This window comes from Henckelia pumila, unplaced genomic scaffold (assembly GCF_033568475.1).
Source record: "Henckelia pumila isolate YLH828 unplaced genomic scaffold, ASM3356847v2 CTG_80:::fragment_1, whole genome shotgun sequence".
NCBI lineage: Eukaryota > Viridiplantae > Streptophyta > Magnoliopsida > Lamiales > Gesneriaceae > Henckelia > Henckelia pumila.
The window spans coordinates 405269-477357 of record NW_027331883.1 but is presented as its reverse complement, the minus strand read 5'-3'; the positions used below and the strand labels follow the sequence as shown (position 1 = coordinate 477357).

The 72089-nt window shown below is 34.6% G+C and overlaps 7 protein-coding genes across 8 annotated transcripts; 2 read left to right on the top strand and 5 right to left on the bottom strand.

The window, feature by feature from the left end:
- Positions 1-11520: 11520 nt before the first annotated feature.
- On the bottom strand, positions 11521-12493 carry LOC140873775 (ethylene-responsive transcription factor 5-like). Its single transcript, XM_073277022.1, has one exon. The coding sequence runs from the start codon at positions 12411-12413 to the stop codon at positions 11694-11696; it is 720 nt and encodes a 239-aa protein (XP_073133123.1). The 5' UTR covers positions 12414-12493; the 3' UTR covers positions 11521-11693.
- Positions 12494-18762: 6269 nt separating this feature from the next.
- LOC140873633 (plasma membrane ATPase 1-like) lies at positions 18763-26357 on the bottom strand. Its single transcript, XM_073276823.1, has 22 exons — positions 26170-26357; positions 25505-25599; positions 24968-25087; positions 24750-24848; positions 24517-24648; positions 24262-24396; positions 23572-23751; positions 23246-23452; positions 22975-23094; positions 22718-22837; positions 22407-22529; positions 21936-22040; positions 21708-21852; positions 21353-21517; positions 21036-21274; positions 20921-20953; positions 20735-20816; positions 20460-20620; positions 20168-20377; positions 19895-20077; positions 19501-19679; positions 18763-19083 (listed from the first exon to the last, which is right to left on the bottom strand). The coding sequence occupies exons 2-22, from the start codon at positions 25562-25564 to the stop codon at positions 18990-18992; spliced, it is 2892 nt and encodes a 963-aa protein (XP_073132924.1). The 5' UTR covers positions 25565-25599; positions 26170-26357; the 3' UTR covers positions 18763-18989.
- Positions 26358-31016: 4659 nt separating this feature from the next.
- Positions 31017-34515, top strand: LOC140873647 (nudix hydrolase 8). Its single transcript, XM_073276847.1, has 9 exons — positions 31017-31684; positions 32294-32556; positions 32915-32980; positions 33097-33234; positions 33440-33517; positions 33605-33655; positions 33761-33795; positions 33931-34039; positions 34141-34515. The coding sequence occupies exons 1-9, from the start codon at positions 31564-31566 to the stop codon at positions 34345-34347; spliced, it is 1068 nt and encodes a 355-aa protein (XP_073132948.1). The 5' UTR covers positions 31017-31563; the 3' UTR covers positions 34348-34515.
- A 335-nt stretch (positions 34516-34850) lies between these two features.
- On the bottom strand, positions 34851-36756 carry LOC140873763 (uncharacterized). The gene has a single exon (XM_073277005.1). The coding sequence runs from the start codon at positions 36587-36589 to the stop codon at positions 35069-35071; it is 1521 nt and encodes a 506-aa protein (XP_073133106.1). The 5' UTR covers positions 36590-36756; the 3' UTR covers positions 34851-35068.
- Positions 36757-39456: 2700 nt separating this feature from the next.
- LOC140873738 (pentatricopeptide repeat-containing protein At5g47360) lies at positions 39457-43345 on the top strand. Of its 2 annotated transcripts, none has more exons than XM_073276973.1 (3): positions 39457-39603; positions 39903-39946; positions 41213-43345. In XM_073276973.1, exon 3 carries the CDS (start codon positions 41532-41534, stop codon positions 42972-42974), a length of 1443 nt encoding a protein of 480 aa, XP_073133074.1. In that variant the 5' UTR covers positions 39457-39603; positions 39903-39946; positions 41213-41531; the 3' UTR covers positions 42975-43345. The 2 variants fall into 2 exon arrangements, with proteins under 2 accessions (XP_073133074.1, XP_073133073.1); XM_073276972.1 differs by having other exon boundaries at positions 41209-43345.
- Positions 43346-43538: 193 nt separating this feature from the next.
- On the bottom strand, positions 43539-50696 carry LOC140873613 (uncharacterized). The gene is made up of 12 exons (XM_073276799.1): positions 50488-50696; positions 50288-50372; positions 49693-49744; positions 49574-49594; positions 49442-49495; positions 48581-48631; positions 47957-48019; positions 46149-46214; positions 46016-46054; positions 45319-45441; positions 45109-45201; positions 43539-44081 (listed from the first exon to the last, which is right to left on the bottom strand). The coding sequence occupies exons 1-12, from the start codon at positions 50579-50581 to the stop codon at positions 43755-43757; spliced, it is 1068 nt and encodes a 355-aa protein (XP_073132900.1). The 5' UTR covers positions 50582-50696; the 3' UTR covers positions 43539-43754.
- A 12110-nt stretch (positions 50697-62806) lies between these two features.
- Positions 62807-65224, bottom strand: LOC140873784 (putative RING-H2 finger protein ATL21A). The gene is made up of 2 exons (XM_073277034.1): positions 64422-65224; positions 62807-63228 (listed from the first exon to the last, which is right to left on the bottom strand). The coding sequence occupies exons 1-2, from the start codon at positions 65056-65058 to the stop codon at positions 63023-63025; spliced, it is 843 nt and encodes a 280-aa protein (XP_073133135.1). The 5' UTR covers positions 65059-65224; the 3' UTR covers positions 62807-63022.
- Positions 65225-72089: the final 6865 nt, after the last annotated feature.

Genomic DNA, 72089 nt, shown 5'->3' with positions numbered 1-72089 from the left:
TTGACTCAGATATTTATTTTATTTTAAAAAATGCATTTTTATTTAAGTATTTAGTTGTTTATTTATTTATTTATTTATTTCAAAACTTTTTATTCTGTGCATATATGTATGGGCATATATGTACATATTTTATTTAGTAAGTATAAAAAAAAAAAATTTCGCATATTTATTTATTAATTATAGAGTTAGGGTCGTTTCATTTTGACTCCCATGTGATTTGACACACAAAATAATAAACACGATTAATATAAGACTAGAGGTGTTAAAACGGGCAAGCGGGGCGGGCCGGCTCACAACCCGTCGTAACCCACCATTAGGCGGGGCAGGTCAGCCCACCTTTTAGGCGGGTTGGAAAAACATCAACCCAACCCACCTATTTTAGGTGGCGGGGCAGGGCGGGGCGGTCCACCTTTTAGGCGGTTTGAGATATTGCCAACCCAACTCACCAATTTTGTATGGTGGCGGGCCAACCCGATGGGCCTAGCCCATTTTAACACCTCTATATAAGACTCTTATCTATTATAATATCATATAGATTCGTAGAACCAGCCACGACTAGGGTGTAAATGAGTGAAGCTACTCTTGAGCAGCTCGTGATCAGCTCGGTCAAAACTCGAATCAAACTCGGTTTGATCGAGCTCGAGCTTGATTATTAAATGTGTATTCGAGTATCTCGCGAGCTACTCGATAATATATATAATATAATATAAATTATTATTTATTTATTCATATTTTTATATGTATTTATTTATTTTTTGAGTTTGAGTAATTCGAAATATATACGAGTTAAATTCGAATATGAAATTAATTACTTGATTGAGCTCGAGCTCAAACTCGAATAGACAAAAACAAATCGAGTTCGAGCTTAAACTCGAGTAATATAATACTCAACTCGACTCATTTAGTTCAAAAATAATATATAACGTATATATAAATTATGGAAGAGTCTATACTACTCCTAGAGCTACTCTCCATCTCCATGTGTGGACAAGTGTCCACTTTATTCCTTATCTTTTCTCTTTCCTTTTTCCATCAATTCTATTTCTTTGTTTTCTTTCTCTTCTTCTGCTAATTTTGTTATTTTAGTTATTCACATTTACTTATTATAACCATACCATTCTTCTGCTAATGATAAATGTATATGATAGAACATATAAATTTACAAATTATATAAGGAATTTCAAGGAATTTCCATTTACTGAAAAAATAACTTTTGTAAACTCTTATTTTTACACACACGGTTTACTGAAAAATAATGGGTAAAACTTTTATTGTATATTTTAATTATTATTATCAACTAAATTATAAAAAAAAAATAGTATTAAGAAATATGTATTATAAATAAATAAAATAAGAATAATTTTCTTGTTAGACGGTCTCGTGGATCTTTACTCGTGAAATCGGTCAATCCTACTCATTACAAAAAAAAAAAAATACTTTTGGTTTAAGAAATAATAGTTTTTCCTGGTTAACCCAAATAGAAAACTCGTCCCATAAAATTGATTTGTGAAACCATCTCATAGAGGTTTTGTCATAAAATAAAACTGTAAACGACACATTAATTTAAATAATTTTAAAATGTATATACGATCAACTTAGACTCCTTTAAACTAGGAGGAGAAATTTTAACATAGAATTATTTTTTCCCCAAGTTACAAAAAATTAAGATTTGCGTTAAAAAAACACAAAAAACTACATGAATTTGAAGTTAAAAATAAATATACATTCTCCTGTACAGCGTTAATAAAGATTTTTAGTTTTGTTAAATGACGAATACAGATTTATTATCACTTTTAATGTTAAACTATATATCTGACTTTAAAATTCTACAATTTAACAAAAACATTTCTAATAATTGAAAGACACACTAGTGATATTTTTTGTGGATGATCATAACATTGATAAACAGTTAGAGTTTTTTTTTTCTAGTCAATATAAGTTCCTAGATCTTAGTTTTTTAATGGTAATATAGTCAAAATGGTCCTGTAAGTTTGTCCATTTTGTGTTTTGATCCTGCAAGTATTTAATTTTGGGTTTTGGTCCTATAAGTTAAGTTATAATTGGTTTTAGTTCTTTCTTCATAAAGTGTTGACGTAGCATAAGAAAATGCTGACGTGACAGCTAAAAATGCTTAAGTGACATCGAGAAATGATGATGTGTTTGTTGTGACATCAACAATTAAATGTTATGTTTTTAAAACAGGAATGTACCGACCGGTTCAACCGGTTCGACCCGGAACCGATCACTGATTTGATCCGAAACAGTCTCAAAAACCGTTTTAACGATTGAACCGACAGAACTAGTCAAGAACCGAAAAATTGTTTTTCGGTTTTTTTAAAAAAAATTAGTTTTTTTTTATTTTAAAATCTTAATTTAATATTTTATTATGTATACATGATTATTTGAAATTTTTTTCGTCGTTAAAAATATTATTTATTAATATTAGAGTTTTAATTTTTTAAATATATTTATATAGTTATTTAGTTTTCAAACTACGATAAATATATATATATTTCTATTTATATAAATTTTTTAGGCTTTTATATTTTAAAGTATATTATTAATTATATTATATTATATAAACGGTTTTCTGATCTGACCGTGGTAAAACAGTCCAACCAGTTGGATCGTTTTTTTAAGTTAGATCGGTTTAATCACTGGTTCGGTTATAAAAACATTGTTTTAAATAATTTTAAAATGTATATACGATCAACTTAGACTCCTTTAAACTAGGAGGAGAAATTTTAACATAGAATTATTTTTTCCCCAAGTTACAAAAAATTAAGATTTGCGTTAAAAAAACACAAAAAACTACATGAATTTGAAGTTAAAAATAAATATACATTCTCCTGTACAGCGTTAATAAAGATTTTTAGTTTTGTTAAATGACGAATACAGATTTATTATCACTTTTAATGTTAAACTATATATCTGACTTTAAAATTCTACAATTTAACAAAAACATTTCTAATAATTGAAAGACACACTAGTGATATTTTTTGTGGATGATTATAACATTGATAAACAGTTAGAGTATTTTTTTTTCTAGTCAATATAAGTTCCTAGATCTTAGTTTTTTAATGGTAATATAGTCAAAATGGTCCTGTAAGTTTGTCCATTTTGTGTTTTGGTCCTGCAAGTATTTAATTTTGGGTTTTGGTCCTATAAGTTAAGTTATAATTGGTTTTAGTCCTTTCTTCATAAAGTGTTGACGTAGCATAAGAAAATGTTGACGTGACAGCTAAAAATGCTTAAGTGACATCGAGAAATGATGATGTGTTTGTTGTGACATCAACAATTAAATGTTATGTTTTTAAAACAGGAATGTACCGACCGGTTCAACCGGTTCGACCCGGAACCGATCACTGATTTGTTCCAAAACAGTTCCAAAAACCGTTTTAACGATTGAACCGACAGAACTGGTCAAGAACCGAAAAATTGTTTTTCGGTTTTTTTAAAAAAAATTAGTTTTTTTTTTATTTTAAAATCTTAATTTAATATTTTATTATGTATACATGATTATTTGAAATTTTTTTCGTCGTTAAAAATATTATTTATTAATATTAGAGTTTTAATTTTTTGAATATATTTATATAGTTATTTAGTTTTCAAACTACGATAAATATATATATATATATATTTCTATTTATATAAATTTTTTAGGTTTTTATATTTTAAAGTATATTATTAATTATATTATATTATATAAACGGTTTTCTGATCTGACCGTGGTAAAACAGTCCAACCAGTTAGATCGTTTTTTTAAGTTAGATCGGTTTAATCACTGGTTCGGTTATAAAAACATTGTTTAAATGAAAAAAGAACTAAAAACCAAAATATAACTAAACTTATAGGACCAAAACCCATGAATACTTATAGGACCAAATTACAAAACAAGCAAACTTACAGGACTATTTTGGCTATTATTCCTTTTTTAATGATGTATTTTTGTGAGGAAAAATTGCTTTTTTGGTCATGTATATTTGTCACTTTGCAATTTCAGTCCTTTATATTTTCAGATTTCAGTTTTTGTCCGCTATCTTAATTTTTTTTGGCAATTTTAGTCTTTTTTCGACGTGATGCTGACGTGACATCAATTCAATGCTGGTGTGGATTTGACGTGTGCAGTGTCACGTAAGCATTTTCGAATAAAAAAGATCGGAATTGCCAAAAATCGAAACATGCAGGACTAAAACTGAAATATGAAAACATAGAGGACCAAAATCGCAAAATAACAAACATACAAGATCAAATTTGCAGCTTTACCATTTTTTGTGACGATGGTAGGAATAACCATGGGACTATGTCAACAAAAACAAAATTATAAAATGGGACGATGTCAACAAAACAGATCACTGTATTGCTCCATTTGTTTGTTCCAACCTTCACCAATATTTTGGATTCACCCGTGGATGTAGCCAAGATTGATGTTATTAATAAAAACCAAAACAAAAAAAACAAATGGAGAAGGGGAGGAGTAGAACTCTAGGAGTAGCTAGCACTAGCAGAGACTCTCCCATAAGCTCCAAGTCAGAAAAAAAATTAAAAATTTTGCATATCCATGTTCTCCTCGAATTTAATATTATATAAGCTAGGAATCAGTCTCGAAAGAATTAAAAGAAATCAGAAATATAATCTATGCTAAAAATAATATATACAACATTGTATTTAAAATTAAACATGTTGAGTTACATAATATTGCACTTAAAATTTTATATTTATCTATGGAAAATCTTTCACATGTATTATAATCTATAATTTCAAAATTAACAATATGTAACCTAGCTCCGCGCGTGTATATATATATGCGAAACATTTTCTGTAATTAATTTCATGCATGCACAAAAACAATGGATTCCCGAAGATCATGTCCAGCTTTTGTTATCATCATCTTCGTCATCACAAACATTCATAGATTTGCCAGTTCTCAGACTCAGAGCCCTGAAAATAATTACACCAAGAACAGCACATATGAATCTAATCTCAACACCCTTTTGTCCTCTCTCTCCCCGAATATCGATAGTTTTGGGATTCTACAACGCTTCCAGTGGACAAAACCCGGATCAAGTTAACGCCATGATTCTATGCAGAGCAGATGTTCAAATCGATGTTTGCCGGAGTTGTGTCATTCGCAGGATTTTCAGGTTATATATGGGCTGGTGCAGTGTGATTGCGATGGTTGCTTGGCGGAGGCAGGTAACCACACAGTCGGATTCTCGGCAGAAGTGAGTGGGCCGGGCGAGAATTGCAATATTCGGTACGAACTTTAATTTCAAGCTTCTACAATGGAACTACGCTTCAGGAACGGGTAAGGGCGGCGGCGGCCCCACCACCGTCATCCCTTACGTCGCCGCCAGCAGCAGCCCCACCACCGTCACTCCCTACGTCGCCGCCAGCAGGTAAATATATGCTTCAAGACATATATGGTTTCGTATATGATTTTATATATATCAGCAAAACAACGTTTTAAAATATTTGCTTTGATCGTATGAATGCAGGCTAATATTATCTTGCAGGAAAGAATATGAATACAACGGCCCGAACAGTCATCGCCATTGTTGTTGCCATTGTTGCGAGTTTAATCGTAGTTGCAGGCATTTGTGTCTTCCTAATGTGGCTCTTGTTGGTTCCAGGTGCGGCATCACGAGATATAAACTATGGAAATTGAAGAATAAATAGACACCAAGATTTACGTGAAAAACCCCCAGAAAATATTAGGGTAAAAACCACGGGCAAGATCAAAAGATTCCATTATAATATTTGAAGAATTACAACCTCTCTTTGTGTTTCCAAAGAGACACTCACTCTCTTATACATGAGAAAACCTATCTCACAAATATATATAGAAATATACTGAAGAGAAGAAAAGCACTCGAGAACTGAAGAATTGCTCGAGCTGTGGGATATTGAAAATGAGGACCGAAGAGCTCTATTTATAGAGCCCTTCAATTGGTGTAAAAACGCATATCATTTCTTCTTCCCGCAACGTGTCAAGTGTGGCAACCGTGTTAGTCAGCAAAACTTTACAAAATTTTCTTCTATCACATTTATTGTACTTTTGCCACCTACCCTTGTCTTTGCTTTCTACATTTGCCGACATTTCTTTCACTTCGAGATTTGATTGAGAATCAGACACATCTCCACACATCCTTTCAATCTTGTCATTCCTGCTGCTTACGTTCCTGCTAGGCCACTTGAGGATCTACACCATTCAAACTTTTCCGTGTTCACTGGCTTGGTCAGAATATCAGCAATGTTATCCTTCGTATGGATTTTTTGCATATCCACACTTCCTTCCTCTACTACCTCTCGTACAAAGTGAAATTGAACTCCAATGTGTTTAGTCCTGGAATGAAAGGCTGGATTCCTTGCAATGCGCAAGACACTCTGACTGTCACAAAACAAAGGAATCTTTTCTTGTTTGTGCCCAAGCTCCTCCAATAACCTTTTAATCCATATTGCTTCCTTACAAGCTTGAGTAGCTGCCATGTATTCTGCCACCGTTGTAGATAACGCCACAACTATTTGCAGTTTTAAAACCCAGCTGACTGCACCTCCTGCAATTGTAAACACATAACCAGTAGTAGATTTTCTTTTATCTGGATCACCCGCATAGTCTGAATCCACATAGCCCCTGAGTCTAAAATCTGATCCTCCAAAACATAATGCAGCATCAGAGGTACCCTTAATGTATCTAAGGATCCTCTTAACCGTGCTCCAATGCTCTTGTCCAGGATTCGCCACTGCTTGTGCAATGTCTAGTCTAGTACAGATCATAGCGAACATTAAACTTTCCACTGCTAATGCATACGGTACTCGAGACATCTCCATCTTCTCTGCTTCACTGTCATGACACATCTCAGAAGATAACTTGAAGTTAATAGAAAGAGGGGTTGAAATTGGCTTACTATCTTGCATGTTGAAGCGCTGCAAGACTTTCTTCAAATAATTTTTCTGGGAAAGCAAAATCTTCCTGTTGCTTCTGTCTCGGTGAACTTGCATCCCTAGAATCTTGTTTGCTGGTCCCAAGTCCTTCATATCAAATTCCTTAGCCAACTGTGCCTTCAATTCTTGGACTCGATCTTTGTTGGGGCCTGCTACCAACATGTCGTCCACGTACAACAGCAAAATGATATAATCATCATCACCAAACCTCTTGAAATACGTATAAGGGTCTGCACTGAGTCTGTTGTACCCAAGGCTCATGATATAGGAATCAAATCTCTTGTACCAACACCTCGGCGCCTGTTTGAGACCGTACAGAGATTTGTTCAACCTGCAAACCAAGTTCTCTTTGCCTTTTTCTGGAAAACCTTCTGGCTGGAGCATATAGATTTCTTCTTCAAGATCGCCATGAAGAAATGCTGTTTTCACATCTAGCTATTCTAGATATATGTCAAACACCGCACACAATGCCAATACTACCCTGACTGTTGAAAGTCGAACCACAGGAGAAAATATCTCATTGAAGTCAATACCTTCTTTCTGAGCGTACCCTTTGACAACCAGTCTTGCACGATACCGCTCCACTTGGTTATTGCCATCACGCTTGATCTTAAAGACCCATTTGTTACCGATAGCTTTCCTTCCTCGTGGTAGTGTAAGAAGATCCCATGTTTTGTTTCTGTCCATTGCTTCCAATTCTTCCTGCATCGCTGTCATCCACAGGGATTCATCCGAGCTTAGAGTAGCCTCATGGAAACTCGATGGCTCACCATCCTCTGTTAATAGACAATATGCAATGTTGCTTTCAATGACATAATCTGAAAGCCATCCTGGTGGTCTTCTCTCTCGAGTTGACTGCCTCACTTTGGAAACCTCTGACTCAACTGGTTCTTGTTCCTCGTGCTCTGGTACTGCTTCACAAGAAACTTGATCTTTGTCTGTATTATTTTCCACCTGAATGATAGTAGTTTCTGAATTCAGTGTGCCTTTGTCTTCCTTCACTTTATCTTCCTCAAAGATAACATCTCTGCTGATGATAAGCTTGTGGACTGTAGGATCCCACAAGCGAAACCCCTTTAATCCATCAGCATAGCCCAAGAAGATACACTTTCTGGATTTGGAATCCAACTTTGATCTTTCTTGTTCATTGTACAACACGTACACCGGACTTCCAAATGTATGTAACCGAGAATAATCAGCTGGCTTGTCAGTCCACACCTCCATCGGAGTCTTCAAATCAATCGCCACTGAAGGAGAACTATTGATGATGTAAGAAGCGGTTTTGACTGCTTCTGCCCAAAATGACTTTGGTAGACCCGCAGTACTCAACATGGCCCTTGTTCTGTCCAACAAAGTTCGGTTCATCCGCTCTGCCACTCCATTCTGCTGAGGCGTGTACGTCGTCGTGAACTGTCTTTTGATGCCCTCATGCTGACAAAATGCATCAAACTCATCACTGGTATATTCTCCTCCATTGTCAGTCCTCAAACACTTGATTTTATTGTCAGAATCAAGTTCAACCCGCGCTTTGAAAACTTTGAAGACTTCGAAAACATCTGACTTCTTCTTGATTGGATACACCCAACATCTCCTAGAGAAATCATCAATAAATGAGACAAATTATCTCGCTCCTCTTAGGGACACCACCGGTGCTTGCCAAACATCAGAATGAATCAGCTCCAATATGTCTTTGCTTTTGGCAGTAGATGTGTCAAACTTCAATCTGTGTTGTTTACTGGTAACACAATGCTCACAAAAGGGTAGAGTCACTTTTGTAAGCTCTGGCAACAGCTTCCGTTCAGAGAGAATCTTCATTTCTCGTTCTAACATATGTCCAAGCTTTCTATGCCACAACATTGTTGATTCTTCTCCCAAACCAATTGATGCAACAACTAGTTCCGCCTCTTTGTGTGTTTCCCCCAACAATATATACAGATTTGCAGCAACCTTTTCCGCCTTCATAACCACAAGCGCGCCTTTCACAATCTTCATGATCCCTTTCTCAATACGGGTTTTGCACCCAATATCATCCAATTGCCCCAAAGACAAAAGATTCTTTGTCAGGCCCTTCACATGTCGTACCTCCTGTATGGTGCGAATAGTGCCATCAAATATTTTGATTTTGATGGTACCGACCCCAGCGATTTCCAAGGCATGATCATTTTCCATGAATACAGATCTTCCCAAGACTGGTTCATACTGGTCGAACCATTCTCTCCTTGACGTCATGTGCCACGTCGCTCCTGAATCCATAATCCATGCATCACAAAATTTGTGTCTGCCTTCCGCAACTGTTGCTGCTTCGCTGAACAATATTTCACCACCGCCTGAAGTACTGACCACATTTCCTTGAGATCCCTTATCGATGCTCTTCGTACACTCTCTCTTGAAGTGCCCTTTACCGCCACATTTAAAGCAGTAAATATTCTTCTTTTTACTTCTTGACTTGGATCTACCATATCTGTGGCTCCCACTGGAGTCACGATCCGTCAATCTTCCTTTCGTCATCGGTAAAGCCTCTGCTTGCTTCGATGTTGCCAACCTATCTTCCTTGTTCCTTCGACGACTCTCTTCTCCAAGAACCGCAGTTAAGACGTCGTCAAAATTTAAATTATCCGAAAGAACATTGTTGGTAACATTGATGATGAGCTGATCGTATGAATCTGGTAGACTTTGAAGTAGAAGCTCCGCACGTTTTTTTTCCTCTATTTTATGCCCCATAGACGTGAGCCGGGAAAATAGAGTATTCAGTGTGTTGATATGTTCGGTCATCGATGAGGATTTCGTCATCCGAAGAGTATAAAGCTTTCTTTTTAGGAAAATTTTGTTGTGTAGTGACTTGACCTCGTACAATTTTGTCAGAGTATCCCAAATAACTTTTGCGCTTTTTATTTCAGAGATACTTGACAAAACTTCATCCGCTATAGCCAAGTGCAAATTGGCAACAACATTGTGATTCATCTCGTTCCACTTTTGATCGTCCGTGACATCCGCCGGTCTATCTCCAATAGCTTCCAAGCAACGCTCCTTTGTTAGAATTGCTTGCACCTTCAATTTTCACAGCAAAAAATTGCTCCCATTGAACTTTTCTATCTCGTATTTTGCCGTCATCTTGACTACAAGAATCATGCCTTATAAAATCTTCAAATAATCTTTTCTGATGTGGAAGATCAGTCACAGCTGCAACCACAGAGCATACTCAGAATTTTAAGAAATTTTATGCCAAGGCTCTGATACCACTTGTTGGTCCCAGGTGCGGCATCACGAGATAGAAACTATGAAAATTGAAGAATAAATAGACACCAAGATTTACGTGGAAAACCCCTAGAAAATATTAGGGTAAAAACCACGGACAAGATCAAAAGATTCCACTATAATATTTAAAGAATTACAACCTCTCTCTGTGTTTCCAAAGAGACACTCACTCGAGAAAACTTATCTCACAAATATATATAGAAATATACTGAAGAGAAGAAAAGCACTCGAGAACTGAAGAATTGCTCGAGCTGTGGGATACTGAAAATGAGGACCGAAGAGATTTATTTATAGAGCCCTTCAATTGATGTGAAAACACATATGGTTTCTTCTTCTCGCAACGTGTCAAGTGTGGCAACCGTGTTAGTCAGCAAAACTTTACAAAATTTGCTTCTATCACATTTATTGTACTTTTGCCACCTACCCTTGTCTTTGCTTTCTACATTTGCCGACAGCTCTCATGCTCAGTAGTTTCTCACTGACTCTGCCCCTGCCTTCTGAGCCCGCATTTTTTGTTTCGTCTAGTTTTGGTACAGATGTTAATGATATGGAATTTTCGAATTCCAATACTTGCAAGTTACCAAAGCAAGACTCAACTTTAAAAAATGATTCCTCAATCAGTGAAGTTTATCCGAGGTGAGATTGAGGACAAGTACAGCACATTAGAGATCAATGCATGCCATTGCTTCATTCAGGAACATCTCACATGAGATAAAAAAAAAATGATCATTTACACTTCGGGCGGACCTTTCCAAGATTCTCAACGGAAATTTTATATGTATGTATGGTTGTGTGTATGACTTGTTCCAATGAACATTAATTATTAAGACCAAGGAATTACTACCCTTGAATATGTTTTGCATTCACTATATATCCTTTTTCACTATTTCTTCCAACGAAGAATTTTTCACTTGGTTGATTTTAGTTTTCAACATGACTTTGTTTTAACAACGTTTTTTCACTTGTCTATTAACATTTTTGTTGTAGTGCTTCCTCGAAAAAAACACAAAGTGTGATTTTTTGTTATTTTTTCTCACTGGATGGTTTTTCCACTAGTATGAGATGTTTTTCTTTTTTTTCTTTTAATCAACACTTACATGCACCAATATTGTTAGGTACGTAACGTCGTGTTTTTTATGAAAAATATAAGTATATGGCCACATTTGTTTTACCCCTTTTTTTAGTTTTCATAAATATAATATGTTACTTGTACACGAAATTTTAAAAAAAAGAAGAGGTTATTATTTTATGCATATTTTAATAACTAATAACGGGAAAATATTTTATAAACGAAAAAAAAAAAACATTAAAGCTAGCTAATAAATTTGTAAAACATGTTTTATTTATTAAACTCTACACGTCTGTTACAACCAGTCAAATTAATTAAACATAGTTTATTCATGAATATGGATTGAATTCTACGTGAAGGTAACTCATGATATCAGTCCAAACTGATATACAGCATTCTTAATTTTACGTACGTACGTTAATAATCATATAACCATATCTGTGGAGATGGCGGCATCGATCATGCTCCATATCGATGGCGTCAATGGCCACTCCATTATCTCTTCCTTCACCGCCGAATCACACTTGGTCCTCTTCGGCTCTCTCCCAAAATCCTCCTCCTCCTCCACCGCCACCACGACGGCGCCCGGAGGCGACACGTTCTTCGCCTGCTGGATCTCGAGGGGGAAGTTGAGAATCGCTTTCCTCCCTCGTAACTCGAACGCCGCCTTGTCATATGCTCTGGCTGCCTCCTCCGCGGTGTCGAAAGTCCCCAGCCAGATTCTGGTTCCCCTCCGGTTCGGGTCCCGGATCTCCGCCGCGAACTTGCCCCACGGCCGCTGCCTCACGCCTCTGTAATGCGTGCTCGACGACTGATGATCCGACGACCCGGCCGAGAACTCGATGATCCACCCGAATCCGCGCTTCGCCGCCGGGAGTTCGATCTTCAACGAAGGCTTCCTCTGATCGCTTCTTGCTCTCGGATAGTAATTATATTGACTTGGTTCAAGAATATAATTATTCTGAGATTCATCAAGTGCTGTATTAGTATACTCATGAGAACTACAGCTGGAAACAGAAGAACTGAACAAGCTGGTATTTCCGTAAAGATCATCGGCAATTAAAGAAAGTGGGGTGGGAGGATATTCACCCAAAAGATGCATCCTTATATTTTCAATGGCCGAAACCTCATCCGGGTTCGCCATTAAAACGAGCTTCGATTTGATCTGAGGATCAAGTACTTGGAAAGAAAAAAGGGAATATTTGGTACGTGGAAGCTAGTAGAGGGGAATTGCTAGCTTGTGTTTGTGTTTGCACATATATATATTTATAGGGAGCTAGAGTCTTTCATTAGAGGTTTCGTATGCTGTTTCTATTTCTGAGTTTTTGGTCAAATATCTTTGACTTTTTATATATTATTCACAGGAAAACTATGTTGAGTCGGTCTTCAGTGATTTTCCACCGTTGGATGAGATGGATTCCCGCCGAGATGGCATTTGGATTTTGAATTTCTTTTATTTAATTTGCCAAGCTTATTTAAAATATAATAATAGATCGGTACTTAACAACTTAACTTCTATCCTGGATGGTTCCTAATTCCCAGTCGGGTCGTAGGGCAGAAATCACATTCTTTTCTAGGATATGGCGTATTTCACTTGCCGGTGAAATTTTAATCTTTGGATCACGTGTAAATTTCTCAGCGACTTGCTTGATCTAATGTTATTAATATACATATTTTAGATGCAACATAGACTAACTCGATATCAATCGTAATCTTTATTTATTCGTCAATGATTGATTTAATTAAGAAAAAAAAATTGATTTATATATAAATCAATTGTGCTACGAATACATAATTCGGTTACACACACGGTTCAATGTTACATTTGAAATTACAAAATTATCTCACGGACGACACTTAAATATCTCTTCCTTAAAATAGTTTTATAACTTCGAAGATAACGTATAACCGAGTATGTGACTGGACATGTACATATATGATTTTTCATTAATCAATTAACGTTTTGAAAAAAAAAATATTCAACAGGTTTGGATCTCATCATGTACACAAGAATTTCTTTAAGATGTATCTATATACGGCGCTTAAATATAGAGGGTTTGGCATACCATACACTAATTAACTTGTTGGGAATATGAATCAAATTAACTAAAATATTCTTATTTGAAAACTTATGTAGTGTATAAAAGCAGAACTCAAACGCAAAAGCATTAATCTAGATGGATGACTTCATGAGCTTAATTGATTATTCATATTGTAAAATTGTGAAATTGACACCCGTTACTGCCTCTAATTCGATTTTTTTTAAACATTTGGTACACGTATCTTAAGGTAGCGTTTACCATTGATTTGATTACATCGATGAATAATGTTGTGTGATTATTAAAATATTTGAATGGGATGAATTGATAAATAATAATATTTTTGGGTTGATTGATTAAATTTGAGATTAGGTAGTGAATTACGGTTTTGCTCTTGGCCGTCTTTGAATTATATGGATAAATAATGATAATAATTATTATTATCAGAAAATGACATATTAGTCATTTCAATCACATGGAAGAACCGATCGCAAATTGTTACAAGTAGTCAGTGCAACCAAATATTATAAGTATTAACAATAATATTGCGTGCGTTAAAAGTTCAATTTCTTATACTAACATTTAATAAAAATGAAATACATAGTTTTATTGGACTGGTGTAATTTATAAGTTACTGCATTCACACAGAAAAGTAACACTGATATATTCTCTTGTCGTCACATATATTATGAATCCAATTACTAAATAAATCCTAAGTTAACATATAATCTATAATCTACACAATTGCATCCCGACGTGTTCCTAAAAAATAAGAATTAAGTAGTTTTTTTTCTTAAAAAAACATTTAAAATTAATAAAGCACACATGATTCTAGCGTTCCTTGAAAAAAATAAATATTAAAGTGGTTTTTTTTAAAAAAAAATAAAAACGAAATATATTAGGAGAGAAAATAAAATACAAATAAAAATGTGATATATATAGTTAGTGTGATTTGAGAATTAATTAAAAACACTATCATACCGAAGTTAGAGTATAAAAATAGTTTAAATTTAATAAATATTACCGGATCATGATACACGTAATGCTTATGTTATGTTTTCTAAAAAAAAAAATTGCTTATGTTATGTGAAAAAAGAATATTAGAGAAAGAAAAAACCTGTTTTAATTTAAAATGAGAATTATTAAATTTTAAAATTGAAATGATAGAAAGGTAAATAAACTATAAAGTAAGAGTCATTTCCAAATGAGTATAAATAATAAGTATATCCAGATTTATCGGGATTCAGGACGATATACAATGAGAATTGTCATTAAACTTAGGTTACTGAAAAATATATGTTGACCCAAAGTCAACACCTTCACAAATTATTCTATATCATGCTCCAACTATTTAATAAGCGTTTACATTGCAATATACTTTCCCCAGGTTCTCTCAAAACACACACACAAAAAAAAAGAATTATTTGCCCAAGGTCTCTTATAATAAGGACAAATATGTGCGATTATATTCATACTATGAAATACACATATTTCATATTTGCCGACGGTTTGTTTCACTTAAAACATTGAATGATTTCTTTCCATCTTATTAAAGATGCGAGATTTTAAAAACAGATTGATCTATGATATGACACAAGAGCAAGTTACAGACCGTAATTTTCTAAGAAAATATTCTCTCATGTATTTCAAAAAACTACTCCTTCGAATCATCTCTTTTAATTTTACACACGCATATGCACGTGAAACCATTGCTAGTGTATGTTTTTAAGATTGTATTTATGATATTTCACTTAATTCACCATGGCCCTAAACAATGGTTATTAATCATATATATTGCTGGTCTTTAACATACAAGCACAGGATAAATTTATCTCTTTTAGTCAAGATACGTTGGTCAAGCCCATGATTGCTTTGAATTTTGGATATTCAAACAAAACCACCCCTTCTTCTAAATTTTTTAATAGCAATAATACATCAATCAATACATCAAAGTTGTGCTTGATAAAAGTATTTTAAATTCATGGATTTCAAATACACTTTTATTATTTAGAGAAATAATATCGTAAACCTCAAATTCACTTTTTTTTATGTTCATATGGTAATTCATGATAGTTACGATGAATTTTAAGTTCATCCAATAAAGTGGTGATTTGCAATCCATTTTAATCCATCTAAGTAATGCGTAAATAATAAAGTTATGAATTTAAAATTTTTCTATGTTTCATTGTTAACATTAAAATTATAATCAAAATTCATGGATTTAAAATACTTTCATCCAAACGCGACATAAATTAATGTCTAAAATTTATAAAAGTTTATTTGATGATTTGCATGTCAATGGATAAATAATAGTAACAGAGGCCCGAGACTGGCATTCATTTTTAAACAACTATATATGTACTCATCACTTGCCTTTTCCTCGAAGGCACATGACAGAAAACTTGACTACATATTATTCTATATATATTTGTTTTCAAATTCCTCGCTTATTTTAATCTTTTGGGTCAATCTTATTGGACTATCAGAAATCCTGCTATTTCGATCTTATTTTTGACGTATTGATCACAAACATTGTTCCCATCAAGGATTTAAAAATGTTAGATAGTACCCGGGTGGTCATCCGCCGCCTAACGTGTGGACGTCTAAGCTATCTGTATTAAAATAAAAAAATATAAAATTGATCACATCATTTTTTTTATATCAATTACACCAAATTAGATCTGTTGGAAGGAATAAATATTTAGTGAGACGGATCAATTATACTCATAAAAACTAATATTTTTAGCATAAAAACTAATATTTTTTATGAGTAATTTAAATAAAAGATCTATCTTATAAAATTAACCTGTGAGACCATTTTATCGGGCTTTTTTATGATGGAATAAATCCATTACGATGTAAATTATTTGTCATCCTTTTGACTTTTTCTTGCTTCGCACATTGTGTCAAAGAATCGACTTCTTATATAAATATCAAGTGAAATATACATATAAATACAAAACGTAAAATATAAAATATTGAAGAGTAAAAATTTCAAATCGCATTATTTACCCAAAAATTTGTTTGCGTACTAAAAACGAAATATATTATGTGATATCATTATCACTAACCTAATACTTTTTTAAATGATTATCACATTTAAGATTTAAAAAAAGTTCGTTTTGAAACTATTAAAAAAAAAGAAGCCATTTTCTCAATATATAATGTTCAAAATACATGTTCCTAAGAAACATTTTAAACACAACTAGAAAAAACATATTTAGAATTTATTTTTTTCCTTTGTCGCCCACTAAGTTGAATTCCACGGGGAACACTAAAATGAAACTTTAAGCGCAAATTGAAAATTTTATAAAGCAAAGATTACATGCGCGCGACCGGAGTTGTTCTTTATATAGAGGTGTTATTCTTCTACGTATGTGCATAAAATTAACAAATTTAAAATTTCTTACAATTATTATTTTTTGTTAATATATATTTTTTTAAATAAGATATACTGATAAATTCGGGGAGAAAACTTTGTTTCCCACTTATAAAATAAAAACCCTATAGTGGAATGTTAGTTTATTTTAAAAAATTAATATACTCTATCTTTTACTTTATAAGAATAAGAATTTGGGATTATTTTTGAAGATTAATATTTGAAAATTCAATTTTTCTAATAAAGAATTCCTTTCAATAAAAAAATAAATAAATAAACAAGCGTCTTCACCCTTCAAAAAGTTGTGTTCTTTGTTACCCCATGGATAGCATGGCAGGTTGTGATTGATTCAAATTAATTGGCTCCAATTGATTTTAACCAATCATGAGGGGACATTGCCCATGGGATAGTATCACGTGGGCAACATGAACAAAACTGTTTTTGAATCCTTTTGTAAATATATATGGACTTGGTTGATTAATAATGAAGTGTTTTTTTCGTCAAAAAAAATATTTCATTCCATGTTACGTTTCCTCGTCCTCCTATTTTCTTTTAAAACCAAGAAAATTATCAATAATTTTTTTTTTGAGTAAAAAGATTATCAATAAGTTGACATTGAGGTTACATGCATGGTAATATATATTTAATATTTTGACTTCAGAAAACTTTCATCGGATACTCCATCTAATAAATAAGGTGAACTATATTAACATCGGGCATCTTGTAACAAAAACTTTTATATATTAACATCCGACTATCTTATAAATTAATTTTATAACAAAAATTTTATGAGACGGTTTTATGAGAGATAATTAGCAAAATGATTTGGGTCAAACTTTTTGTTTTGAAAAATAACATTCTCTAGTGTATTTTAGTTTACTTTTCAACCTGGTCAGACTCATGAAAAATTATTATTTTTTTATGTCAAAAATTTTAACCCCTCTCACGAATATAATTCTGTGAGATTAAGAGACATACTCAGATCTTATATATTAGGTCTCCAAACTATATATCACAAAGCAACCCCAAAATTAAATATAATTTAAATGATGTGATTAGATTAATGATTAAATAATTGTTTTAAATTTGATAAAATAAATAAAATTAATTTTTTTTCCTTCCATGCATGTTTTCACAATCACGCAAACTGTGAGCATAGTGCTTACATATACTATATGGTAATGGAGATGTGGTGATATACAGTATGGGACAAAGTACCCAATTGATTTTTAATTGGTTATTCCTGGACTAGTTCAAACTTCAAACAAAGATATATTACGCAACCTTGAATTTTGTTTTCAAAACATTCTTTTTTTCTCTTTTTTATTTTTTTTACACCCATGTGGGGCCCCGTGGCCAATAAAAAAAAAAAAGATAATTGGGTCCTATCCATGGGCTAGTATCTCATGGGTGCCCACATGATTTGCACCAATCACAAACTTCCACCTACCCCATGAGGTAGGATCGAACTAACCATAAAAAAAATGGCACGCCACCCATGAGTACTACCCCATGGGTGACATCGATATTTTCGTGTTTCATCGAGAAAATTTCATCTCTTTGATAGTTACTAGCTAGTTGCCCGCCCCACATGGGTGCCAATAAAAAAATGGCACGCCACCCATGGGTACTATCCCATGAGAGGCATCGACATTTCCGTGTTTCATCGAGGAAATTTCATCTCTTTGGTAGTTACTAATTAGTTGCAAATGAATAAAAGATTAAAAATATAAATAAATGGAATGAATCTCACTTGGTACTAGAAGGATTGACTTATTAAAAGATCCTTCCACAAATATAAGCAAGATTAACATAATATAAATTTGAATTAATTTTCACAGAGATTAATATGGATGGATAGGATTGGATGCGATAAAAAAAAAATAGTGATTATTCTCTTTAATTGTGCGGGACAAATTATCTCAGACTAGGTAAGAATCATGGAAGCAAAGCCAAATATAATGAGATGATTTGCAGACAGAAATCATGGATTGATGATTAGAAAAAGAAAGTATGAATTCAGAAAATTTATTGCATGAACTTTAGGAGTAACAAATTCTAGGTGCGGTTATAAATCAAGACCAAAAAGTACACTAGTGAGAAAACTTGAAGTGGCCAAAGTTACATTTGCTCTTATTGACTGACTCTCTTGTGCCGATTCCGCACATGTTACTGCACAACCATATGATCACCAGCCCTTGATGGAAATATGAATATACCGCGCGAGGATACAAGCGCAGAGGACGGAAATGGAATGACAACTTGTGCTGATGAAGTGTGAAATGGTTTGATACCAGCGCGATCATACTGTGTAATGTGGATTGACGTCGATATCTAATCCCCTTAGCTTAGCAAATGATTCCACTCTTCCTTTCAAAGTATGGAGTTCCCTCAACCTGCATGCACACAACTTTTTTCAATGCAGTTTCACTCAGAGAATTTATGTAGCTGAAAAGAGCTGTGACAAACATCGTATATCAATTACCATCACTTCGGATTTTCGAAAAAAAACTCTGTTTATACCACGTTAACCATGCGGAAGTAATGTAGGTTCAAATCCTTGTGTTTGAGTAAATAAACTATACATAGAACACCTAACATGATCTCGAATCTTTGGGAAAAGGTGATTCTAGCATGTTATTAGAGTCATCATGTGCTATATGTTTTATCTAGTTGATCTTGGGTACTGATTTTTGGGCCATTGTTGCCTCGCCCGTTTATGCATGAAAGTACAAAAACCATTGCTGGGTAATCTTTTATGAGCTCGAATTTTTAGGAAAAACTTTGAAACGGAGAATTTCTTTTTTACTGACCTTGCAATCTCTGCGCGTCTTCGAGCTTCCTCGGCCATGATGTTGATGTCCCTAAATGTGTGTTTGTCTGCAAACATTTTGGCCTCCGCCGACTGAAGGCCATGACGTGTTCGCTGTTCGGTTGCCCATGCTGCCTCCCGGGCTTCCTTACCAAAGTCCTTTTGAGATGTAAAAGCGGTCTACATAGGAAAAAATCAACTTGCATTAAGAGCTGATCTATGTGAAAATACAACTTCATGGGAGCATGAATCAACAAAAGTTTTCTACAGCGGTTTAAGTCTTAACTGGTTAGTACTTTGTTGCTATTGTAACTGTAAAAGGGTTGTATCCTATAAATATAATCAACCCAAATTACAGTAGAAGTACAATATGGAAAGTCGCGGGTTTGACTAACCCTTTGATTAAGCAACAGACCCCAAGCTCTCCCGCTCAGTGCATATCGAACAGCAAATTTAATGGGATCAAGCAAGAAATACGTCACAATATTATACAACCATATCACAGCTGTCCAACCCCATCCGATTTTCATGATTCCAAATAAATCGCATGTCACCACCGCAGATAGCAAAGTTGCAACCTGTAAACATATTACACCGGCATCAGTATGCAAACTGTTAATCAAAGCAAAGACAAAACAAACAAGCAAAACCTTTTTCGGTATTCTTACCAATTGTGCAATGATAAATGCACAAACTAGAAGAAAACCAGGTCTTTCAGTGAAGGACCATCCTCTGGAACGTGTCACAAAGATTAAAGCTTGGCTTATGGTGCTGACTTGAAGATAAACAGCAGATGCCAGTTGGGCTTTTAGTTCTTTGTTACTGTCGTCCGTTAGATAACCCATGTGCTTACTAAAATCTTTCACATTGAAATGGTTCTGATAAAGAGTCATAAATTATGAGAAGCAAGTTATGAACTATAACAAGATTGGATAAAACAAATCAGAGTGTTGCAGTTACCGCGAAAAAAGAGGTTTCATAAGCTAAATGGAAAAATATAACGGTCATCAAAGCTAGGTAGCTTCCTAAAACAATCCCTGTAGCAAAAATTTCACTCAATTTCCATGAGTCAGGAGTCGGAGATGGCTTGACTCTGTCTTTTGATATCGTCATAATAGTACCTGAAGAAAAGTCAGCAGATTTAAGAAGAAAAATATAGAAATACATGAAATGCATCCATATTAATCGTGATATTAGATTTGGACCATTGCAAGTTAAAAATCGGAGGCTCTTACCATCATTAAGAATGGCAATGACAAGAACCATGAATGGTGGAAAATCAAATCTCCAAAATGCCGTTAGCAACAAAAATCCCATCTGTTAAGTGAGCAACACATAAAGTTTAAACGTGCAATTCAGCCCAATAAAAACCAAATTCACAATGACATAACTCTATAAAGTCATGAAGCAAAGTGGCTTACCACAATACGTATTGTGATCGACACAGCATATATCTGAAAAGGAAATAGAACTAATTAAAAAGTTTCAAATAAATCTTACATACTTTTAGGAATGTATGAATTGATTCTGTCTTACCGTATAGTTCTTCATCCTTTGGAATATGGCACGGCTGGTTAAAACAGCACTAATAATAACACTCAGCCCTGGTTCTGTTAAAACTATATCAGATGCACTTTGCGCAGCATCCGTGGCATCAGCTACTGCAATTCCAATGTCAGCAATCTTCAGTGCTGGCGCATCATTGACACCATCACCAGTCATTCCACAAATGTGCTTTCGACTTTGTAATATCTTGACAATCTCGTACTTGTGTTCTGAATTCAAGGAAAAAACTTGAAAATACCTTAATGGTGAAGGTTTTAAAGTTTTGCGTCATAGTTAAGACAATTTACCAGGAAAAACTCCAGCAAAACCATCAGCTTTTTCAATGAGTTCTTCAACTGGCAGAGCTGCAACAGATGAATCTTTATGGCCTCCCAGCAACGACGAGGAAGGGTACATGTTTGTGCCCATTCCGAGACGTCTTCCTGTCTCTTTACCAATGGCTAATTGATCGCCTAGAAAATTTTCATCACCATTAATTATGTGGATCATGTAAAGTTGCAACATTGTATCCTCTTCACGATGTTGCAATTAAACCAGAGATACAGAGAGCAGACAAGGATGAGAATAACTTTAACCGCTATCCAAAATGAGAACTAGCACATGATCTTTTGCTTTAAAAAATTTGCTAGCAACAATGGACACCTGTAATCATCTTGACACTAACTCCAAGATCAAGAGCTTTTCTTATTGTTTCAGCACTGTCGTGGCGTGGAGGATCAAATAGAGGGAGAAGACCAACAAATTCCCATGGCCCACCGGAACTTTCCTTAGTACCTTCTGGTACTACCTGCAGGAAGAATAAATCCATAAGCACATGAAGATGGAATGAAAAAATCTTGAAATTTTACAAGATTGCGATGGAGAATCTACCTGGCGTGCCACTGCAAGTGATCGGAGACCTCGCTCAGCAAATTTATCTATGATTGAATGCACTTTCTTTTCAATCTCTGACTTGTTGCATGCCAAGTTCAGAATCTACAAGTCCATCATATACTAATTTTTCAGTTCCTTCGGCCTAATGCCGTGGTCACGTTTTTTTCAAATAGTAAAATTATACAAACATAATTACTAGATCAATTGCATACATGGGCTGATCTATTCAGGCAAAGGTGAACATTTATCCTGCCTGACATTTTAAAAAAGCTAAGTTTTACCTAGAAATTTTTTTATTTTGTAATATCTTTGGCCACCAAAAGATATCTTTTACATTTTTGCCTATCTCAATCTAAAATCTTTTTAAAGTTACAGATTTGTTTTGGAAAGTACCGGAAGCAAGCAACTTACTGAAATAGGTTTATATTCACAGCATAATTTCATAAATAGCTTAGTGCACGATGATACCTGCTCCGGTGCACCTTTGCTCACTCTGTGCATTACACCAGCACTATCTATGTAGGTAAGTGCTGTCCTTTTGTCAGTCGGATTGAATGGAAGGAAGTGAACTTCTGTTATTCCCGCTCGTGCCTAGCATAAATAAAATAAACATTAATTATTTCTAGATAGTCATTAAATGATGACAAGACCAGAAGCAGAAGATTATGAAGAACTTACTCGAAAATTCATATTTACCAATTGTCAACAGACAAAAAAATCTCACATACTGAAAGAACTATTAGAAGTCAAATAAGAATTTTTTTCAGATGATCGAATACCTCTTTAGGATCATCCAACATTGATACAATTGCACAGTCAATAGCATCTTGATTTTCCAGCCTCGAGGCTCTTGCAGCCATCAAGACGACCATGTCTCTATCAACGTCTTTTGGAAAAACCTATCATGATCAGTATGATGATGTTGACAACATTTTAATGAAGTAAAAGTCGAATAAGCCAAGAGGAAAATCTTGAACTATTCCACTCTATCAGTGAATTTAAGCACATTTATCCGTTCAAGTAAAATAAATTCAACCTCAATTAAACTTTTGTCCACCGTCAGTTTGTTGAGAGTAAGAGTGCCAGTTTTATCACTGCAAAGCACGTCCATTCCAGCCATTTCCTCAATTGCCGTCATTCTTTTTGTTATCGCACCCTGTCAAGACACGGTTTTATCAAATTTTGAAGTGATCCCGAATCATTTCGTACCATAAAGGCTTCCATGCGCGTGATCAAATATCAAGAAATGCATTTGGTGTGCATTGCACAGAATAACTAAGAAAAAAACCACTCCATATTTTACCTACCTGTTGAGAGAGGCGGTGGGAACCAATTGCCATGGTGACAGAAAGAACTGTTGGCATCGCAATGGGGATTCCGCCGATCAATAGAACAAGAAGGTTATCTACGGCTTCACGGTAACCCCTATGTTGGCCCGCAAATATCACAATAATTTCAATCACCATTCCAGTGGCAATTGAACAAATGCAGAAGTTACCAATCGAAGTCAAGACCTGAATGATAGAAGAAATGTAGTATTTCAAAACATTTTCACAGTAATCAAGTCTCAAGACACTAGGAAATGAAATAAATCGTTCTATGGAATTTTAAATGAATTAGAACTTGTGCAGACCTGCTGAAAGTGTCCAACATGGGTAGTGTTTTCCACAAGATGAGCTGCCTTTCCAAAGAATGTATGCACTCCAGTTGCTATCACAACTGCTTCGATTTCACCTTGCTTACATGTGGAACCTGAATACACACCGTCGCCAGGATTTTTGCTCACCGGAAGTGACTCTCCAGTTAATGCAGACTAAAGATAGAAAGGAAGAAGATTAGGTGTTGAAAGCTTCAATTGAAACTAGTTGAAACCACATTCAAAGCAATGGGACACACAAAGTTTGAAGGATGTATCTTATTGGCAATCATATAGGTCACTGTTCCAGTTCCATTCCAATATTATGGAAAGGTAAAAAATATTGAAAAATCTCTAAATCAGTAATATATGTAAATTTAACAATCGGTTTTCAAATTGCCAACAGCATCATACAGAAACTACAGAATGGAGACCTTTAATCCCATGCCAACCATGAAATCGTTGTGTCGGGCAAAGATGCCCAGAATGTTACATTTTTCTGAGTCAGCCATTTCATTGAAAACACAATCTACAAATATAACCAATTATTTTTCCTTCGCATTTCTTTGCTTCTTTTTTGTTTTATTTTTGGGACTTAGATTAGGAGCACCATATATATCACAACATGTTAAATTCTTACCCAAAAAAATTCTCAAAAGATGACATTTTCAAGTATTTTGCTATTACCTGATCAATTTTGAGTGGATCGCCTTGGAGCAAACGTGCATCTGCAGGAATGATGTCTCCTAATTTTATACTAATTATGTCTCCTGGAACCAACACAGAAGCATCTTCTTCACTCCACTTTCCATCTCGTAAAACCTAGTTATATACTTATATGATTAAATTTTCTATGAGATAGACCTTGTTAAAAAATAAGATATCTTTGCATTCAAGAAAATGCAAAACAGAATAATAAATCCAAATTTTCCTATAGCAGACCTTAGCCTTGGGAGCCAACCGAGCCATCAAAGCTGCAGCTGCATTCCCAGCATTGTTTTCCTCTATAAAACTTATAGTTGAATTCACAATAAGAAGTGCAAGAATTCCGAAAAAATCACTGTAATCAACTCCCTGAAGCATGAATTGAACATCAGTATTTAGGCATAGGCTCCATATTATTCCATGCTCATTTTACAAGTACTTATAGAGTGCTGAATCTCCTTTGGGTTTACCTTTCCATGTGGAATAGCGATAGCCATGATGGCAGCTGCTTCCATAACCCATGACAAAGGATTCCACATAAATCCAAGAAACTTGAGTATTTTACTCTCCTTCGGGTAATATAAAGACCGAAAGATCAGACAGGCCAAGGAAGAAGTCTTATAGATGCACGAAATAGCATTGTATAGATGAAAGTGGCAAGAGAAAAGATGAACAAGTTCTGGTCTACCTCTTTTTCTTCAAGTTTATTATATCCAAACACTTCCAATCGTTTTTGAACCTCAGCAGAGCTAAGGCCCGCTTCCGTGCATTTCAACTTTTCGAAAACTTCTTCAATAGGAATATTCTCCTGCCATAAGAAAGTGTCTAGATCATTATAGTGATAAAAACCAATATCTAGAACTAAATTCCTAGCCAATCAGAGAAATTAAAAGCAGTAGTAAATAAATTATGTGCATATCTTGCATTCCTAAACATAAATGGTAATATTCAATTCTATCCTCGCATTGTTGGTAATTTGGTGTGAACATTTGAGTTGCTAAGAGATCATACAAATCAACGAACCTAATATATCGTGACGAAAGTGCTCCATGTTCTGCTATTGTGATAAATTATCAATGAACACGTTCCATTATGATTGTTCTCCATGCGTACAAGTAACTATAAGCATATTGTACTCAATTGATATCCAAAATTATCAGATAGCATCAATTAGTATCATAGTCTACCTCACTTTTGACTCATAAATGATTATATTGAATCTCACCAAATCAACAGTTTCATTATTGACAGCTTCCATGGCGATTGTGGTTTTATCCATCTCCATAGCAACCGGTTTGGGTTAAGCACCCCGTGGCTTCTCTATAACAATCCGCAAAAAGATTACAAAAATTAAGAAATTGAAGAAATGGCAAGGAAGATAAGCACCAACCAATCAAGAAAATTTGAGTACAAAATATATTTAAGCACCCGCGATGGGAAAAGATACTAAACTCCAAAATTTGTTCTTTGCCTCAATTTTACTTTTTCTGCTCATTGGACACAAACACATGATTCAGTTGCATAGATTGAGTCCTATAGTCCACCAAACACATCTCAAAATGCTTTGTTTCCTCCAAACAAACATAACATGTGCATATTTTATAGCACGAATCTCATTTTTGAAATTTAACAACTATTCCAAACGGCACATCATCACAAAGCGTCACACAAAAACAGTTCTTGAATCACATTTTACCAAAAAAAGTTCCCGCGATATTCCAAGTTAAAGAACAAAAGATGGACTATAGTTTATCTCCTTTAATCACAACAGTAAACAAGAACATATTTCGAAAATCAACGTAAGGTGTCACGAACTCGTGCATAAAAATCAAAGCCCACACTGAAAAACCATGATACAAGCAATCAGCAATTCAAGATCATCAAAAGTACCTATGAATCAGCCCAAGTGGAGGGATTTCAAGAAAAGCAAACCCCTCTCTCTGGAAAATGTGTAGCAGCCGGATAAACCACAAATGGTCCGACAATGTGAGCGAGAGAAGCAGCAAAACATTCATGGAATATATATAAGGTAGCACAAAGACAATGAATGAAAATGCGGGCATTGGTTGTATCTTGGATGAGTCAAGCGTTGCTTCTGAATGTCCGCCTACTATAAGAATCCTCGAGACCGGAAAAGGGCGGTCTGTCTTGAGTCGAACAAATCACTGAATCTTCCAAAATGCATGTAGTCCAAAAACACACAAGGATAAAATGTTTTTTTTTAAAAAAAAAAAGGGTTTGGAAACTTCACAGCAAAAATGTATACGGTAAATTGCTCAAAAATCAAACATGTTTTGCTCAGCAAGCTCTGACCACTTTTTTGTACATTTTTTGTTAATTTGTACCACATCTTTATATAATTTTGTACCACATGATATATGATGTTGTACCACATTTTATGATTAGGGAGCCCAAAGCAAAACATGTTTGCATTTGGGGATTTTTGGACAAATTGCCCAAATTTATATGATCAGTGGTGGACCAACACGAAAAAATATTATTTTATATCGAAATTATTAGTTTTTGTTATAAATGAGAATTAAATTAATAGTATAAATATGTGAGACGGTCTCACGAAAAACCAGTCGATTTTTTATTTATTTATTTATTTGCTTTGATTTTAATAGATTAGTCGTTAGAGATTCGTTGAGTTTTATTCAAACTCGACATACGAAAACCATTTCAAAATTCGGGAGACGACTCGATTCATTTGCAGCTTAAGCCGATTTGGGGGGTGTGAGTTTTGTCTTATATCACCACATGATTTAGAAATTAATTGGCACTAATGTTAATGTAGAATAAAAAAAAATCGTGAAATAAGAGTTTGAATGTGATTTTTTTAAGAGCCAAATGGGGATGACATCTTCAAAATCACTTGAATAATCTTGTATGTTGGGAAATGTTTACGTCTTTTGTGTGACACTTTAAATATATCTTTCACATCCAATAATTAACCATTTGTTATGCAAAGCAATTATATCATTTAAATACTTTTAAAATTAATTAATTTGAAAAAAGAAAGCACATAGAAGGGCCATTCGAAAAGGGATCCTGATAATAACTCAAAAAAAGCGGTTGATAATATTTGTTATGTAGTGAGTATGTTAATTAAAATATTACAGGTCCCGTCGCATGCAAGAGAATTTGTATAAGTCGCAACAAGAAATAAGCCAAAAGAAAGTGTAGTACTAGTCACGTACAAATTATTTTGTTTCATTGTGAACGATATATGATAATTATCAAGGTGGAAATAGTTTTCATATAAAAAAAATCGAGACGAAATACTAAAATATTTTGTTACTATTAATTAGTAATAAATCCAAAGTAAATTAAATATTAAGACTAATATCTTTATTATCTTATAAAACTTCATCTGCACATAGAAATCGATTTGGTTCCACTTGCTTACACCAAAATCAAATTACGAGTATACCTTAAAATATCACACTCTACTTCATATCATCTCTAGGCAAAATGGTCAGAATAATACACATTCTTTCATGTAATCACATTTAACTTCAAATTTAAAATTCAAAATTCAAAATTAAAGAAACCGATTCACGTCATTTTCTTCCGTAAAAATTATTTGATTTGATCATTGTTTTAGCACACGCATCATCTGCGTGTGCATCTTTTTACTAGTATTGATTAAAGATCAAGATAAGAGTGTACGTGTTTGCAAAATATCATATTGTTGTAGAAGTTATTAAATTTAAAAATAATGAAAAAATGACAAAAAATCATAAATATGTAATATTTGAAAACAAACGTGAAGATAATGTTTGATAAATAAATAATTTTAACATTAATTTTTCATTAAAATCATTTTTGTAGAAACAAAATCAACATTTAACTTGCTTTTAGCTTCAAGTAAGACTGAACAAAAATTAACACGTATAACTAATTTTTTTAAACCAATTAAAAGTCAAGAATCACTTTATTCGGTTATGGTTAATTTCCCCATGGATTGGCTTTCGCGCACTCAATTACAATTTACAAGCACGCACGCATGAAATGGATTAATTGTAGCAACTACCGCATGGATGATTCAACGTACAAGAATTTAATTGGGTGATTAATCCGAAGGTCACATAATTAATTACTTGTATTATTATTGTTGTCCTTTTGTAGACGTGATCAAACATATGTGCATTCACATATAATTAAAAAAGTTAAGGTACCAAAATTGTACGTACATAACCAAGATTTCTTAGGATTTAACATCAGAAGAGGACAATATTAATCTATGCAAGAAATGCTTAGGAGCCAAATCAAGGCACCTGGTTGGATATTGAGATCTAATTCAATAAAATATATATATATATATATGATTTTTTAGGGAGAAGTTGTCCTTTTATTTATTGACTTAATTGGCGTTTGCCCGTATCCTATAAGAAGACGGAACAATATCACATTCATATCTCTTACGGATATAGAATAATAAACTAATGGCAGGCAACGATATGTATACAAGAAGCTCTTTTGTACATATATATATCTTGAGAGCTGTATAACAACTCTATTTTTAGTTATCTTCGAGGTAAAGGATGTGCACATATGTATTTGTTTATTTATTAAATTTGAGTCATGTACGAGTAATCGATTTCATCTGTTAATGTGATATCAAACTTTATATACACATATATATATAGAGATTTGAATTTAAGGGTGGTATATCGTACTATATCGTATCGAGAATCGTACCGCATATCATATCGAAATTACAGCATACAAAAAAATTATACCAATATCATACCGAAAACATATAACTAACACAATTATTATGTCAAAATTTTACGGTATATCTAGATTTCGATGTGGTATCCGTATATACCGTTGTATATCGAAAAAATATTATATATATATTTTTTGAGTCAAAAATATTATATTTTTTAAAATTTAGAAATTTATTCTTTAAAACATATATATATATATATATTATATAAAGTTAGGTATTACCATGGATAAAGTTTTCTATATCCAAAACTCGATCCATTCATGATTCTAAAAATAAACTCGACCTAGTAAAATTATACAAAAAATCATATGAAACGATCTTATGAAACGGTCTCAAAGATTAATTTTGTGATACATATTTTTATTTGACTCGACCCATGAAAAATATTAATTTTTATGTCAAAATTATTATTATTTTATTATAGATAAGAATCTCAAACAGACACGTCTTGTGAATATAAATTCATGACATCATCTAAAAAAAATTGCTACTCCCAAAGACGGCCCGGCCAGGCCCGTCACATAATTTAAGTGGGTTGGGTTGAATTTTTTTCAACCCAACTAAAGGCGGGGGCCGCGGCTGGCCTGAATTTTTTTAAAAAAAATTATTTGGTGATATATAGATGTATTTTTTTTAATAAAAGTTGTGATTTTTATTGTATTATTAAGGTAGTGTTTGGGAGAGCTTTTAGGAAACACTTTTAATTTTTTTTCTTCACAAAAATTTGAAATTTTGTGAAGAAAAAGCTTAGATGTGTTTCCTAGAAACTCTCTCAAACATTACCTATTTACTTTATATAAAATTTTGTGAAGAAAAAACTTAGAAGTGTTTCCTAGAGCTCTCCCAAACATTACCTATTTACTTTATATAAAACTTATACGTGTGAAATCAATAATTAGAAATTTTATTAATATGTTTCTATTAATATTTATGAAATAAAATAAAATTTATAATTAATTATAATGTTTTTTATTTTTATTTATTTATTTTTATTTGCATCGAGCCAATCCGCGGTCGGTCCGCCTAACCCGCAACCCCTTGGTTTGGGTTGAGGATTTTTAGCCCGTCGAAATAGTGGGCCGGCCCATTCTCGACTTGCCAAATGATGGATTTTTGGTGGATCGGCCCGCCTTATTATGGATTGACCTGTCTGACGGCTCTAGTTGAAACGAAGAAAGAATTTGAAATCATAGATGCGAAGACAGGCTGAACCCAACCCAAGTAAGAATAGATTTTCATATATGTAATATGTCGAACCAAACTATCACAGCCCAAAGAAAACGTGAAAACTCGTTTTGATGTGACTCATAGGCCCAACAACATAATAACCCATATAAATGAGTTTTTTTAGTACTCCAAAAGCGAGATTTTTTATTTTTTATTTTTTTTTGGAGTTGGTAAAGAGATTGTTATATAATTGAGTCTCGAACCTCATATCACGTCTCAAACTTGAGAACATGATGTTAGATGAGCTATAAGACATTGGTCTCATAAGTGAGTTTTAAATCCACACTTATATAGCCAATAAATTGTAGCTCGTCTGACACCAAAATCACAAATGAGGGATGAGATCTCGATCTCGATGCCCAATTGTAAGTTATAACAAAAATCTCTTCCCCAACTCAAAAAAAAGTCCACACTTATGTTTTATTAATATTAATATTAGCCTATTAGGTGGTGTTTTTTCTCAAATTTGTTACGTTTGATCTGTTTAATTATAAGAAAATCAACGAAAACTGAAGCAATTAAGATAACATGCACTTTGATAAATGAATTTCCATTTATTAAAATAAAATAATTGAACCAAGTTAATGTCACCGACCTCGATGACTCGCTCTCCCATTTTAAAATAATAATAATAATAATAATAATAATAATAATAATAACAACAGTGATAGAATACTCGTACCGACTGGTTATATAATATTTGGATTGAAACACGAGAAGTGCATGTGTAACAGTAAGGAATGGATAAAGCAAAGGATTTTCAGATTTTGGCGACCAATATTTTCTTCAAGCTAAAATCCTCGGCGCTTTCGATCCATCTCGGCCCCTTTGTCCGAACGTGACCCCGCTGCCTTTTGCGGACCCACGTGTTATGCATTTCACTTGATTAGTTTGTGCGTTTCTGCTTAGATTTTTTTAAGTAGAGTTCATTGCTGGTCACTTTCAAGCGAAGCCCATTTCCCACCACATGTTCTCCTTTGCTACAAATCCACTTCTTGATTTTTGTCATTTAAAAATGTGGGATGCTTCATGCTCTTGATTATCCTGTATTGTTTGTCTTTTCTACTTTTTCTTCTTTCGTACCTTTTGCCTGTTGTCATAGTTTTTGCCAAAGGGTGAACTGTGAACTGTGAACTGTGAAGAATCCCAAGAAATTTTCTTGCTTTCACGCAATAATGTCGAGGGATTCTTGGAATATTTTCAGGGAGGGGTAATATAATATTGTTTCTGTTAACGTGGGATTGTTCATATATACGCATTGGATTGTCAGTCATCGGTTGATTTGTGGATCAAGGGTGAAAGATTTTGGGTTCTAATTAATGGCTCTTAATATTTTTAACTCAAAGTCAATATCTGCCGGTTCAGAGATGATGCTTTCGAACCCTTTACTAAACTCGAGACATTTTGTTAAAGGCAGTCCACTGTGGTGTTCCTGCAGAGGTAAAACTCCTGATTCCCAAATTCCCAAGAGGAAAAGGGGCGTGCTTGTGTGAAGAAACCATGCATTTTTCATTAGATATTCTGTTTATTCAATCTTTAGCAAGTGTTCAATGATTGTTTTTGAAATCCTTTTTGAGAAACTTTTTGCTGGGAATCTGAAAATTTGTGAGGTTATTCTTGGAGAATATTGATTAATGGCTGTTAAACAAATATTAGTCCCATCCCTTACTAAGAATGCCTTGTGCATATCTGTTAAGAGCAACAATTGATCTTCCCGATAGGTATTGAGGCTGGTGTAAGTTATAAAATGTTTGAGTTGCACTGTTACCACAAACTTTAGTTTTCAGTCCTATTGTACATGTTCGGTCTTATAATTTGTGCTAGATTTAAGATGATGTATCAGTAAAAAAATACGTTGAAACAAGGGAAAGAAGTCATGGAATGTGATAAATTTGCGGCCTGCTGCATTTTCTATGCACGTTGCTTATTATTTCTCTAGCTATGTGATTTGTCTTTGATGGAAACAGAGTATGCAAAAAACCTTTGTGCGGTTCCTGTACTGTCTTAAGAACAAAACTCTTTTTGTTTTCCTGTTTTCTGTGTCTACAGCCTATATTCCAAGGGCTTCATATTCAAGTACTCCACAGAATACCACCTCTGCAGTTGGACAACATGATTATATAGACTCGTATTCATATCAAATTGATAGGTTAAATGGATCGAGTTCAAGTGCCTTCTTTAAAAAGATCGATATACTTGATGCATTTGACGACGAATATGGTGGAGTCATGGTAAATCCTGAGAGATTGCCATCCAATCCCAATGTGTTTGCCCGGGCACTTCGTCTGTCAGTGCACCATTGGAAAATAAAGGTATATTCTCTTGTGTAGTACCTCAAACTTCACTTGCATTCTCATATGGAAAAGGCTTGAAATTTTCAGTTTTATCTGTCACCACGTTTGCACATCCTTGTTGTGCCCAGTATTTGACTCGAGTTCTATATAATTATTGCCTTAATCCATGTATTTCAATCTATTATCCATCAACTTGAGATTGTTCAATCAACTCCGGCATATGAAGTATGGCTTTAATGTCATGTTTCTTAGTTGCTTAGTTTGAAGTTGGCCAAATTTTTCCTTCCATGAACTTTGATTTTCATTACACGGCTTTCAGTTTTCTTGAAATTGTATTTTTCGAGGGTGTAAGTAATCTAAAGCTAAATAATTTTAGGGAAAGAAAGGAATTTGGTTGAAGCTGCCTCTTGAAAAATCTGATCTTGTTCCTGTGGCTGTAAAGGTAACATCCGCAAACTTTTAATTGGACAATATCCAAATAATACCAAACAATCTCTACCTATTCTGCCCAGCATTTTCAAATTACATACCTAAATCGTATCGGTTAGCTTTACACAGGAAGGATTCATGTATCATCATGCCGAAAGATCATTCGTGATGCTGACTTTCTGGATACCGGACGGACCATCCCTTCTACCATCTAATGCCTCTCATCATGTTGGAGTCGGCGGTTTTGTGATCAACGACAAAGATGAGGTTATTTTACATTGCTTAATGACGATCCAATCCACTATATAGTATATTCCCATACCCCTCATTTTTTGAGCTGGCATGTTTCTAACATTTCACTTGGTTACGATGTTGACCTGAAAATACTTGTAGCAGTCCTATGTCTTATGGATCAAAAATTAAATCTGTTTGAAGATTTACTGAAATTATGTTTCGTTTTTCAATCAAACAGGTGCTAGTAGTGCAAGAAAAACACTGTGCTCCCGCTCTTCATGGTCTATGGAAAATACCTACTGGTTTCATTCTCGAAGTATGTTTTATTCCTCTCAAGTCTCAAGTGATTATTTATCCAGGCACTTGTTTCGCTCACCTGTACTAATCTTAGAATTTTTGTCAGTCGGAGGAGATCCATTTGGGAGCTGTAAGAGAAGTAAAAGAGGAAACTGGGGTACGTAAGATCACTTATTATTAGCTAATTTCTTTATCAGTCAATTCCTCTATACCATACCGTGCTTAGATGTGAAGCGTGATATGAATTTCGCTGTCGTGCCAGATTGATACTGAATTTGTGGAAGTTGTAGCTTTCAGGTAAAAAACTAACTGCTTCATGTATTCAAATGTATAGTACTGCAACCTTCAAGAATTTGTCGAACATAAATATGGCTTCTAATGCCCCGAGTACTTTTCAATCACATAATCAACCTTTCATGTATTTCACACCAGGCATGCTCATAATGTTTCTTTCGAGAAATCGGATCTGTTCTTTGTCTGCATGTTGAGACCACTGTCATCAGCAATCAGAGTTGACGATCATGAAATCCAAGAGGCCAAGGTAACAATATCATCTGAAGGGATAATTTTTTTGAGTAATCATTTAATAAGTAATTGCTCGAGATTCATTTTAAACTGAATTTATGCGTTTGCATTGCGCAGTGGATGCCTCTCGACGACTTTGTGAATCAACCGTTGATCCAAAAGGACAGCATGTTCAAGAAAATCATTGACATTTGCACTGCACGGCTTGAGAAGCGATATTGCGGATTATCTGTGCATCAATTATTCTCTAAGTTTGATGGAAAATTATCCTCATTGTACTTCAACATCGTCAGGGACTGGAACTCTGACTGTCGAGCTGAGTAAAGAAAACCTTTCACTACAAAATCTGTGCATATGAATGTGATATAGTTCCATGTAAATATAGTGTTTGCGGTTGATGGGTCTTTTTCTTTCATACTGAAGTATTGGTCTATCTTATGGTGTTAACATGTCTTTGTACAGCATATATATAGAAATTATGATTTGAAATTTTTTCGACCTTCGTCGACCCGACCGTTTCATGTTTTATGTAGATCAACCCTTTCTAAGTTAACCCACATTTCATGAAGCAAAAATTAGTTTTGGCAAGTTTGATGTATTGCAAGACTTGCTGTTTCTGGAAATCCTTTGAATTTGGGAAGGTATCACTGATCCAAAGCGTGGCAGTTTGGTTTTCATACTAAACAAGCAATATCTATTAATTGATGCTCGAATGTTAAAATGTCCCACGTCGGCTAGATAGAGTTTCTGGGAATCCTTAACAAGAAGAATTCAGGCGAGTGTTGTGCAAGGGAAAAGCATGTCGTGAAATGGAGATAAGCCAAAATCCCAACTCATTAATTGAACGATAAATGTGTATTGTCGTAAACATGTTCTGCAAGCTTTGATCTAGTTTTTACCAGATTCAAGCATCAGCCAAGTTTATGAGAATAACGATCGCTTAAAATAAAGGATAAAAATCACAACCCGAGCAGAATGAGAATTCAAAAAAAAAAAATGTATACAGTAATATCTGATGCCAAGGAAACATAAATCTTTCAGCACCTCAGGCCTTTCCAGCTCCAGCATGCTGTGTAGTCAATTTTCGGATCGACTCGATTCTCTGTAATCTGATCTGCTCGCGGAACTTGGCTATGAATTCATCGGCTTTCTTGTCCACGTCGCGTCCTACGTCACTAACATTGTCATCGGCTGCAGTTTCTTCATTGTCTGAACTCCCTTCAGAGCAATCATCTTCGGTTTCTACCTCCGGCTCTTCATCTGTGAGCTGTGTTAATACTTTCTCATCGAACTCGTAGGTCTCTGCTTTCGGGAACTTCACAGGATTGGCAAACTTTTCATTGGTTTTAAATGTTCGAACAGACTTAGCCCTTAACTCGGGGCTAGGATTTGTTCTTCTTGACTGTTGCTCCAATACACTGTCACCCAATTTCTCTTGAGGAACACTTCTCACGCTTCGCCTCATGACCTTCTCAGAGGAACTTTTGTCATCTACAAATATGCTCGAATTCGATTTATTCAGTATAGGGAGAGACGGTGGTGGAGGTGCTGGTGGAGGAGAGGAGAAATTCTTTTTCCTTGCCACATCTTCGCCGTTTTTCGCAAGGGATTCGGATGGAAAGGAAGGCAAAGGAGAGAGCTTTTTTGGTGATGAGATAGACATTGATGACTTGAACGATCTAGATTCTAGCAGTTTTGAGACTTCGTCCTCATCTTGCTTCATCTCCATCCTTCCCGACCTCGATCGCCATGGAATTGGCGAGCGAAAGACTACATTTTCCTCCATTTCCCCCTCCAAACTTTCAGATCTCAGCCCTTCTGAGCTCCCATTTCTTGAAATTCTTGATGTTGGCGAACTGAAAGCGGCATTTTCCTCCTTTTTGCCATCCAAAGTTTCAGGCTTCAACCCTTCAAAGTCCCCATTTCTTGATTTTCTTGAATTGGTGACAAATCTCTTTGAACTAGTCCGATTAAATGAACCCTTTTTCCCACCTAAATCATCTACCAACTCCACCTCTTTGGGATCCAAAACCCGCTGTTTCAAGCTCCTAACAGGTAATAACAAAGGCTTTTGGCTGATTCCTGGACGGGAATCGCTCTCCTCTGTAACACCAGAGCTTTCTTTAGCCACCAACACAACGGGTTCTCCTCTCAAGTATTGAGAATTCCATGTTTCAACCTTATTTTCATCGATTACAGTCTGGTTTTCAGCTTCATCATCAAAAACAGATGAAACTTGAAGCAACTTAGACACATAAGAATGTGCATTGTCAATGTTCAAGTTGTTATCTTTCTCCGTCCCATCATTTTTCTTGCTAAATAACCCATAAGACACAGCTATACCCACAAAAACTAGCTGCAGAAGCTCCCAACTTCTAGCATTTATGGTTTGGTTAATGAATTCAGGAGCTTGTGAAGGAAAGAATGGAAGCAAAACAAAGAAAATTACAACAATGCCAGCTTTGTACAGAAAATGGTTGAAAAACTTACTCGTGCCAGCACGATCCGAAGAGATTTCTTGGACTATTTTTTGGGATTTCACAGTTTGAGAAACTGCATCTGCCATGGAAGAATTTACAGAAAATAAACTCGGTTTTGGATCTTGGATAGCCTTGCAGAATGTTAAAGAAGAATTGAAAAGCAGGAGCGAAGTCTTAGAGGCTAAGCAAAAGGCAAAGAAAGTGGAGAGAGTGGGGAGAAAGTTTTTGGGAGTCGTGAGCTATTTTCAAGCTATGCTTTTCCTCCTATTAACTGTAAAGAATCACTGTCTTTGATTTTATAATATCTTTTTGAGTACATAATTTTCATCACATGCATCAAACTAATGTAATCAATATATTATGAAATTAGTTTCCAATGTAAAATGAACAATGATGCTTACTAAAAAGTATGCAAAAAAAATGCAAAAATATGAAAGTCAGAAACATAATAAAATAAATAATATAACGTTAGTTTTTAGGAATATAGAAATTGGGTTTTGCGAAACAAGATTGGATTTGTGGGGGGGCAAATAGGTTGCGTGGATGTGTGTTGGATTCTTCTTTTGGAGTGCGTACGCTAGCTTTTCTTATTAAAAAACTTGAATGTATTTTCTTGGAGGGTATTCTTTTCTTCACTTGCTCCTCCTCCTCCTCATCCACATTCTTCAATCAATTTCATAGGATTCTGTGTAGGATGAGATGATGATTAATCGGGTCAAAAAGTGTATAAATAGTAGTTAGAGTAGATTAAAAAAAATTATATCATCCTCATTTTAGTTAAAAAAATTGAATTATACATTCTAATGAGACCGTATTCTTTTAGATGTTAAATGAATTTTAATATAAATAGTCATATTTTGGTTTCAAAAAAAAAAGTCATATTTCAAATGTTTTTTTCTCATTTGGCTAGAAGTAATTTATTTATCGAGACTAGATTTTTTTAGATGTTGGTTTAGAATGCACAAACTTTTGCATGAAATTGGGATACGGACATTTTCCCTAGAGAGATGTATTAGTGTTGTATAGGGGTGGTTCGCTACGATATACCGCATACCTATCGAAAATTTCGGATATCGAAATTTTTGATGCTGATACCGTACTGAAAATTTCGGTATGACATAAATCCTTACCGATATCGTACCGTTCGGTACGGTATCGGTATGATATCGTGTATACCGATTTTTTTAAACTGTTTTTAAAAAAAAATATCGGTATACGCGGTATCATACCGATACCGTGTATACCGATTTTTTTTGATATACCAAAAATTTGAAAATCTTATACCGATACCGATACCAAAAATTTCGGTATATACGATTTTTTTCGGTACGATAAAGGCGGTATGACGGCATTTCGATATTTTTCGTCAGCCCTAGTGTCGTATAGATAAACTTCTTATGAGATGAGTTAATTCGATTTTTATATATAATGATAAATAATAATTTTTTTATCCTTACTAGTTACTATTAATGTATACCAAGAATAATGATAAAGTGATGATAATTTTTAATGAGGATAAATTTTGTTTTTGTTTGGTAGTATTTTTTTATGTGGGGATAAAATGATGTTCCAAATTTTAAAGACCATTTTATCCTTTTGATTACCAGTAGAACTTGACCCATTTTCATAATGATAACTTTTCTTCAACATGAGAAAATCAAAGCTCCCCAAGTTTTCTTGTGTGAAATCTTAGATCTGGGCTATAAGAAAAATTCATCTCCAAACAAAGATCCAATATCTGATGTCGAAGAACCGGTAAGTATTTTTCCTTCTCGTTAAATGCAAACACGTATTTTCAGATCTAAAGCATTTTTCCTCCCAAATCGTAACAAATTTTATGCAAAGCATTTTTACGAACCGATTTCGAAAGCTATATGTCGACAAAGATTGACATTTGAAAATAAACAGAGATCATTTTCCAACCGAAGCACATAGCAAATCTGGAGAAATGACGGAGAATGGGATTTTTTTTTTTCGGGCAAAGGGCATAAGAGTCAATAAATTCGATTTTGGTACATTGTACACATCGGATAAATTAATAACAGGGGTATGAGGTGATTTATTAATGAAGCATTTTTCATCTGATACAGTACTTTATCACGAACCATGAGTTTAAATGAAATGATTAAAAAATCAATCAAACGTGAGATAATTAAATAATCAAGGCACAATCCGGGCTATCAAACATAGCCTTACTATATTATAATAGTTAAGCTCATTTTTTTTGAAAAAAACATAGTAGCTAAACTTATTAGATAAATTACATTTGGTCATTTTAATAGATTTTCAAATTCATTCTTATAATTCTTTGAATATATTTAATAATTAAGAGATAAAAAAATAATTTATCATTAAAAAATTTCTCACCTTCTCTTCCGACTTCCCACTATCCAATTATCATAATTTATAATTATCATTATCCCTTTACCCATTAACCTACTTTATAAATAAATTCAAATTTATAAAAATATATTTTGTGCACATGCAACGCAACGCATATACTTCGGTGTACTAGTATTAATTATATTTGTAACCAGCCGACCATGTGGAGTTGTGGACTCGATATATTTCATGGGAACTCACCGTTTTTTTTGTAACTTTTGTTCAAGGATCGGTTGAAAAATAAAGTACCAAACTTTGACTATGTATCAATCAAGACAAAAATCAAATATGAAGATTTTTTTATCTGTGAAATATACCCTATTTTTTAATGAAAATTTAAATAATTTCATGAAAACATGTAATAGAATATAATTGAATTGGTAATAGATTCGGAGAAAAATAATAGTATATGATTAAATGTTAACTTTGAAATCATTAACTGACATAGAAAAATAGTGTATCATTAAAATTTTAAAAAGATTAATTAATTTTTTCCCCAAATACACAAATTGCCTAACAGATTTTGCTGACAAGTAGTAATTAACCCCTGCAAAAAATAAACAGTTAAAAAGATGATGATGAAAAATTCAGTACCTTCTCTCCAAAATCCAAGTTCAACACACTCAACTACTTTGAGAATTGGATGATGAAATTGGTATTGAACACTACGTTGTGCCTTTGAAAGCTCATATCTTGAACAAGATTTTGTGTTGATCGGGTATTTCCCTTTGTAATGTTTTCTTAGTGTAATTCTTTTTTCATGGTTCTATTGTTGTCGTATTTTCGATGTTCTTCAAAGTTTACGCTCTCCAATTGATTTAGAATCAAGCTCCGACGTCGAGTTTCATCTGCCGATGTTTTTCGAATGCTTATTTGTTATTTTCACGTCTTTCAATATGATTCATCAGCTAATGCTTAAACAGAAATCTTCGTGGGTTGTAAATTTCTGATATTTAGAAACCTTATATTGATAATATATGGGTTTATTTGAATAATAAGAGTGGTTCTGTTCTGCAGGAAATTGATTTGGAGGATCATAAATGGTGCCACTGGGTGTATTTGTGAGTATCATGCTTTTGATATTTCGTTATTTGAGTCGGGGAGTGTTTCATAGCTTCATATGTTTACAATGGTGAACCGTATTATTGATTATTTTAATTGATGTTGATTGGTTTAAACTGCTTGGCATTAAATTTTCATTGTTAGGTTGCTGAGATTTCTTGTAGTTGCTGGTTGCAAACCAAGTGTTTGCATAAATGTCATACTCAACTTTATTAAAAAAAAAATGGCACATACATACACAAATATTAATGCAATGAGTTGATACCAATGCACAACGTTCTCTTCATATATTTGTTTTCTTTGATAGTTGATTAGTTTTGTTTATCTTGAAAGTTTTTTTTTGTTTAATAAGGCAACCTTTGTTGGATACTCAAAGACATCGCGGAAGGCTAGGTCAAAAACTCTCGATAACCGAAATAAACCCACCAAGAAGGATTACTAAGCACACTAAAAATAAAATACAACCAAACTCGACTAAATTACATCATGGAGGAAGGACGTAACTAAGAGCACCTAACCCGATCAAGTCTGTAAAGATCTTTTATTTGGCTATTGAACTTATCCTGTGATTATAAATGAAATCATCTTTCCTCAAAAGTCGCATTCACTAAGGCATCTGCAACTAAGTCATAAATGGGCTGAACATTCTAATATAGTGGAGCCAATTCTAGTCAAGATGTCATTCAACTTCCAAGCCAAGTGACTAGATTTGACAATGAGCAACAATACAAGTTAATCTGACTCAAAGTAAAGTGGAAAGCAATTATACTACAGATAAAATTCTAATCCTGTTACAGAATCACAATAGCCATTTATTTCAATCTGGAATTGAGCCAGCTTTTATAAATCATGAAACACCCAGATGGGGGTCCCCTTGTGATCCCGAACGATAACTCCCAAGGATTATTCTTTCCACGATAACAACCATTTGTATTATGTTTAAAAAAGCCGTAAGTTGGTTTGGTCCATCTAATAATATCTGCACTCTTTTTATAGAGAGCGAGATCCCCCAAGTATTGCCAATAGATGATCTCATGTTTCTGTTTTTCACTATATGTAACTCTATCTCATGTTTGCATTTTTTACTATAACGTGAATGCTTGTGTTAGATGGTCATGTTGCAAAGTTTCATTAAAGTCAATCGTGGTTCATGGGTAGCAAATTTGAATAATTGTATTTGTCAGTGGGTTTTTAGTATTATACAAATGCCAAAATTGAGATATCCGATATGTTGTGTTCACCAATGCTTTCTTTTGTACAGGCAGCCTGATTTTTTCTACTCCTCGACGCAATTCCAATTTCAGCACGAAGAGCCATTTTGTCTCTTGGGTCTGATAACCCATTCTTATTACAATTGATTTTTTATTATACTATCCATATTAAAGTAAAGCATCACAATCAATTTAGTGCCACCCATACAGTGGTTGCAGTAAACCAGTGAACACCCTGTCTCGTCTTTCTTTTCATTAACCGCGTTGAACCAGAAGCTCGATTCTTCGCTTTTTCTTGTACTCCATTGATGAGTCCCATTTATGACTCAAAAGTCTTGAGATTGAAGTAATATACCTTCTGTTATTCGAGATAATGCCATCATTCCTCCCAATCTTAAATCCCCTTTCTTCCCTGATTCCATCTAAATCCCCACTTTTTCGACACTCAAATTTCCTTATTTTCAGAACCTATTCTTCACCAGCGGCTGAAAAGTTCTTAACTCATTTACAGAAAAATCAGAATCATGTGGAAACAACACTGAACACTGTGAAAGCCAAGTTGGACTATCCTTGCATCACTCATGTCTTAAAAATATGCGCCATTGATAAACCCCAATTGGCTCTCAGGTTCTTTATTTGGGCTGGCCTTCAATCTACCTACAGGCACAGCTCATATATGTTTTCCCAGGCATGTAAATTTTTGGAGATTGAGCAAAAACCCCAACTGGTTATTGATGTTATAAATGCATACAGGGCTGAAGATTGTATTGTTAGTGTCAGGATGTTCAAGATTATTTTAAATTTATGTAGAGCTGCTAAAGATGCAAAATTAGGCTTATTGGTTTTGAGGAAAATGAAAGAATTCAATTGTAGGCCAGACACGGTATCATACAATGTAGTGATTAGATTAGTCGTTGATAAGGGTGAGTTAGATGAGGCGATCGGGTTGATGAGAGAGATGGGTATGATTGATCTCTATCCAGATATGATCACATATGTTTCGATCATTAAGGGGCTTTGTGATGCTGGGAGGTTAGAGGATGCATTTGCATTGATCAAGGTTATGAAGGGGCATGGATGCATACCGAATGCTGTTGTCTATTCTACACTCCTCGATGGAATTTGTATGCATGGGAGTTTAGAGAGGGCATTGGAGTTCTTAGATGGGATGGAGAAAGAAAAGGGAGAGCGGAAGCCGAATGTGGTAACTTATACGTCTGTTATTAAGGGTTTTGTTGAGAAAGGGAAGGCAATGGATGCATCTAGGATTTTGGACCGAATGTATTATTTGGGAATCAAACCAAATAAAGTTACAATTGTTTCTATCTTGGACGGACTTTGTAAGGAAGGGCATGTAGATCAGGCTCATAAAGTGATTGACAAAGTTAGTGTTAGTGGTATTCAGTATGATGAACTATATAGTTCTCTTGTTGTTTCCCTATGCCGGGCTGGGATGTGTAAGGAATCAGAGAATGTGTTCAGGATGATGATTACTCGTGGTATGAGGCCAAATGGTTTGGCTTCAGGTAGCATTATAGACAGGGTATTTTCAGACGGACGAGTGCTAGATGCGTTTGGCTTGATTGATTCTCTTGAAAAATCTGGAATTTTGCCGCCCATTGATTCCGAGACTTACTCAGTTCTCTTGGCAGGACTTTGTCAAAGAAATCATCTCGTAGAAACGACAAAAATTGCTAATATTATGGTAGATCAAAGAATTTTGCTGAAACGACAATGTGCAGAAAGTATAATCAAATTTCTTGCCAGTGTTGGAGAAGATAGTCTAGCTTCCCGTATTGCTAATGCTAATAGTTAATCGAGAGCAAGATTTGTGCTTTCATGTGGCTGCCTTTTGAATGTTTCGGCAAATATTGACGAATGTCGGATTACCTGAAACGAATCCTACCGCACTGTGGCTAGTTATGCATTGAGGTGAATGGCTTCCAATCGCGCTTGATTCACTATGAAGTATTGGCTATGTGCAGCAATGCCATTGGGGTACCAGAGAAGGTCCCCTCAATTCTTTTGATTTTTGTTTAAAAAAAATTGTTTGTTACAGATTTTTTAGTAATATACGAGACCTTGTTCTTTCTTTACTCTGTTTCACAATTTTCATTGTATTTAGACAATGTAATAACACAATACATTTTGGCAGCCGTTAAAAGCTGATTACAAGTAATAATTACGTGCCGATTTGTGAAAAGAAGGGAACATATGTTGTTGGACAAATATAATGTGTAGTACTTGATCTTATGTTCTAAAATGGAGAAGGAAGTTGAAAAATGAAACCAAGGATACCCTATAGTATTCTTGAATACTTTTTTGATTAACCCAAAAAAAACGAACTATATGTTTTCAAAAAAAAAAAAACGAAGTATTATAATAGTCTTTAGTAAAAACTTCAATTTTTTTTTGTCAAAATGAAGTATGATAAAAGACTTGAGACCACACTATTTGAGTTACAAGGGATCGATTTTCTCTCTACCTAGACACTCCAAACATGTTACAGATTTCTATTTTAGCAGATTAATTGAACACTCAGAATCAGGTCATCCCTGCTAAAAGTATACTTCAACAAGTGAAATTTAAGAATACGTTATTCGTCTCTTGCAACACCGAGCATTTCACCTAAGAAATTTTTGATCGTTGATGGCCACCGGTAAGATGATAATCCGACCACCTCCATCAATCCATCGGTTGATGGCTGATCAAAGTAAACCATATGCTCCGGGTAGCGATTTTCAGCACTGGCAGCAAAAACTCTATGATCTTTTGAAGTGTCATCTTCCAAATAGGGAACGATGTACTTTTTCATGTCAGCTTTAGAGATTCCGAGGTGGTTGCCTGGGACTTTTACATATTGCACTCTTCCAACATCATCTAATGATTTCAAACCAATCCAGTCCTCCGTATAAAGCTTGGTCTGATCAAGGGTTGCAATTAGTTCTGCGGATTACGTCTACTTGAAGTGCAATAAAAAACTTGACTATTGATATCGGGTAAAAATAAAACAATGGATCTGAAACAAATCCTTTCCTCTATAAGGAAGAGGATAACCTATTTGGTCCAGTTTCACCTATCATAACTAAATAGTTCGAACGGTCTTGTTGGTGAATTTTGGATGCAAAAATAGTTCGACTCAATGCTTCAGTTCTTTCCTAGTTGATAGGACTTGATATTAGAGATCATTAATTATCACTAATTCTAGACCACAATTCAAAGACAAGTATTTTCATAACCTACAGATGCAATCTTACACATGGAAGAGTTTTTTTTATGCTCTGGCAGGTAACAAGGACGCGGTGCATAAGTTTGGTTATGCTTTAGCTATAAAACACAGAAAATAACGAAATTAGCAGGAAGTAGCAACCAGAAAGTGGATACTCAACTGGAGTTCACAGTTTTCACAACCGGAACACTTGCTTTCTTTACCCATGCATTAATTTGTTTTGGTTTTATGAGAACCAAATATTATGCATGTTTCGACTGAACTGAATGTGATTCAAGCTTATGTAGCTCGAAATGATTTTGCAAAAGATAGAATTTACTGACTTTTTAAGGCTAGCATGAATATAATAAATTGGCCAACAAAACTGTGCTCAATGTTTGTCGGATCAAGCTCAGCAAGTTGTCGATTTAATCAAGGTTGGACAAGAGTTCAAATATTGGCTGTATTTACTGCAGCACCAGAATTAGGAATTCCAAAATCCTCAGCCAACTATCATTTGATACTGGGCTCCATTAACTTATAATCGCATTATGTTTTTTGGTGAAATAATAATTTGAATACTTAAAAGAATAATAATCATCATCATCCAGTGAACCTTCATGTAAAAACTCATACAAAACTATGGATTCTGAAACAGGACCATCCACTTGAGGATAATATGATAAGCTTCATAACAAAAAAAATTATATAGAAACCAAATTGCCAAAAAGAGAGAGGTTACCTGCTGTGGTGGCAAAACTGGATCAAATGACCCATCTGGATAGTACCCAAACCAAGAAGTTTCTTTTGGTATTAGAACAGTATCGTGTTCAAACTGCTCATAAGAGGGAGCGATCGGTGTAAATTATAATCAGTGCAAACTGAGAGTCAAGAAAAAATGTAAATAAACCAAAATAATTTTTAGGCTGAAAAGTATTGACAGTTCAAGTACCATGATCAGAACAAGATTTTGTAAGCTACTGAATCGTTCCTTGTAGGTGGAGTTTCTCTCGCCAAGAAGTTCATTGTTTAGCTTGGGGAGAAACCTGCATTTGCTCAAGTAGCCAGCAATATTCTGCAAAAATTTATTGTATCATTTATAAGACGATGATTTAGAAATTCACCAAAGGTTGTCAAGGCAAAACAAAAATAATGGGAAAATTTTCAAAATTCCTCAACCAAAAATACTGTATTGTTAAATTTTAATCCGTAAAATATAGTGCCAAGGAAAAACTACGCAAGATATAGTTTACATGGCTTATCCATAAAAATCACTTTCGCGACATAATGCTCAGCGAGCTAAAACTCTATCAATCCGCCTTAACATTTTATATAGGTGAAATAAAATGGGATAAATATGGTAGGAAATTTAAATAGCAATAAAAGCATATAAATTAAAAGGTGCATCATAACCTTTAAAATACGAAATCTGATTTTAAAAAATATTTTTATTGATTTCAAACAAAAGTAATTTATAGGTTTTGGTCATTTACATGATTACATCCAACAAAGAATCGTGAGAAACTCTGCAGTTTCATATCCACTAATATTAAAGGCAACATAATATACTGATCTTAAGGGACATTTGTTAAGTTCTAAACAAGAATGGTAGGGGATGACTGATGTCAAAAGTGAACTAAATTACTTACGTTTGGCAGCTTAAGATAGCCACTAGGAGCCAAGTGAGTCTGCATGAATTTGCATACAAGAAATAAGCTCTGAAATGTACAATACTCTTCATCTAGAACTTGAAAAGTTTAAGAAATAAAGGGAGAAGTGTACTTGGATGTAGTCAGAGTATATCTCTGATTTAATTAAATTGTCCACGATAACACAAAATATGCCAGTCTGCAAAAACAAGAAAATATAAAACAAAATAATCAGCCAATGTGGGAAAACAAAACTCATCGTAAGCCTAGACTTGAGATGACACTCAGGAGACATAAATGTCGGAATCAATAATATACGTGCACCAAGAAGTTAAAAAGAGAGGCCTACTGGCTACTGTCTTTATTTCATTCACAGTTATCAGAATTCATTCCATGTACATTTGATGATCAGAGTCTTAAAAAAATAAACTGTCAAAAAGATGCCAAGACATGTATTATGGTATTGGAATCACACAGCTTATTGATATCGATATCTGGTAATCCACCATATTCTTTTGAGATTTACTGGCCTTTATAAAAGTAAATAAAACACGTGAAGGCCCCGAATAAATGGTAAAGGCTGGTTCTGCAAAACATATTTAAACAATCGATATGTGTTCCTGATGATCTAGCATCTGCACGTATTCAATATGAAATCAGGTTTGAAAATCAAATGCTGAAAAATAACGTCTTCACACTACTTTTTGCATATGTTTTATGAATAATGCTAGATGTACAACCAATATATCGTACAAAGATATTTACAACAATTATGTCGTGATATTTTGTTATTATCTCGTGAGATTTTGATATTATATCGTGAGATTTTGTATTCAATGTATCATGAGATTTGATGAATTAAATTTTTGTATTGAATTTTGTGTGGTGTAAAAATCGTTGTACAAATTTCGTTGTACATGTAGCATTGCTCTATGTTTTATACACAGATACCACTACACAAGTATGTGTTTGTTTCCACACAAAATCCTCTTAGGAGTTGCTAAACTCACCGATGACTTTTCTTAAGCATTCATATTAAACATTTATGTAATTTCCACAAGCTTCATAATAAACTCGTGATATCAAAACTTGGAAGCTTGCAAAACTGGACTTGATTCTCTTTATCCTCGTATTGAGATGGAATGTGATGCTGGCAGTTATTACATGCTGGATAATTTCATCGGCAAATGCAATCATTGTCGAATAGGCAATCATTTAGGCATCAGTTATACCAGATAAGTAGTTGTACAATTATACTCAACTACGCAGATTAAAGGCACAAGTTGCAGCAAAGCACATGGTTTTTGTGGAACCTAGGCATAATATTCAACCGTTTTAGCAAAGCTAGGAATTCTCTTTAGTGAGATGAGACACAATTAAGCATAATATTGTAGAATCTATAAATAAGATAATTTTGACTATCATATTATATTTCACAAAGAATTCACAATATTTTCCGGTGCACATAAAGTGCAATGCAAAACATGAGGGAGCATCATCATTCGAACTTAGGGCCAAGGCGAGTGCTTGACTAACTCCTCCACGAAACTGTATCCAGGATCTAGGCTAGCACCCCATGGACTTTAATAGCAATGATTCAATTACCAATGGGAAACCATGTAATTAAGTCTAGAGATATTGTTAAGAATGACTAAAGAGATTTGAAGTCTCAGGAGCATGACTTAAGGTCATATATCTGAAGCTGATTAATCAAGAGTGCTTCCTAGAGCTAAGATGTATCCGAAAATCAGAAACGTGTGTTCCCGAATATGTAAATGAGGGATGAATAAATTGATAGGAAAAATGTTTGAGCCAATGGCATATTAAAAGATTCTGAAAGCAAAAATAGGAGATGGTAATGGCATTTCCTGTAGTAATACAAACGAAATTGAAAATATATACAAGGTGCAATAAAACAACGAAGGTAACAAGAGCACTCACACCACATAGAGGAACTGAAGCGGTACCAGCATGAGGTCCACCTAATGAAATAAAATTTTTGACCTGTCGTGAGAACAAAAAATCAGAACTTAAAGTTTAAAGTTCAGTAAAAATGCAAATTATAATTACTATAATTGATGAAAAAAGTAATGTACCGTCTTCTCACAAATTGATAAGCACGTAGTTTTATAGTTTTAGATTAGAGTAACTGAGTAAGAAAGGTGAAGGTTTTGGGTAAGTTAACATATATTCCCTCTAAACTAGTAATTGTAATTTAGATTAACTGGACATGAAAAATTAATCGCAATTATCCTAAAAGGTGCATTCAAATTGGAACAAACCAGTGTTCAAACTTAATCGCATTGAAGGGACATTGAAATCATCAGAGACCAAAACAGGTCAGGACAACTATTTACAGAGTCCAAAATGATTTGAATAAAAATTTATGTCGCAAAATTACACTTTCCTTGAATATATATCAATGCCACTGCTACCAGATCATGTAACGAGGCCAGCAGTAATAGTTACTGCTCACCATAAACATACACACGAAAAGTTTGCGTAAAACGGGAAAACAAAAAAAGCAGGCTTGCAGTTGCAGAATCGTTTCATAATGATCCTTACTGGTGGAGCTCCATCACAAAATTCCACAACTCCTCGTCCTATTAAGTTTCCCTGAAAGAACAATCAAATACAATCGTAAGAATGGCACACTTACTTACCAAGCACATTAATCAGCTAATGGATCTTTGTCAAAAATAGCGAAATCAAAAGCAATAGTTGATTATATGTGCATAATGTCATACTTTTAAGAATTAAATAAATAAAGGGGAAGGAAGATTAATATAGTATAAATCAGAAGATATATAGAGGTTCGATATTAGCAAAGGATTTTTTTTCCAATATGTCCACAAAAGCATGGCTGTGACTTGATTAATGAGCAGATAAAAAGACTTAGTTACTGAAATTGAAATAAACATCGAATATAAAAATTCAGATTGCACGTGAATGGTATATAGTTGAATCTTGTCATACAACTATCATGCTCGGCTTCTGCTCGTAATTATATACATAAGAACTGGGTTGAGAGTGAAGAATTAAGAAAAACAAGAAAGTCGTGACGGAGAAAGACAATGTTTGGCACTGTAAAGATGTTCGACTGAGACTAGACGGGCAACAGGTAATAATCACAGGGCAGAACTGAAGATGTGAACTCTTATAAGATGTTCGGCCGTGAACAACAGATTGAATGGTGGAGCTACCACCAGTTTTAAATTGTCCTTTTCTTTCGTTATTTTGTTATCTGAATTATAATTAAAAATATTATAATTAAGGTTGAATTAAATAAATTGTGAGTCCCTATGGAAAAGATCCTAGAGAGTTATGATATAAATTGATTCAGGTACTTGCTAGATGAAAAATTAATCCATCAGAACAAGTTTCTTAAAATGTCAAAAACTAAGAACAATCCATAACCAAAGTCACCTGAGAGAGACCAACGATGTTGTAACCGTCAGTGAGTTCTTTCATTTTTTTCACCTGGAGTCAGATCTGGGTTCATCAGATGGTACACATATCGATCGAGAATCAATTCATCCGATCAGCTTAATTACTCACCTTATCACAAACAATTTCCGTCTGCAGGTGAAAGGTAGCAACAAAAAATTAAGACCATTCGATCTAAATAAAGTCAAAGATGCATAATGAGCAAATGATTAGATTAATTTCTGTATTGCCTGTTCTTGTAGAGTCTTGAACCATGAATCCCATGCTCCATCTCCAATTTCTCTAGATATATGGAAACATAAACAAGTCCCATTACACATCAAGACCGAGGAAGACGCACTCAAGTAGAATATAAAACCTGCTAAAATATAAGATTAAAGATTTCCTTCATTTTGTCCCGATGTTTAAAATTAACAATCTCAGGGTCGCAAATATACCCATGATTAGCTTGTGATATCCTTGTTTTCATTACTTAAAAGTTAAAATACAGTGATGAGTATAAGCCAACTCGAAGGAACTTCTCATGTATAACCATTATTTTCAAGATTTCCAATCAGTAGTACAGAAACAACGTTAAGTTTCTTCGTTCTTTTTTTTTTCTTTTTTTTTTATTTCAAAGCTTGAGTGAGAAGCAAAACCACTTTGTTCCAACTTGATATTTTAGCATAAAACAGAGTGACCCACATTCAAAGATCAATGGATCAATTACTAGTCACTACTTCAAAATCATGCCAACCACATAAAAAATGCTGACCAAAAAGATCTTCACAACAAAAGAGCCTACTACTTTGGAACAAGGGAAAAAAACAACAGAAAAAATTATACATGCAAAATCCTTGAGACTTGGACCAATCGCTGAGCTCCTGAGTAAAGTGCTTCATTCCTTTGTTCGAACATTGATCCCCGATTCCTACAACAACCCAATACACATCATCAAAAACTAACGCAACAACCATTACATAAAAAAGCTAACTTTAAATTATGATGCCATGATTTAAAAAATAAAACCGAAAAGAGAAAATCACCGTGCAGTACGATGAAAGGAAGAGAAAAGCAAAGTGGGACCAGAGAGAAGTAGATTAAGCAAACAAAAAATTGTGATGATATATAATTAGACATGGGTCTTGCGGGATTATTAAAAGATTTATCTTCGCTTCCCAGAAAAGATAGCAGGAAATCAATCTGGGATGCCCGCGAGGAAATCCGCTTTCTGAGAGGAACAGTGTTGTTGATATCTTGGTATAATTACAGCTGAAAGAATAAATGGTTTTTTAAAAAATATACATATAAAAATAAATAATAATAAAGTACCCGGCTTACTAATGTCCCGGCCCATTTGAAAAGTTAAACAAGGGTCCGGGATTTCAGACCTCGGCCCATTTTAGAAGATAAAGGGAAAAATCTCGGTTCAGTCTTAAATGTTTGGACATATTTTTGGTTCAGTCCTAAATGTTTGAACGTTCCCGGTTTGGTCTTAAATATTTCTCAAAAGTTCCCGATTCAGTCCTAAATGCTTATACGTTCCCGGTTTGGTCCTAAATGTTTTCCAAAAGTTCCCGGTTTAGTCCTAAATATTTTTGCATTGCCGATTTCGTGCCAAATATTTCTCAAAAGTTCCCGGTTTGATCCTTTTTTTAGAGTTTTTATCCAAATTTAAATCAATTTTACACAATTTTCAAAATGAAAACATTAAATTCATGATGCTACAAAATAAAAACTTAAATAAAATAAACGAAACTTGAGAAATTAAAATTTAATGATGTTATTTCACATTTCTATTAATTTTGTTATATTCTCATTCACGATGCTTGCATATTTAAGAAAAAATTTAAAGGTTGAAAAAAGATATATATCTTTTTAAAACTCTTTTTATAATTTAAAAAATTAGTATTTGAGAAAAATTTACTATTAAATAAAACTTAATTTCATATCACTACTTCAACAGTGGTCAAATAATTCATTATATTTTTTCAATTCTTAACCATAAGTATTCTTCTCTTGAAAAATTTGTTGAAAATTTCAAATATTTTGTGAAATAAATAATACTAGTTATTTGATAAAATATTTGTTTATTTGTTTGTGATTGATAATGTTTTTAATTATAAAATTGCACGGTTCAATTATTTTTTTATTCTATATTTTTTTTTGCATAATTTATATTATATTTTCATTTGAAAAAAATTCTTGTTCATTTATTATTATTATTATTATTATTATTATTATTATTATTATTATTATTATTAGCTTCTATTTTATTTAACTTTGTCTTTTGTTTGTAAGTTTTTTTTTATCACACTTTGTTTGTAGATGGAAGGACCAAATCGATAACTTTTGGAAAATATTTAGGACGAAATCTGGAACCTAAAACATTTAGGATTGAACTGAAATTTTTTTAAAATATTTGGGACCAAACCGGGAACATAAAAACATTTAGGACTGAAGTGGAAATTTTTGAAAAACATTTGGGACCAAACCGAGAATGTTCAAACATTTAAGATTGAATCGGAAATATGTCCAAATATTTTGGACTGAACCGATATTTTCCCCGAAGATAAAGGAGGGACTGGGGACTTTTAAGCCCAGCCCATTTGAAAAGTTAAAATATATGTGTATATATATTATATATACACACACTATTAAAATTTTTTTTTTCAAACTTTGATTTAGTTTTTTCGTTCTTTTTTTACAAATTTCTTATATTATAATTATAATTTATTAAAAAAATTTTATGATTATAATGTATGTAATTCTATTCTTCGATTTTAAAATTTAAAAATCTAGATAAAGTATATTATTGAATTTTAAAATATTGATAAATGTAAGATTAAAATATCTTTCAAAAAATAAAATGTTTACTATATTAATATTAATTATAGATAACCTCACGATTAAAAAAAAAAAAAAATTATAGATAACCAAACTGTCACGATCTGATGGTTAACCTGCTTCGACTTTTTAAAATTAAAATTAAAAAAATAAATAAAAAAAGCTTCATCTTTTTTTTAAAATAAATAACTAAAGCTTCGCCTTTTTCTTTTCCTTTCTCTTTCTTTCTTGCCTGCTTTCTTTCTTTCCTTTATTTTTTTATAACAGATAAATTTATTTTCCTCTTACATTTCTGTGCCAACGTTTAGCAATACCGTTTAATGGAATAAAGGTTTGTGTGAATTGAACTAAAAAGGACCTATAAAAAAATATTTGAAGCCAATTTCGGAATTCAGTGGAAATATCCCTCGATGCTTTATTTTTTATACACAAATTAATAAGTAAACGAAAAAAAAAAAGAACAAAAATCAGTAAACAATTAACCACGTGTTAATCCAATTCATCCAAAAATTATATTAACTCAATAAATCATTAATCAACAATTAATTCAATGTTTTTGTAACAAAAAACAAAAAAGCTTCAATCACTAAAACAAATATCTATCACATGGCGCGCCCATCGTTATGGTAACAAAAGCGTACACGGATAGAGTCGGAATCAAGAGTAAATAAGAGTAACACACTCTAAATCATAAATATGATGGTTTATATATCAACACATAGTATAATTAATGTTATGGACCTAATGTGACAAATCATTAAATAATTAAATTCATGATTAGAGTAATACACTTGAGGTAAGTTATGTCAGCAATTCATAAAATAATAAAGAAAAGAAGTGTTGGCAGCATGTGGCAGGAGGTGGCAGCAAGTGTTGGCAAATGAGGCGGTAGATGACAATACATTAAAGCCAACTGTACTGATGTTTGTGCGCGGAGGGGGCTCTATAAATAGAGCTCCCCACTTTCTGAAGAAAGCATCCCAACACAGAGTTCATTTCTCAGTTTAAAGCATTCAAGTAATTTTGAGTGTATTTTTATAATATTTGTGAGATAGGTTTTCTCCTGTATTAAAAGATAGTGTGTGTCTCTTTGGAAACACAAAGAGAGGTTGTAATTCTCCAAATATTATAGTGGAATCTTTTGGTTTTGCCCGTGGTTTTTACCCTAATAATATTTGGAGGTTTTTCACGTAAATCTTGGTGTCTATTTTATTCTTTAATTTCCATAGTTTCTATCTCGTGATGCCGCACCTGAGACCAACAAGTGATAACAGAGCCTTGGCATAAAATTTCTTAAAATTCTGAGTATGCTCTGTGGTTGCAGCTTTGACTGATCTTCCACATCAGAAAAGATTTTTTGAAGATTTTATAAGGCAGGATTCTTGTAGTCAAGATGACGGCAAAATACGAGATAGAAAAGTTCAACGGGAGCAATTTTTTGCTGTGGAAATTGAAGGTGCAAGCAATTATAACAAAGGAGCGTTGCTTGACAGCTATTGGAGATAGACCGGTGGATGTCACGGACGATCAAAAGTGGAACGAGATGAATCACAATGTTGTTGCCAATTTGCACTTGGCTATAGCGGATGAAGTTTTGTCAAGTATATCTGAAATAAAAAGCGCAAAAGTTATTTGGGATACTCTGACAAAATTGTACGAGGTCAAGTCACTACACAACAAAATTTTCCTAAAGAGAAAGCTTTATACTCTTCGGATGGCGGAATCCTCATCGATGACCGACCATATCAATACACTGAATACTCTATTTTTTCGGCTCACGTCTATGGGGCATAAAATAGAGGAAAAAGAACGTGTGGAGCTTCTACTTCAAAGTCTACCAGATTCATACGATCAGCTCATCATCAATGTTTCCAACAATATTCTTTCGGATAATTTAAATTTTGACGACGTCTTAACTGCGGTTCTTGGAGAAGAGAGTCGTCGAAGGAACAAGGAAGATAGGTTGGCAACGTCGAAGCAAGCAGAGGCTTTACCGATGACGAGAGGAAGATTGACGGAGCGTGACTCCAGTGGGAGCCACAGATATGGTAGATCCAAGTCAAGAAGTAAGAAGAAGAATATTTACTGCTTTAAATGTGGCGGTAAAGGGCACTTCAAGAGAGAGTGTACGAAGAGCATCGATAAGGGATCTCAAGGAAATGTGGCCAGTACTTCAGGTGGTGGTGAAATATTATTCAGCGAAGCAGCAACGATTGCGGAAGGCAGACACAAATTTTGTGATGCATGGATTATGGATTCAGGAGCGACGTGGCATATGACGTCAAGGAGAGAATGGTTCGACCAGTATGAACCAGTCTCGAGAGGATCTGTATTCATGGAAAATGAAACATCATAAAAGTATTACTGATTTTTTTTATTTTATCTCTATCTCTAATTATAAAATAATGAATATAAAAATATATATGCAATACATATATATATATATATATATACATCATACTTAAAAATAACTTTTCTTAATTTAATATGCATCTACACGATAAACATAAATAATAATAAAAGTACAAGCATGCAACTAAATACCTAACATTAATTACTAAATAATCATTTATAAAAATTTCCATAATAAAATTCCTAAATAATATCTCTTTCACAAAAATCCATGAAAACTTAGAAAATAAATACTTAAATCTAAAATCCATGCATATACTAACAATCCAAAATAATAAAACATGTGCGGAAATACATATTTTATATCTCAACATAAATATCGTGATAGAGCTATGGTCACGGGTTCTAGCCGCCTGGATACTCATACGCCCTCGCCGCCAGTTGGGAACATATTAACTTCATTAACATTCCACTCACCTGCACCATTTAAATCTAGTGAGCCTAGAGGCTCAGCACGTTCTATCCTTATATAACAAAATGAAACCGCACACAAGCACACATCATATAAAATACGTGAATATAAATATACGTGCATGATCTTAAAATTATATACATATAAACATGAAATAAAATAATTATACTGAATTATCATAATGCTAAACATGTATCATCATACTTAATAAATCTCATAAAATAACTTATCATGATTTCTTAGTTCTCAACAGGTCGTATCCATGTCGATGACATCATACTAAGCGATTGATCAATCTAAAAACCAACGTACGCGGCGGTGGGATTTCCACCTCTGTGCTGCCACTTCACCAACCCTCTCAGCTGGATCCATAAGCTCATCATACTTATACATCATTAGGAAGGTCACCGGGCCCAGGTATCCCGGCCTCCAACCACATCACTTTCCACCTTCACTTCAACTTCCATAAAAATATTTTTCATAACATGCTCTTAAACTTATCATGAAAATTCTTAATGATGCATGAACATAAAAATTCTCATTATTTCTTTATTTTCATGAAAATTTGCCCGTAAATATATATTTAATTTATTTTCTTAAAAATCATACTTATATATCTAATAAAAATGCATGCATGAATTAAATATATATTTACGGACATTTATTTTTCAAGGACTTATTCGAGCTGCTGACCACTTAACTTAAACCCATAAATTTTTAGACTGACTCAAAAACCCAAAAGCCCGACCTGAAAGGCCCATTAAGCTTCATGGGCCCCCAGGCCCATGGAAAACTAATGGGCTTACTAAAAACATAATTTAGGCCCATCAACTTATTAACTTAAAGTTAAATTAATAAAATTATTAACTAACCATTAACTTATAAATTTGACCGATAAAATTACTAAACCCGTCACAACTTGGTCCAATAATTTTCATGGATCACACGGCCCATGACAAATTAGTGGGCTCACTTCATTAATTAATTAAGCCCATAATTAAAATTAAACTAGTCTAATTAATTAATTAACTCGAACCCAAACTCATTTATTATTAACTTAATCTCTTATTTAATTCAAAATAAAAATACCCGAGTCCAACTAATATAAACCAAACCCGAACCAAACTAACTTGACCCATTATATTTTAGACCCAACCCGGACCCGAAAAGCCGAGCCCGGCCTGCCAAAACACCAGACACAACCCTAGCTTACCTCTCCCTAAGCCCAACTCGAGGCAGCCCTGAGCGGCTTCCGAAAATCTGATCGTGCCGCCTGCTCAGGCCACCTTTGGATGTGAAACCACCTCCCATACTTAGCCAACACCCAGGCGGTTCTAACCCAACAAATTTGACCTTAAACCGAGCCCTGTAGAAGGAGAACGAACCAAAACAACAGAGCCCCTCTGCTGCTGTTCGTGCAGAACGCGACCGCTGATTCCGGCCGTTCGGCCGCCAATCTCCGGCCACCACCGGCCGGATAACCACCTGGAAAAACTTTCCAAAGGTCTTGGGATTATAACTCAACTATAACCAACCTAAAACTCGTCCTGTGGACCAAGAACGAGCCCTCGCACGCAAACCGCTCAGTTTGCGTCTAAACCTGCGTCCAGCATGAACCTAGCCCAAACCAACGACTAAAGCCACTGAACCGTCATCCAAACACGACCCTAGGGACCCTATATCAACCCTCAACCCGTTGGTCAGCAAGCTAGAACAATCCATGACAGAAAAACGTGATAAAATTGATTCATAAGCTTTAAAACCGTAGGTTCTATGCATGTTCATGAATGTTCTTCATTAAAACCACATATATCATGCAAGATCATAATTTTCATGCTAAAATCAGAATAATATGACTTAAATGGTGTTCAAGAAGGGATTCAAACGTGCCTTGATGAATATTTGCAAGAATTAACGTTTATGTCGCGTCGTACGGCTCTCCGGGACGAACAGATCTCCAACCAATATAAAATCTTAAAAGCTCGGCTACGGGGCTGTGAAAATCTTGCTGGAACGATGAAGATGATGGAGAAAGGTTGAGGGAGGCGGCTAGGGAGTTGAGGCGTGAGATAGGGTAGAAAATCTTAGGATAATATTTGGGTAGTCTAGGTTAAATATTTAAATAAATACTTTGGGTAGATAATTACTAAAATTTAAACTAAAAAAATACATGATAATTTGCTAAAAACTTAAAAATCCCGAAATAATAAAATAGGTGATTTTTAAAACTTAATAAAAGTCATTAAAATGATTTATTTTGGGTAAAAACGGACATCTAAATATACATATATATAAATACCATAATTTTCTTCAAATTATACCTTAAAATAATATTTTAAGGCTCCTAAAAATCTTCGAAAATATTTTGGGTGAAAACAAACATCTCGTCCGTCCACGGCCCCGCCTACGCGATCATAAAATAAACTTTCTCAAATAAATTCATAAACCAAAGAAAACAAATTTAAATGCCGAAAAAATATTTAAAACATGAAAATAAATCACATAATTTAAATAATCACTCATAAAAACAATTTAACACATTTTCACATTATTTTAAACTTATTAAATCTCTTAGTTATGCATGCGGATTTACGTAGCAAATTTCCGGACGTTACAGAAAATGATCATGCTTGGAAATCGCTGGGGTCGGTACCATTAAAATCAAAATATTTGATGGTACTATTCGCACCATACAGGAGGTACGACATGTGAAGGGTCTGACAAAAAATCTTTTGTCTTTGGGGCAATTGGATGATATTGGGTGCAAAACTCGTATTGAGAAAGAGATCATGAAAATTGTGAAAGGCGCGCTTGTGGTTATGAAGGCGGAAAATGTTGCTACAAATCTGTATGTATTGTTGGGAAAAACACACAAAGAGGCGGAACTAGCTGTTGCATCAATTGGTTCGGGAGAAGAATCAACAGTGTTGTGGCATAGAAAGCTTGGACATATGTCAGAACGAGGGAATGAAGATTCTCTCTGAACGGAAGCTGTTACCAGGGCTTACAAAAGTGACTCTACCCTTTTGTGAGCATTGTGTTACCAGTAAACAACACAGATTGAAGTTTGGCACGTCTACTGCCAAGAGCAAAGGAATATTGGAGCTGATTCATTCTGATGTTTGGCAAGCACCGATGGTATCCCTAGGAGGAGCGAGATACTTTGTCTCGTTTATTGATGATTTTTCTAGGAGATGTTGGGTGTATCCAATCAAGAAGAAGTCAGATGTTTTCGAAGTCTTCAAAGTTTTCAAAGCGCGGGTTGAACTTGATTCTGATAAGAAAATCAAGTGTTTGAGGACTGACAATGGAGGAGGATATACCAGTGATGAATTTGATGCATTCTGTCAGCATGAGGGCATCAAAAGACAGTTCACGACGGCTTACACGCCTCAACAGAATGGAGTGGCAGAGCGGATGAACAGAACTTTGTTGGACAGAACAAGGGCCATATTGAGTACTGCGGGTCTACCAAAGTCATTTTGGGCAGAAGCAGTCAAAACCGCTTCTTATGTCATCAATCGTTCTCCTTCAGTGGCGATTGATTTGAAGACTCCAATGGAGGTGTGGACTGGCAAGCCAGCTGATTATTCTCGGTTACATACATTTGGAAGTCCGGTGTACGTGTTGTACAATGAACAAAAAAGATCAAAGTTAGATTCCAAATCCAGAAAGTGTATCTTCTTGGGCTATGCTGATGGAGTAAAGGGATTTCGCTTGTGGGATCCTACTGTCCACAAGCTTATCATCAGCAGAGATGTTATCTTCGAGGAAGATAAAGTGAAGGGAGACAAAGACACACTGAATTCAGAAACTACTATCATTCAGGTGAAAAATAAGACTGAAGAAGATCAAGTTTCTTGTGAAGCAGTACCAGAGCACGAAGAACAAGAACCAGTTGAGTCAGAGGTTTCCAAAGTGAGGCAGTCAACTCGAGAGAGAAGACCACCAGGATGGCTTTCAGATTATGTCACCGAAAGCAACATTGCATATTGTCTGTTAACAGAGGATGGTGAGCCATCGAGTTTCCATGAGGCTACTCAAAGCTCGGATGTATCCCTGTGGATGACAGCGATGCAGAAAGAATTGGAAGCATTGGACAGAAACAAAACTTGGGATCTTGTTACACTACCACGAGGGAGGAAAGCTATCGGTAACAGATGGGTCTATAAGATCAAGCGTGATGGCAATAACCAAGTGGAGCGGTATCGTGCGAGATTGGTTGTCAAAGAGTATGCTCAGAAAGAAGGTATTGACTTCAATGAGATATTTTCTCCTTTGGTTCGACTTTCAACAGTCAGAGTAGTATTGGCATTGTGTGCGGTGTTTGACCTACATTTGGAACAGCTAGATGTGAAAACAGCATTTCTTCATGGTGATCTTGAAGAAGAAATCTATATGCTCCAGCCAGAAGGTTTTGCAGAAAAAGTCAAAGAGAACTTGGTTTGCAAGTTGAATAAATCTCTGTACGGTCTCAAACAGGCGCCGAGGTATTGGTACAAGAGATTTGATTCCTATATCATGAGCCTTGGGTACAACAGACTCAGTGCAGACCCTTGTACGTATTTCAAGAGGTCTGGTGATGATGATTATATCATTTTGCTGTTGTACGTGGATGACATGTTGGTAGCAGACCCCAACAAAGATCAGGTCCAAAAATTGAAGGCACAGTTGGCTAGGGAATTTGATATGAAGGACTTGGGACCAGCAAACAAGATTCTAGGGATGCAAGTTCACCGAGACAGAAGCAATATGAAGATTTGGCTTTCCCAGAAAAATTATTTGAAGAAAGTCTTGCAGCGCTTCAACATGCAAGATAGTAAGCCAGTTTCAACCCCTCTTCCTATTAACTTCAAGTTATCTTCTGAGATGTGTCCTAGCAGTGAAGCAGAGAAGATGGAGATGTCTCGAGTACCGTATGCATCAGCAGTGGGAAGTTTAATGTTCGCCATGATTTGTACAAGACCAGACATTGCACAAGCAGTGGGAGCAGTCAGTCGATATATGGCAAATCCTGGACAAGAGCATTGGAGCACGGTTAAGAGGATCCTTAGATACATTAAGGGTACCTCAGAAGCTGCATTATATTTTGGAGGATCAGATTTTACACTCAGGGGCTATGTGAATTCAGACTACGCAGGTGATCCAGATAAGAGAAAATCTACTACTAGTTATGTGTTTACAGTTGCAGGAGGTGCAGTCAGCTGGGTTTCAAAACTGCAAATAGTTGTGGCATTATCTACAACGGAGGCAGAATACATGGCAGCTACTCAAGCTTGCAAGGAGGCAATATGGATTAAAAGATTATTGGAGGAGCTTGGGCACAAACAAGAAAAGATTCCTCTGTTTTGTGACAGTCAGAGTGCCTTGCACATTGCAAGGAATCCAGCCTTTCATTCCAGGACTAAACACATTGGAGTACAATTTCACTTTGTACGAAAAGTAGTAGAGGAATGAAGTGTGGACATGCGAAGATCCATACGAAGGATAACATAGCTGATATTCTGACCAAGCCAGTGAGCACGGAGAAGTTTGAATGGTGTAGATCCTCAAGTGGCCTCGCAGGAACGTAAGCAGCGGGAATGACAAGATTGAAAGGATATGTGGAGATGTGTTTGATTCTCAATCAAATCTCCAAGTGGGAGAAATGTCAGCAATTAATAAAATAATAAAAAAAAGAAGGGTTGACAGCATGTGGCAGGAGGTGGCAGCAAGTGTTGGCAAATGAGGCGGTAGATGGCAATATATTAAAGCCAAATGTACGATAAATATTGAAGAAAAATTCAATATAGAATTTTCCTTCTGATGTTTGTGCGCGGAGGGGGCTCTATAAATAGAGCTCCCCACTTTCTGAAGAAAACATCCCAACACAGAGTTCATTTCTCAGTTTAAAGCATTCAAGTAATTTTGAGTGTATTTCTATAATATTTGTGAGATAGGTTTTCTCCTGTATTAAAAGAGAGTGTGTGTCTCTTTGGAAATACAAAGAGAGGTTGTAATTCTCCAAATATTATAGTGGAATATTTTGGTCTTGCCCGTGGTTTTTACCCTAATAATATTTGGGGGTTTTTCACGTAAATATTGATGTCTATTTTATTCTTTAATTTCCATAGTTTTTATCTCGTGATGCCGCACCTGGGACCAACAAGTTCAAGAGAGGAGCTACATATAATGCCGCCCGGGCTTTAGCCCGAGTGGCACAATTTTTTTTGAAATTTTTTATGTATTAATTTTGAAATTTTTTTTGATTAATTTGATATTAGTCCGGATAGCTCGATTCAAAAAATTAAAACATTGGAGAACTTAAAATTTTAGCCCGGATAGATTGATAATTCGCATTGAAAGGCTTAAAATTTTAGTTCGGATAGATTGATAATTTTAGCTCGCCATTGGGTAAGTTAAACCCCACCGTACTGTAAAATCGACAATGAGTGGTCACATCCCAAGATGGTATAATCCTTACGTTTTATAAATTTATTTTCCCAAATTATAAAACCATTACACTTCTCTATTATTGGGGAGTCTTATCCATTTTAACAGCCATTTTGATTTTTGAGCCGTGATGTGTGTGAGTGCTAGTTTGATTTGGGTATCAATCAATTCAAGTGGGGGGATTTTTGGACTTCGAAACACATGATTCCGAGCAAATAGCAATATAAATTAAAGTATATGGTTGAGATCGAGGATATGTTATTAGGTTGTATTCTGAATTCTGAAAATTTCAATCGAAAGCAATCAACAGCAACGAAAATGATCAACACAGTCGAGGCGAGAGAAACTCTCTATCCGCAAGACGAAATTGCCCGTTCCAAGTGCTAAACGTTAGCGGCAATCGCCTCTAAGATACAACAACTTTCGATCGTGATATAGCAGCACAGCAAATATCACGAACTTCAACGAACGAAAATATGCTTTAACTTTTCTTTGAGAAAGTGGAGAGATTTTGAGAAATCAGAAATCTGAAATGTATGTTATCAGATGTTTCTATGTCAGTTTTCTGTGTTATAACCACCATATATATAGTCTTATACACGAAACAACACGTTTTAAGGCGTAAGGATGCAACCCATGACAGAAAAATGCCAGAAACAGTCGTGACTGTTCATTCTGCAGAAGGTGAGCTCGGGCGGTAATTTTCTACCGCGCGAGCGGCCAACTTTAAGCCAACACACGCGGGCGCACGTCGCTTTGAACTCACTGTCTTGCATGTGCGGTGCTGCGCCCGCGCGGTAATAATTTACCGCTCGGGCCTACTACATAAAATAATAAAATATTATTTTAAATAAATTTTATTCAAAAAGAATAATCGGATCAGAACACCACACCACACCACGCCGAGCCGGCCGGCCGCGCGCGCGTGTTTGTTGCATCGACTAGCGTCTTGTCCCTTTACAAAATATCTGGTGCCCTAAGGGCCCAATCCCATAGTCCAATGTTGGACTAATTAAGGTGAACAACAAATTGGAGTTGTTCCAATGTGGGACTACCATTTCCCCATTTTCCTCCAATTTATTTCACCAAAATTTTGAATTTTGTAATACTTTGGACAAGGCTTTTACAAACAATTTGGGTTAATCAATTCAAACCCTTTCGAGCCCATTTCAATTGTAATTCATTCAATAATACAATTTTCAACATGATATACAAGAAGTGCAATACATACATCATACATTCATTATTGGTGAGTTGTTGATCCTTAAGATATAACATATTGATGTCAGAAAATATGATCTACAAAATTTCTGCTATTTTTCTTAATACACATGATCGAAGTTTTTCACTATTATATGAGATCGGATCCAAACATCTTACATATCGAGAGAGATTTATGTCACTGCACCATAAATGTGACAAATCTACTAGCTAATTAACACAACGAGTTTGGAGAACTAGATGAAATCGAACATCGGTCATGGTATGTAATTGCAGACAATATCGATATCGTCGACCATCGGAGATCGAAGGGCTTCATATTGTCCTCGTGATATAATATCAACCTCAATTTCATCATATTTACGTTGTATTTTATCCCCACTTGATCCCATGCAACGCCGAATGATTTTTGCATGTAAAAGGATTCCAACCATGAAAATCAAGGCTATTATTTTGGCTGACGCTGCACACAAAAACTCAAATGGTATAATATATTCATTAAACAAATATTAAATCAATTAATACACTGTTTCAAAAAAAAAAAAAATCAATGAACACACCAGTATTGAATATCTTTAATCGAGACCTGCAAGAAAAGCTCTATGTTTCATGGAATACATTTTTTATACACCGACGGATCCAACCTAAATCATTTATTGCCGTTTCATCTTTATGATCATGTGGTCATTTGTCTTAAACTTGCAGCGGAAAAAACCACCAAATTTATTTTATTTTATTTTAAAAAAAAAAGAAATATATTTTATGTTCAATAAAAAATAAATTATAAATAAAAATTGTCTGCTTCTTTCCTTCTCTTCTTCAGATTTTTATACTATTTTGTAACTAAGTTAATAATATGTGTTTTGGGAAATAGGGAAAAAAAATTAAGTAACCAGTTTTCCACAGCCAATTCTACAAACTACAGGCTTGCTTGACTGGGTAAAAGTGTAAGTCAAGCCGGTTGGTCAGTAGAACATATATATTTAATATTTGCGTGAGACCTGCATCTAACTACTAAAAAGTCATTGAATTTTATTATAAATAAATAGAAAAATTGATCGTGTAAAAATATTTGTCTTCTTTTTTTTTTTTCATTTTTAGTCATTTTTCCAAAACAATGCATCAACATTTTTAATGAAAAATAAATAAAATTGTAAAAAATTCGAAAGCGTAGATTATTAAAACTAAAATTTCACAACATAAATAATATTCGCATAAATAAATAAATAAATAAAGTGAATTGACCCGATTGTAAGAATTTTTTTTTCCAAAAACACTTTGACCAAAGGCTCAGTCTATTCGGTTTCTTCTGTGGGCTTATTCATTTATTTTTTAAAAATTAATAATCCAACTTAAAACTCAAATATTTTATATTTTTCAATTCAATATTAATGACTAAACTAAAAACCTATTAATTCTGTTCGGCCTGCAGTCATTCGTCTTAAAACACAAGACTTGCAGATCCTCATCTCCCTTGTTTTCATCTCCACATAAACTGGGGAGCAAAGTTTGATGAACATCAATAAAAACTTTTGTATAAAAAAAATTTATTTGGAAAAACAAAATAATCAAGAAATGAAAGCATATCACTCCGATCGTGACTTAGAACGAGTTTAAGGTTTCTGATCAAAAGATGCAAACATTATTATTTATTACCTTTGAAATATGTCTGAATTCTCCAAGCTTCGATATTTTCATCCTCCCCAGCCGAATCCCACGTCAATTCAAGGCCAAAACTATCATCAGACAAATAAGAACTGTACGAAAATGGAATCCCCACACTCTTCACAGTCGTACAGTAACCGGGCACCGCGAAAGATAATTCCACGGTGTAAACATAGTTACCATGAACAGAATCATCAGTGCTCAGGCAAGGAACGAATTGCACGAGGGGACTGGGGATTTTCGACGAACATTTGATGTACTTATACTGTTTCAAGACATGGTAATAGCGAAAGGGAGTCCGAGAAAGATTCAAGTTCAAGAAAACTTCGTGCACACAGTTTCTTGGGTCTACAAGTTCGAGTCTTTTGGAATCGTAGAAGATGGATTTAACTGCTAAATCTCCGTAATCTGGGAAATTTATACTTGTTTTCTCTTGCTGGCAGAAGAGTTGGAAACCTGGGAGGCCACAGTGTTGCGGGTGGAGGCCCTGGATTCGAAAAGGGTGTCGGATTTCGGAGGATTTAAGGTTGCACTTGGATGGTTGGCAGCTGTTGGTTTCTGCGTGAGAAGTTGTTTGTGTGAGCAGTGAAACAAAGAAGATTATTTCGAGTAGAATTGAAGCATCCATGATTTTACCAGTAGTGATCGATGGAGTGGATTCCAAGAAATATAGTGGAAACAGGGGATTTTAAAGAAGGTGAAGTGTGGGAGCAGCAAGGAATTAGGCAGGTGCAGGCCAGAAAAAAAGTTGCGGTTTGCAGAGGGAATTAATTTTTTTGTTTTATGCTTGGGATTTGGACTTTTGAGGTATTCATTCGGGGATGGATATTATTAGATACCACCTAGAGGAAATTCTAAGTCGATGCATTTTAGTAAACGGAAAAAAAAAATCATTTTATTCTCTTTTTTAGTTGTGTGGCAAGTTAAATTTGGGTATGGGTCCGTTCACTTTTAAATTTTAGCTATTTTGATCATATTTTTAATTCAAGTATCCAGTTTCAATCGAAAAGCGATGACTAGGCTATAAAATCCAATCATATGACAACAAATTTGAGGAATTTGTCATATTTTTTTGCATTCATCGACCCTTTTTCCGAGTTTGCTTTTTTAAAAATGAAATTTTTATGATTTTGGTTTGATTTGATGGAATTTTAGATGGTATTTCACTGAAATTATTCTCACCAAATTGGATTTTATAAGTTAAAATTAGACACTTTAGTTAAAAAAAAATCAAAATAGACAAAATATCAAAGTAGAGGACAAATAATCAAATTTAATTATTTATAGAATTAAAAGATAAAACATGTAAAGTTAGAGGATCAGTTATGCTTTTTTTTCCTTTTTAGTAAACGGTTGGTTCAATTATTGACTGAGTTCTGCTTTTAAAAAAAAACACACATTATTGACTGAGTTCTGAATAAAAAAACAAAGAAGAAAAGATAAAGAAATAAAGGTTGGTTGCCACGTTTTGGACATGAATTGTGGTATTGGTAATGCTCTAAAAACTTTAGAAACAAACTTAAAAACCTACTTGACTCTAACAATAATATCAAATTATTTTATATACGGAGATCAGGTAACTTGGTTACTCATTTTCTGGATAATTTTGCTACTTTTTCCCCCTCTTCTTTTGTTTGGGAGATTGGAAATTTATCCTTTCGGTTGGTTTAGATTGTAATGAACTCTCAATCTTAATAATATTACAAATCTTCTTTTCAAAAAAAAAAATCTAGTCTTAAAGTAAACAATTTTATTATATTATGAAACGAAAATATTGGCTAAACTAGATCCCAAATTACAAATTTGACAATAAATTAATATGTTTTTAATGAAAATATTACCGAGTCCATGCTTCTTCTCAATTTCATTTCATCTGAAAATATATATGTGAGGTAAATGATGGATACTCACTCGACAAATTGACGTCAAGTATGAACGATATAAAATAATATAATTTGTAACAGAAACATAATAGAGCATAACCATAGTAGAGACAATAACATTTCATAACAAAAACTAGTACATAATATATATACCAAAAGTATCTCAATAGTTTTCAAACCAAAGTACTTTTTCTCAAATGATTTGGTACTCAAAATACTTATTTCAAATTTTCAACCAAAAATTCTGATGATACCAAAATTTTATCTCGGGTTCGGTTTGGTAAAGCGGATCTTCGAATTCTTTGAAAAATCGGGTCAAGCACAGCGATGGTCTGCACAAACAGAAGCTAGGTTAGGGGGCGCGAAAAGTATTTTTGGCGTGACCCTTCCGATGCCTAAGTCAGTGCTCAGAAAATATAGAGAGAGCAATAAAGCAAGAGAGAAAGAAAGTGAGTGTATGAATAAAAGGTGTCAAACCATAAGAAATACCTGGTATTTATAGAGGTTGGAGGGGTGAGTTACCTTGTTGAAGTAGAATCCTTGTGAGGGTAAAACTCTACCCAATGTACAAGACTAAAACAGGTAGGATTCAATCTCCATGGCAGCTAAGACTCTTGAGCCGCCTTGATATCTGATCATATCTCCAATTTGTTATAGCTTATCTATATTTGTTAGAGATTCTCCTACATTCTCGGCAAGCCAATATCTCAAATATTGGGCCCGAGTCGGACCTCAACACACCAGGACTGGGCTCGACCCCTTGGGTTTAACAACTAGGGCTTAATCTAGGAATATTAATTTTATGCATTGACTGAGATTTTATCTTGCTTGGGCCTTAACATATAATGGTATTTAGCAAGTTTGTACTACCTTTCTTAGACATGGACTATCAGGTTTGGGTCGGACCAGACCCAAATATTTATGGGGCATTAATAGTACCTCCCTCTTTTGGTCTAAAAGAAGTATGAAATTTAGATCAAGTGGTCTGGTAGGATTCCGAGCCCCATATATTAGATATGTGCTCAATTATATAGCGAAATGGACTCTTAAGGCGGTTCGGGTTTAAACCTTTACCATGTGTTTCTTTTGGAAGGTCCGGATTTTGAACTACGCCATGTGCTTCTTTTGAACGGTCCAGATCTTCTGACGATACGATTTTCGAGGCACCGACTCCATGACGTGTATCACCCCGAGCCACTGATTTGAGTTGTGATCCGACGGTTAGGATTGATTCTCGCTCTTTATAAATAGGACAGTAAAAAAATCTTTTTTTCAAAAAAAAAATTATAGTCTTAAAGTAAACAATTTTATTATATTATGAAACAAAAATATTGGCTAAACTAAATTCCAAATTACAAATTTGACAATATATCGATTAATATGTTTTTAATTAAAATATTCCTGAGACCATGCTTCTTCTCGATCTCATTTCAAATCCATCTGAGAAGAGATACGTGAAGTAAATGATGGATACTCGCTCGACAAGTTTAAGTCAAATATGAACGATATGAACTAATATAATTTGTAACGAACAAAAACAAAATAGAGCATAACCATATATAGAAGAGAATAACATTTTGTTAGGAGGTTTCTGCCCTAGACAGAAATAGACACTATTACAAAAAAAAATCAGATTTTGAAAAATGTTGTCTCTAGAAGTTGTTAACACTTGAGATAACATGCAGCGGAATAATTTAATGCGTAAATAAAAACAAAAAAAATAATTAAACACTCACGAATAATTATGCACAAGTACCAAGTGTGATGCAAAATTCTTCACTAGAAAAATTGTAAATTGTTTTACAAAAACCTAATACTAGTGAATGATATGAAAAAATAGTTTTCTCGAAAACACGTGAGAAAAACACACAACTCCTTAAAAATAACCACACAACGAAATAACAAAAACCAAAGGGAGTTGATTCTGGTCGCCGAAATATGTGAACAACAAAATGTCTTTCGACCAACACTCTTGCAAGCGTAATCTTCAAGTGTTCTCGAAAAGCTTCACGGCAATACAGAAACACAGCCCACAGTTGTGAAAACTTCAATATTTTTCTCCAATTCAAAGCTCTTGATTTCTCGTGAATGTGTCTCTGAATATTCTATGTGAAAGTTCTCTCATCTCTATGTTTCTCTGCTCTCGCTCACTTTTTTTCACGATTATGCTTCTCGATCTGCTCTTTATTTAAATGTAAGAATCTTGCATAGATAATGTAAGTAATTTAAATTAGGAACTAGATATATAAACCGATAAGTGCAAATATCACCTATCAAAAATAATCCAACGAACCATATATAAAAAAATGAAAAATGTTAGAGGTATAACAAATATCGTGTATAACAATAATATCGTGAGATTTTGCTATTTTATCGTGAGATTTTGTATTTAATGTATCATGGTATTTAGATAAATTAAATTTTTATATTGAATTTTTTATGTTGTAAGATTTGGAGTGCAAATTTCGTTGTACATGTAGCACTACTCTATATAAATTATAGTGATATTTCAATCTTATCAATTCAATATAAAACAATTCCTATCTCAACACATTGTACAAAATAAAGTTCTCAACTACCAATACAAGAAAGGCAAAACACTTCAGGATAATTTTCAAAACATGTAAAGATATCATGAAATAAATATTCCCTTCACATTTCATAACAAAATGTCAAAAACTAGTACATAGTATATATAGCAAAGAAAGCTGTTGATATTGAAATGGTCGGAGAAAACTTGTTGTCGCTGGATTTTAATGTTGTAAGGGATAGAAAGAGAGCTTTGCTATAAGGACCGTGGAATTTTTTTTAAAGATCTGGTGGTGTTTGCGGAGCCCAAAGGACTACAAAATCCGAATGAAATCCCCTTTAAAGAGGAACCAATCTGGGTCTAGTTCCATAACCTTACTCTTGCATTTATGCAACCCTCAATATTGAAAACTCTGGGAAACAAGTTGGGTACTGTGATGGAAGTGGAGTCAGGAGATAAAGGTCATTGTGCTGGTAAATTTGCGAGGCTCCGAATTAAGATAAACATTGAATCTCCGTTAAAAAAAGGTATGTATGTGAGCTTGGCAGATTCACAAGATGAATCATATATCCTCATATTATATGAAAAATTAGCCAATTATTTTGGAGAATCTGGAAAAGCTATTGATTGAAAATGGTATCTTCGAGACATTGGAGAATATTGAAGGGCTTCATTCAGAGAGAATGTTAATTGAAAAGACCAACCAAAATATGACGCTCTTTCGGAGAACTCGGGAGTGAAGGTGGATCAACAGCTGGGTGATCAAGAGCAGCTGATATTGAATGATAATTCTAAAACCCGAATACGAAGTAATAAACAATGGAAGTGACTTGCACGGAAAGAACTGGTGAACAACATGGAACAGGGTACTGATACCATTCTTACAACTGATGGTAAACTTATAAGGAAGGTTAGTGAAATCTCAAGTTCGATTAATAAAAAAATCAAACAAGACTCCAAAGCCAGTATTGTGATTGAGATGGAAATGGCGGAGGATGCTCTGCAGCCCCGTCGACAATTATGAATTGCTTTGTTTGGAATGCACGTGGTCTTGGTAACCCACGGGCATTCCGGGAATTGAGGCGCCTGGTTGCCAAAAGTCACCCTTCTTTGCTTTTTATTTCTGAAACAAAATTACTTAAATATCAATATGAAACTTGGAGGACTTCGTTGGGTTTTAAAGGGATTTTTCTTTGGATTGTGTGGGTAGAAAAGGTGGTTTGGTATTGTTGTGGAAAGAATCGTATGATGTTTCCATTTGCTCGTAATCTATTGGCCATATTGATTGTATTGTAACACATGAACTTAAGGATTGGAGATTTAATGGATTTTATGGTAATCCATAATTGCTTCTTAGACACTTTTCCTGGGATCTTCTTACACGGTTGTATAACCTAAGCAATCATGGTTAGTATGAGGTGTTTTTAATGAAATCCTTTTTTATAGTGAAAAATTAGGAGGATCTTTACGATCCCCAACTCAAATGACTGCTTTCCGAGATGTGATTGATTTATGCAGGCTTCGTGATATGGGATGCAAAGGTAACAAATTTACTTGGTGCAATCGGATTCGGAGGTATAATGAGGAGATTATTTTCGAAAGACTTGATAGATTCTTTTGTAATTTTTGATTGGCAAATGCTTTATCCATCTGCGGAAGTTAATCATCTGGATTATTACCAATCGGATCATCGTCTCATCTCGATGTCTACGAAATTGGATTCTGAGAATCATTTTCAGAAAGGTCCTAAGAGATTCATGTTTGAACATAAATGGATGGTGAAGGAAGACTTCAATATGGTGATGGAACAGTGGCAGACTAATGGACTAGCTGATGATCTACGTCGACAATTATCAGATTTTAAGGGTGTTTCTAAGGCATGGGCAGGCAATCGTTTCTCTGATTTGCCTCGAAAAATCTCATCTCTTTGGAGGGAATTGACAGAACTGCTGAACTCAAATTCAGTGCAGAATAATTTGATATGTATTTCTTGTTATGCAAGCCATGGCCGGTCCAAGGTGGTCCGGCAGGATCTTGGGGTGGTCTTGTCGGCGGGGCTTCGGCCAGGGGTGGCCGGAGCAGGGTGGCCGTCGGGCTAGGAGTGGGTTGTGCATGTTGGGTGATAAGGGCTAGAGTTAGGGCTTGGCTTGATCGGGCAGCTCGGGCAGGGCTCGGGCCGGTGGTGTCCGGGTCGGGTCAAGTGCCATTTGGGTCATGTGATATGGGTTTGGGTCCAGGTTATTTTATTTTGGGCCCGGGTAGGGGTGTGCAATGGTCGGTTCGATTCGGTTTTAACAAATTTTGGTTATATGTTTCGGTTTACGGTTTTTCAAATTCCTAATCCGAAACCAAACCATTTTATTTTGGTTTGGTTCGGTTATTTTTATTACGGTTTTGGTTATTACGGTCGGTTATTACGATTTCAGTAACAATTTGAGTTATAAATGAAGTTGTATGTTAAATTATTTAAAATAAATATAATAAAAAACAGTGATCAAACCAAGTTTTTTATTATCTTAAAACATCATAATTAAGTAATAAAAATAGGCATAGCTATGATTTTTGTAACCAATTTGTTAGTTATTTTACCGACATTAAAATAAAATAATAAAAAATATAACAATTGACGGTTACTAAGTTAGGGATTAACGGTGGAAAATCAAGAAGGAATGAGGCAAATCTGTAAACCTAATGAAAATAAAATTCAAAACCGTAAACCGGATCGGAAAACTAAAATATCAAAAATCAAAACCAAAATCGACCGAAAAACCATTTAAACCGAACCAAAAAAACCGAAATTTACGGTCCGGTCGGTTTTTTGGTTTGAACCGTTTAATGCACACCTCTAGGCCCGAGTAATTTAATTAGGAGTACAAGTGAAACGACCGGAACTCGAGAGATATTTTTTTGTATACACATATTCAAATTATTTAATTACATATATGCGTTATACTAAAAATATATTTTTGTTTCAGGTAAAATAATGTATAATAGTTTGTTTGTAATTTCAGCAATTTGAAACGCACGAAATAATTTAAAGAAAATCCAAACACAAGAATACGGTATCGCAAAATGCGGAAATACGTAGTTTAAAATTCCAACAGCAAGCAAATCATGATGAAAGTATGTAACACGTGTAAAAAGTAGTTTATTACAACCCTCAAATAAAAGTCTCATAAAATAAGTATGGAAACATAAAGTACTGCAAAGGTCACGGGTATGCTAGCCAACTCTGGATGCTCAGTC

Bases quoted from the DNA above. Each gene is read 5' to 3' on its own strand.
- LOC140873633 (XM_073276823.1), bottom strand. From the start codon at position 25,564: ATGGAGATGGATAAAACCACAATCGCCATGGAAGCTGTCAATAATGAA. The intron at 25,088-25,504 runs GTGAGATTCAAT...TTCTTATGGCAG, and splicing joins ATAATGAAACTGTTGATTTG to GAGAATATTCCTATTGAAGA. The intron at 19,084-19,500 runs GTCAGTAAAAAA...GTGTGCATGCAG, and splicing joins AGACGCGCAGAGATTGCAAG to GTTGAGGGAACTCCATACTT.
- LOC140873738 (XM_073276973.1), top strand. From the start codon at position 41,532: ATGCCATCATTCCTCCCAATCTTAAATCCCCTTTCTTCCCTGATTCCA.
- LOC140873613 (XM_073276799.1), bottom strand. From the start codon at position 50,581: ATGTCTAATTATATATCATCACAATTTTTTGTTTGCTTAATCTACTTC. The intron at 49,595-49,692 runs GCAATACAGAAA...TTTCACCTGCAG, and splicing joins TCAAGACTCTACAAGAACAG to ACGGAAATTGTTTGTGATAA. The intron at 48,020-48,580 runs GTAAGGATCATT...TTCTCACGACAG, and splicing joins TTTGTGATGGAGCTCCACCA to GTCAAAAATTTTATTTCATT.
- LOC140873763 (XM_073277005.1), bottom strand. From the start codon at position 36,589: ATGGCAGATGCAGTTTCTCAAACTGTGAAATCCCAAAAAATAGTCCAA.
- LOC140873775 (XM_073277022.1), bottom strand. From the start codon at position 12,413: ATGGCGAACCCGGATGAGGTTTCGGCCATTGAAAATATAAGGATGCAT.
- LOC140873784 (XM_073277034.1), bottom strand. From the start codon at position 65,058: ATGGATGCTTCAATTCTACTCGAAATAATCTTCTTTGTTTCACTGCTC. The intron at 63,229-64,421 runs GTAATAAATAAT...TTTTGTGTGCAG, and splicing joins AATTCAGACATATTTCAAAG to CGTCAGCCAAAATAATAGCC.
- LOC140873647 (XM_073276847.1), top strand. From the start codon at position 31,564: ATGGCTCTTAATATTTTTAACTCAAAGTCAATATCTGCCGGTTCAGAG. The intron at 32,557-32,914 runs GTATATTCTCTT...AAATAATTTTAG, and splicing joins TGCACCATTGGAAAATAAAG to GGAAAGAAAGGAATTTGGTT. The intron at 33,796-33,930 runs GTAAAAAACTAA...ATTTCACACCAG, and splicing joins GTGGAAGTTGTAGCTTTCAG to GCATGCTCATAATGTTTCTT.